The sequence below is a fragment of the Brachyhypopomus gauderio genome, chromosome 5 (genome assembly GCF_052324685.1).
Source record: "Brachyhypopomus gauderio isolate BG-103 chromosome 5, BGAUD_0.2, whole genome shotgun sequence".
NCBI classification, from domain to species: domain Eukaryota; kingdom Metazoa; phylum Chordata; class Actinopteri; order Gymnotiformes; family Hypopomidae; genus Brachyhypopomus; species Brachyhypopomus gauderio.
The window spans coordinates 17282871-17354023 of record NC_135215.1 but is presented as its reverse complement, the minus strand read 5'-3'; the positions used below and the strand labels follow the sequence as shown (position 1 = coordinate 17354023).

The 71153-nt window shown below is 43.2% G+C and overlaps 4 protein-coding genes across 7 annotated transcripts; 3 read left to right on the top strand and 1 right to left on the bottom strand.

Moving 5' to 3' along the window:
• Positions 1-12229: 12229 nt before the first annotated feature.
• On the top strand, positions 12230-24636 carry sncb (synuclein, beta). Its single transcript, XM_077006139.1, has 6 exons — positions 12230-12382; positions 13377-13507; positions 18652-18681; positions 19259-19377; positions 22593-22676; positions 23815-24636. Exons 2-6 carry the CDS (start codon positions 13387-13389, stop codon positions 23845-23847), a joined length of 387 nt encoding a protein of 128 aa, XP_076862254.1. The 5' UTR covers positions 12230-12382; positions 13377-13386; the 3' UTR covers positions 23848-24636.
• A 2090-nt stretch (positions 24637-26726) lies between these two features.
• Positions 26727-29087, top strand: adirf (adipogenesis regulatory factor). The gene is made up of 3 exons (XM_077006138.1): positions 26727-27051; positions 27425-27487; positions 28732-29087. Exons 1-3 carry the CDS (start codon positions 26973-26975, stop codon positions 28833-28835), a joined length of 246 nt encoding a protein of 81 aa, XP_076862253.1. The 5' UTR covers positions 26727-26972; the 3' UTR covers positions 28836-29087.
• Positions 29088-37063: 7976 nt separating this feature from the next.
• On the top strand, positions 37064-42832 carry gprin1 (G protein regulated inducer of neurite outgrowth 1). The gene is made up of 2 exons (XM_077006137.1): positions 37064-37438; positions 38053-42832. The coding sequence occupies exon 2, from the start codon at positions 38221-38223 to the stop codon at positions 40969-40971; it is 2751 nt and encodes a 916-aa protein (XP_076862252.1). The 5' UTR covers positions 37064-37438; positions 38053-38220; the 3' UTR covers positions 40972-42832.
• A 15676-nt stretch (positions 42833-58508) lies between these two features.
• zc3h12ab (zinc finger CCCH-type containing 12Ab) lies at positions 58509-69405 on the bottom strand. 4 transcript variants are annotated; one of them, XM_077006135.1, is made up of 8 exons: positions 69264-69405; positions 67293-67804; positions 65684-65823; positions 63680-63914; positions 62831-62931; positions 61338-62424; positions 60908-60973; positions 58509-58891 (listed from the first exon to the last, which is right to left on the bottom strand). In XM_077006135.1, the coding sequence occupies exons 2-7, from the start codon at positions 67652-67654 to the stop codon at positions 60922-60924; spliced, it is 1977 nt and encodes a 658-aa protein (XP_076862250.1). In that variant the 5' UTR covers positions 67655-67804; positions 69264-69405; the 3' UTR covers positions 58509-58891; positions 60908-60921. The 4 variants fall into 4 exon arrangements, with proteins under 4 accessions (XP_076862250.1, XP_076862249.1, XP_076862248.1 ...); XM_077006134.1 differs by having other exon boundaries at positions 58509-60973; XM_077006133.1 differs by lacking the exon at positions 60908-60973.
• Between the last annotated feature and the right edge of the window lie 1748 nt (positions 69406-71153).

Sequence of the window (71153 nt, the reverse complement as noted above, 5' to 3'; positions counted from 1 at the left end):
CTCACCCAATCACACGTCAGATATGTGATCTCACCCAATCACACATCAGATATGTGATCTCACCCAATCACACATCAGATATGTGATCTCACTCAATCACACATCAGATATGTGATCTCACCCAATCACACATCAGATATGTGATCTCACCCAATCATGTCAGATATATGATCTCACACATCAAGCATCACAAAACAGATGCTTGAAGCAGGTAAGAGCACAGTAAACATGCCCACTGAGGTGACAGTAAACATGCCCACTGAGGTGACAGTAAACATGCCCACTGAGGTGTGTCGCTGGTTAAGGTCGCAGCTCTTCTGTGCTTCCTGGTGCTATTTTCTGCTTCCAGACTCTACCGCTTGTAAGCTGAGGACTCAACAAAGGTGTTTTACACCTCAGGCCCATTGTGTCAGGATGTTGAGGAAGGAAGACACAGGAAGGAAGATGGAGACTTGTGCAGCGCTGGTCTACACACGTCAACATGAGCAACACACTACAGCTCATCCTGATTACTCATGACATATCGCCACGGTACAACAGGTTACATCCTCTACATTACACTGGAACATGTTATGTTTTTAGTTCATGGAGATTATTTGATATCTTGGTTATTTGTTGATTTTTGTATGTGCGTGCTGTTACGATAACCATAAGTCACTACAAATGTCCTGCGTATCATGGTTTACTGCAAATTATTTCATGTTCCTGTCTAAGCAGGAATACTCAAGCTCGTGGAAGAAAGGGAAAGAGATTCATAGAGTGTTTTGACACGTCGCCATCGTGGCCCTTTTGTACGGGGGACCCTCAGAGGCCTCGGCACCAGAGACAGAGCAAACTGTGAAAGGTGCTCTCATTAGCCCGGGGATTAGCCATCAGCACACATCACACGTGGGGCACCTACGTGCTCGCAGGGCGGCAGGGAGCTCTCAGACGAGCTGCTGCCTTCACAAACCTCGCCGTTTTTGGAACCTCCACATTTGTGGAGTAAGAAGAAAGGAAGATGAGGGAGAAGGGAAGGCGGCGTTTGGGTAGCCGCTTCCTGCTGAGTCCTTGTCTTTCTGAACGGCAAACTCGCTCTGAACCTGCCTCGTGAGAACCCGCCTTTCTGAACCCGCCTCGTAAGAACCTGCCTCGTGAGAACCCGCCTCATCAGATCCCTCCTTTCTGAACCTGCCTCGTGAGAACCCGCCTCGTGAGAACCCGCCTTTCTGAACCCGCCTCGTAAGAACCTGCCTCGTGAGAACCCGCCTAATCAGATCCCTCCTTTCTGAACCTGCCTCGTGAGAACCCGCCTCGTGAGAACCCGCCTTTCTGAACCCGCCTCGTAAGAACCTGCCTCGTGAGAACCCGCCTCATCAGATCCCTCCTTTCTGAACCTGCCTCGTGAGAACCCGCCTTTCTGAACCCGCCTCGTAAGAACCTGCCTCGTGAGAACCCGCCTCATCAGATCCCTCCTTTCTGAACCTGCCTCGTGAGAACCCGCCTCGTGAGAACCCGCCTTTCTGAACCCGCCTCGTAAGAACCTGCCTCGTGAGAACCCGCCTCATCAGATCCCTCCTTTCTGAACCCGCCTTGTGAGAACCCGCCTCGTGAGAACCCGCTCGTGAGATCCCACCTTTCTCATCCTGCCTCGTGAGAACCCACCTTTCTGAACCTGCCTCGTGAGAACCTGCCTCATCAGATCCCTCCTTTCTGAACCTGCCTCGTGAGATCCCGCCTTTCTGAACCTGTCTCATGAGAACCCACCTTTCTGAACCTGCCTCGTGAGAACCTGCCTCATCAGATCCCTCCTTTCTGAACCTGCCTCGTGAGAACCCACCTTTCTGAACCGGCCTCGAGAGAACCTGCCTTTCTGAACCTGCCTCGTGAGAACCCACCTCATCAGATCCCTCCTTTCTGAACCTGCCTCGTGAGAACCCGCTTCATCAGATCCCTCCTTTCTGATCTGCCCTCGTGAGAACCCACCTTTCTTGAACTCGCCTTTCTGAACCCGCCTCATGAGAACCTGCCTTTCTGAACCTGCCACACACTCCCTCCACTCTTTCGGTAGCCCGGGCTGCAGTGAGGCACGGTGTAGTCCACCATGAGCTGACATCACTGCCATGCAACTGTGATGCAAATGTGATGTCACTGCATTATAGCTGCGATGCACCTCGGATGTAACTGTGATGCCACTGCGATGTAACTGCAATGCAAATGTGATGCAAATGTGATGCAAATGCGATGCAATGCCACTGTAACTGCTCTGTAACTGCACTGTAACTGCATCCATGCTACATCCATGCTACAACCATGCTACATATAAAGAGGTCAGTAGGTAAGAATAAAGAATGCCACAACAAAGTCATGAAATATTTTATTTTAGATTACTTGTCTTGATGTCACTCTAAACATGAGTACAAAACGTGTCTCTTTATCACTATAAACATTAAGCTGACCGAGAGATATTCTTTGTAGTGCGAATGATGGCCTTGTACACAAATTCCCTTTTGACTTCCCACTGTGGAACATATTAAAGCAATTTTTTTCTTTCATTCCTGCATGGCTATTCAGGCCTGAGCTTATGATTCCGCTGCAGGCGAGTGGGGAATAGCTAATCCGTTGGAGGGCTAGCGTGTCGGCAAGCCCTGCTCTTGTGTGCTCATAAACCTCCTTCTGGACCGCAGCAGTGACGCCACACCACACTGCAGCCAGATCCCGCACGGAAATGATGCAAGTCGCTGGCTGCCCTGGTTTCAAATTTCATAATGATCGCAATACTTCTGTGTGAAAGATACATCCCTTACCACAGATGACCATAGATTATGCATTAGTATTTTTGGCATTTATATTCCTTGCATCAGCCTGACTGTGGAAGATTAGAAAGTGTAGTCACATTGCCCTCTAGTGGCTCATATGGGGAGGACTGCATCAAATAAAACCCACTAGTAATTTCTTAATGCAATGCAAAGATGTCTTTCCATGTGCGTAATTTTTTTCCCTCCTGAGAAAAAGCAAGTTTGTGATTAGCATGGTAATAGCACTCGGAAGGAGCTAGTCCTATCTCGCCAGGAGCCATGGCTTTGCATTTATTACCCCGCCTAGCTTCCCAACCAGCGTCGTCGAGCCAATCACAACAGGCAGGTGTCAACAGAATGAAGTGCCTTTTAGTTTGGTGAGTGAACCGTCGAAGTGTGTGGCCACGTGTGCCTCAGGCTGCAAACTGCTGTTGAGAGATCACATACAATTGCGAAAACCCCCCACACGCCTGCTCCATCCTCTCCTCCACCCTCTCCTCCATCTAGCACATGATGCTCACTCTCTCACAAGACCCTTAACCCATATGGGAGGATCCACACAGAACTGTACACACAGACACCACCCTGTCACTAATGGTTCCCTTGTGATCAGAGTCACTGCCCACATTCTGAAGTCCCCAATGGCAACCTGAACCTCTTCTGCTGACTGTCTTCATCCATCAGACGCACTGTACCCTGATCAACAAGGACTCCTGATCACATGATCGTTGCAGATCCGATATTTGTTTGGTTGAAGACCATCGTTGCTAGCAGTGCTTTGCAGCTGTTGGACACAGCACAGGGTCACTGCCGGGTGGAGAGTGGATCGCTACCACAAAATTCTGAAATTACTGCACCTTGAGCAGCTCTTGGGTCATGGGCCGGAGTGGCCGTCAGACCTTTGGCAGCAGAGCCTAACTGCACATGTCCATTGTGTTTCTGCTCAAGTTCTGCTGAAGCAGAATAAGACCTGATCACTGGGAATAAGGAGAAAACCACAGCAAGCTAATTCCATTGGGAAAACCATTGGGAACAAGCAGAGAAAGACCAAAAAATTCAAAGGGATGTCTCATGTGACCTCTCTCACTCCCTCTCTCTCTCTTTATCTGTCTCTCTATTACTGTATCTCTCTCGCTGTTTCCCTCTCCTCCACTCCCTCACTCTCTCTTCCCCTCTTTCTCTTCTTGTCACTGTCTCTCATTGTCTCTCCCTCTTTCTTTTGCTGTCTCTCTCCCTCCTCCACTGTCTCACTCTCTCTCCCATCCTCTCTCTGTCTCTTTCTCTCTCATTTGCTCTCTCTCTATCTTTTGCTCTCTGTCTTTCTCTCTCTCTCTCTCTCTCTTCCTCTCTCTCTTTCAAAAAACACATTATGTAACATAATTATGTACCAACTAGGAGCCAATTTTTTGGGCACACAGCCAGCCTTCATTTACATAACTGAAAGTATTTACTCAAATGGAGCTGCCTCGTACCTGTGTCCTCTGCTCCATACCGATATGGTGTATGAATAATGCATTGCACTGACTTTATGTAAATGACAAACACTTTTCAATCACTCACATGTTGCGTGGCTTCCATTTTAAAAATCGAATAATCAATCAGTGCTTTGACATGGTAATTGTTTCTTATGAGCTTATTTAAACTGTGCTTCACCATCAGGACTCATGGACCAGGAGGACACAGAAACACAGAGAGCGGAGACACTGATACTGACACACTGATAAGAACTCACGTCGTAACAGCTGCTTGAAAAATGTGGTCTTTGCTTCCCCCTACTGGTGCTCACATGCAAAGTCAGCGTGAATGTTTTGTGTTCTCTTGCAAAAAATCATAAAATGAAATACACACACCACTTGGGATTACAGTTTATCTCAGGTGCTAAGACGACCAGGTCATCAGTTATTATCATTATGCATTCCAAGCTCATATGAACAAACAGCAACATTTTGCACACCATTGAACACTTACTCATCGCTTACCAGTGAACTCTTACTCATCACTAACCACTGAACACTTACTCATCCCTCACCACTGAACACTTACTCATCCCTCACCATTGAACACTTACTCATCCCTCACCATTGAACACTTACTCATCACTCACCATTGAACACTTACTCATCCCTCACCATTGAACACTTACTCATCCCACACCATTGAACACTTACTCATCACTCACCATTGAACACTTACTCATCACTTACCAGTGAACTCTTACTCATCACTAACCACTGAACACTTACTCATCACTCACCATTGAACACTTACTCATCCCTCACCATTGAACACTTACTCATCACTCACCATTGAACACTTACTCATCACTCACCATTGAACACTTACTCATCACTCACCATTGAACACTTACTCATCGCTTACCAGTGAACTCTTACTCATCACTAACCACTGAACACTTACTCATCCCTCACCATTGAACACTTACTCATCACTCACCATTGAACACTTACTCATCCCTCACCATTGAACACTTACTCATCACTCACCATTGAACACTTACTCATCACTCACCACTGAACACTTACTCATCACTCACCACTGAACACTTACTCATCGCTTACCAGTGAACTCTTACTCATCACTAACCACTGAACACTTACTCATCATTATGTCCTAAGGGGGGACTCTTATAGTACAGTATGTGTTAGTGATTTACAGGCTGTGTTGGATAGTTATAGAATGTGGTAGAAAACACATATAAAAAATTCTAAAAGGTAAACAGTGTTGAATTTTTATAGAGAAAAATGTTCTTAGTGAATCTTAAAGTAAAGAAATAAAATCACCTTCCCTGTTTGGTTTGTTTGGCTTATTGGTTACAGTCATTTAGCTGTAAAAATCAGAACACAGAGTGAAATGACTGTGTGTATTCTTGCTTTTTGCTGAGCTGAACCTCAGCATGCGTCTCATTTTAGATCAGTTGTGTATTTCTTTCTGCATCACAAATCGTAAACACAGCCATGACTGATACACAAATGGGCCAGGCTGCCCGCCCCACACCCCCACACCTGTTGCATCAGGTAACAAGCACACCGCTCCCACCTACAATCTGCAGAAACGTAGAGTACTGCGGGTCCATGAGGAAAGGGCGGAGGTGCACATGTTTACTGAAAAGAAACGGACACGTAGACAAACAGGAAAGTGAGCAGCGTCAGTGCACACACACACACACACACACACACACACACACACACACACACACATAGCTGTTGGTAAGAAACCTTATAATCATGTTCTTATCTGAAGTACAGGAAGTGTGTGCCCTGCTGTGTTTGTGTGTGTGTGTGTGTGTGAAGGACAGAAAGTGTTTCTGCAGCTTCACATGTTCTTGTGTGTGTGTGGAGTTGTCCATCATCCAAAATGCAACCAGTGCCAGAGGGGGAAATATCCCACTGGTGAAGGAGGTGAAAGGAGTCCAACAGCGTGGGCTCAGATCAGCCCCAGGGGAGCCCAGAGCAGCTCTCCTCCAGGGACCGCTCTTGCAAACATCAGACTTAGCTTTCTTCTGTGACAGGCTTGATGACACGGCCAAGAGGTTGAATTAACTGCTGAGTCAATACAAAAACCTGGAGTGGAGTCACATTGAAAGACCAGGACTGAGTATCTGATGTCTGCCTGGATGAAGCTGTCCAGCACAATCACTGGCTGCAACAGAAACATGAAAGCATTTGTATTGCACAGCTGGAGAAGCTGACATAAACCAGGACTGGCAGCTGACCACCTAACAGTTACACTTAAACAGAAAACAAAAACATGTTGTTGCGAGGGAAGTATTGGAAAAGTACTGCATGGTCCAATGGGCCCTGGCTCGCGCTGTTTCGCTGATGAGAGAGTGAGAGCACAGTGTAAATAATGCTCATGTCACGTTGTAGCTCTATACTGCAGCCTAGTGGTGATTGTGGTGTAATGACATATTTAATGTCACTGGTCTCCCCATTTGCAAGATATACTGAGCTGGATTGAGCTGTGATGACTGTGTTAACCACTCCATTACACTGTATTACACTGGACACCATTGGCCTTGTGGAATTGTACAACATTTTGCTGAAAAGAAATGAAAAAAAATGTGAATGGGAGATAGAACCCGCTATTCCCCCAGCTCCTCGATCAAAACGGGACAGCGCTGGAATCATAATGGGGCAGTGTTCCATTCCATTATGACTCCATAATGGGATGGAACACATCTGACACCTTGCTGAGTCTATGTCCTGTCAAACTACTTTGAACTATGTCCTGCTGTGAAAGCAAAGAGAATGTGTCCCTATTCTCTGCATGTCCGTGTTGCTTTGAACAGGTACCTGGTGCAGATTCATGTGGGAGGTTTGCACACTCAAACACCAACCTTGGTTCTGATTGGTCTGTCTACGGATAATAATCAGAGCACTTCTGCTGATGTGGCCAGTGGAACACTTCCAGGCCCCTTATCTTGACAGCATGGAAAATAGTCATCTAAGCAGCAGTACATTAAACAAGGGGATAGGATAGGTCATACTGCCCTCTGCTGGACGTAAAAAATGTTGATGACACTGTTTACAACAATGGTTACTGTACTCTCAGCCAACTAAGACATTAATCTTTGTGGGAAAATTTTGCAGTGTGGTCAGGCAACCTGCAACCTTTACTATAAAAACTTTCCTTTACCTCGTGCTGATTAGATTTATATGGTAACATAAACATCAGCATGTAGAAGAGCATAGAATTTTATTAGAATTAAATCATGTTTATGTTGTGCTGTGCTGACATCAGATCAGGTTCCTTATGGCTGTAAATGCAGGTGGTTCTAAATTTGAGACCCTTCGAACTTCCTGCTGTGAAATGGAGGTCAGTGATACTGGGACACTGACATCATAGCATGAATGGAGGTCAGTGATACTGGGACACTGGCACCACAGCATGAATGGAAGTCGGTGGGTCAGTCACTGACATCATAGCCTGAATGGAGATCAGTGATACTGGGTCAGTCACTGACACCACAGCATGAATGGAGGTCAATGATACTGGGATACTGACATCACAGCATGAATGGAGGTCAGTGATACTGGGACACTGACACCACAGCATTAATGGAGGTCAGTGGGTCAGTCACTGACACCACAGCATGAATGGAGGTCAGTGGGTCAGTCACTGACACCACAGCATGAATGGAGGCCAGTGGGTCAGTCACTGACATCACAGCATGAATGGAGGTCAGTGGGTCAGTCACTGACACCACAGCATGAATGGAGGTCAGTGGGTCAGTCACTGACACCACAGCATGAATGGAGGTCAGTGGGTCAGTCACTGACATCACAGCATGAATGGAGGTCAGTGGGTCAGTCACTGACACCACAGCATGAATGGAGGTCAGTGGGTCAGTCACTGACATCACAGCATGAATGGAGGTCAGTGGGTCAGTCACTGACATCACAGCATTAATGGAGGTCAGTGGGTCAGTCACTGACACCACAGCATGAATGGAGGTCAGTGGGTCAGTCACTGACATCACAGCATGAATGGAGGTCAGTGGGTCAGTCACTGACATCACAGCATGAATCTGTCCCCAGGGAGAATCATCTCAAGGGAATTTTCAAAGTGAGCTGATTCTTAATCACCAGTCTCAAAGCAGTTGGCTGATTCCGCAGGAGCCACCCGGATGGTCCTGGTTCTGTCTACGAACATGACTGCATGCTGGATCCTGCATCATACAATTGGTACCATGCACACCACCCGTGCACCTGAAGCTACACCCAGATTCTCCACAGAAGCTGGTGGAGGCCCCCAAATGATGAGGTCTTGTTTAGGCACCAACACCATTTTACAAGACACAGAACGGGACTGAATACTGGACAGAGCTCTTCACAGAGCTGGACAATGGAGGCTTTTGATAAAGCATTATAACTACAAATGGACCCAGGCTGCGTTTGAGAAGACCACAACCAGCCAGCATATAGAGCTCCTTTCACTGGCTCTGGTTACTGAAAGCCTTGCTTGTCTCTAACATTACCTTAATTTTTTTTCTTACTATTATATTAGTGACTCAGTTTTGGCTAATCTAATTAAAATATTAACGTCAGTATTAGGCTAAGCTATATACAACACAGCATTTCTGTTAATTCTGAAAGTGTGAATATGAATAAAAGTGTATTCATCACGCATCTATTGAAGGAGGAAAGAAGACTACGTCTCTTTTACCCGGGCTTTAAATAGGATACCATGTAATTACTTGCCAGTCATTAATTTTATACTCATGTATAAGGAAGGGGGTGTGAACACCAGCACCTAATGTACACCTGCTATGAAATTCATTCCAGTTTTTTTTTTAATCCTCCGTTAAGCAGTTTCATTCAGATGCTCACGTCTTACTGCATAATCGTGGGGTTGCTGAAAGCTTCCATCAGACCAACGAGATGATCTCCTCCTCAAGTGACAAGAGCACTTTAGGTGTACCGATGTCTTAATTTACAAGCGCGTAGATTTTCACACCCACAAACTAATGCTCCAACTGTGACTTCCTCATGCAGTGTGCAGGCCCTGGACCCTTGCCTGATCATGTCCATGGGACGCTGGCTCTCCGCCTCTTCTCCTAGCCTAATGTGCTCTGAAATGCCACTGTGTCTGTGTTCTTCTTTAAAGATTTCTTCCATCAACGGCTGAGTCTCCTGATGTCTTTCTGCTAATATGAAAAAAATAAATAAAATGCTATTTTTAAAAGACTACAGCTTCACCATTTAGACTTTTTGTGATCCAGTACATTTAAAAATTTATGTATTAAAGTTAACAATATTTGGTCAGATTTTAGTGTAAATCAGATGCCCATTCTGTCTTTCAGTGGGGAAGATCTTTAACTGTCATATGCCTTATTTGCATTTAGTATAGCCCCTGTTTCAGTCTGTAACATAAATTGCCTTTGTTGTACACAGAAGAGCGCCGTGTGGTGCTTGCCCTGTCGCTCTCACCAAATGAAAAGCGTGAGAATGAGCTGAATCATGCACGTTGGAAGTTAGAGAAAAACTTAACAACGCACATCTGTCGCCCTCCATAACTGTGAACTAGAGGTATCTCGCCCGACAGTGTCCAAATCATAACAGAAGAAGCGTATATGAACCATTCTGTTCAGGAAGTCTCAGGCTGTCGCTGTCCATGGTGCTAAACGTGGTCTGAATTATTTTTTTCTGCAATAATTTTGAAAAATGCAATTGTTGTGTTTTACTTCCAGTTTTGTTAGCGAGATGCTTTAGACTGGAGCTGAATTTCGAAACGGGCAGTTTATCATCTATTTAGCGGCGGTACGAGGCGTTCCCTTTAAATAATACTGAATGGCTTCGAATGGCGATGTCAGAGCGATAAACGACGACTGGAAGCGTTGTGTTACACGCCACACGTCTGCTACTCGTGACACGCAAACCATGGCGCAAGACACTGAAATACAAATCTTGTTCACGTGCACATTGTATTGCGAATATAAGAATGAGAAAACAGAGATGTGGGAGCCATGTCACTGTTAAAACGGCAGATGGCGCTTCCATCACGCGAGGTATGTAAATTCACGCTACGCTATTTGTAATGAACTAAAATAAATAAACTCTAGAACACATTTAAATCTTGATCTGCATTATGAAATGTTAATAATAAACACAAATGATGCTGATATCACAAAGCAGATCCGTTTCAGGCTTGGCATGAGCGCTCTAGTAATAAATCATAGTGTAAAAACTTTAAATGCTTCATTTATGGATGGTATAGTCAGGCAACATTTGGCTTTCATGTACTCGTTAGAGCAAAAAACATTATGCCACTTAATAAACATACAGCTGTCTATGGCGACTGTAAACTATCAAAGCAGTCTTACTTACTCACGACGCCTGTAATGAAATCAAAATGTTATTTTAAACATTAATAATTTAAACGACCTTTGAATTTTCAAAGACTGGCTGATAAATCTTTTAAAGGTTCAATTTTCTGAGATGAAAATTCAATAGGCCTTGACAAACCACACAACGGAGGCCACGCCTCTTCCAGATCCACCCAAAGCACTTCAGAGGTCGACGATCAATTAAACGATTGGTCCTAAATAAGGGATCATTTGGACGTGTTAATTACTCGTCACTAATAAACTGTCGACTTATTAAAAACCCGTCATGGACCGATATAGTCGCCTTAAAAGTATTTCGAGTTCTCTAAGCGACGAACTGGTTAGCTTTTATACAGTTTCTAACCTTGCACGTGACTCGCTCAGCGCGTACCTTAGTGGCGTCAGTAAAAGCCACCTGTGACTCGCGCAACGCAAAACACACCTGATTGGTTGAAGAATGTCCACGGCGTAGACGTTCGGCAGCAAGTAGAAACACGTGACCAGATGTCTAGCATGCTCAAGAGAATGAAATTAATTGATTGCTGTTCTTCACGTTTACGTTAAAAAAATTTGGCAGACGGTCGCCTACAGTCGACTTTTGAAGTTATTTGATATTTACACTTTATTTTATTTCTTATCAAGTGCTGGGTGAGACTGACGTATCAATTGTTTGGCCTCTGTCCAAAACAATTATTATTATTTTTTTTGGGCGGGGGGGGGATTTATATTACATTGCATATAATGTTTAATGTTTTGTAATGTTAGTTTTAGAATCCATACCGTATTACAATACTTTCATCAATAACTTAAATATTGGGACGCCCCTGTTAAATCCTGTTAATTTAAAGGGCAAACCCTATAGCATAGTCATATATTCGCAGTATTATTTATGGATTTTCTTTCTGTACAACATCTGAAGACATGCGTGACTACTTTTGAGTTTATCGTTTTCTAAAAAGAGATTTCTCTCGTGTCCACTGGCCCTGTGTAAGTTCAATGACGAGCTAAGAAACGGGTGATATTTTTTCTTTGCTGCAAGCTGTTTCGCAATGCATGATTATAAATTATACAGAACGACTCATTAATATGCGTCAATAAAGGAAGTATATAATTTCAAGTACGTTTCCTGTGTGTGCTGATATATTTCTGAATGGGGTGCCCGTTTTATTTTGCATGAGCGGTGAAGCACATGAAGGGTGCATACAATGTATTAAATGTTCAAATGTTTACAATACATACACTTTATTCTATAGAGGTTAAAAAATCCACTTGTGAAAGAACGTGTGTCCTTCAAGTCTTTTAGGAGTAGTGAACACCAACTCCTATGAAGTGCAGGAAGTGATGAAGATAGTGGCATGTTAATACTGTTGCTAGAATGCGGTTATAGGAGGTAAATAATAATGATCGTTAAATAGATTTGAGAAGCTCAATTTGCGCGCAAGATGCCCAAACCGCCTATGCAATCATCATAGCGTTCATCAGCAGTTATTTGGCATTTACACTGAGCAGTGTCTTCTGCAGTGTTAAGCTATGAGCTTATAACATTAGCCACAAGGATCTGCGCGAGCGGGGTGACACCCCCCGGCGATCAATGACGACGACGTGGATCCACACCGTGGCGCCGTGAAACGGCGAGTCGCTATTGGCTGAGCACACACAGAGGAAGGCCCACCTCGAGATCATATTGTGATAGTTCCTTAAACGATATTTGAATCTACTGACCAACTGAACCACAAGGGCACGAGAGGTGTTTGAAAAGGTAAGTAAGCTTGTATAAATGTATTTGTTGGATATTTTACATTTTAATGGTATTTTGTATTAAAGAAAGAAGAATCGTCATAACATTAAAACTGGAGACTGATGTCTTCCACTGATGGATATTAATGTTGTTCGTAATCATTTGCGAATTATGTGGACATGTTGCATATCTTGTTGCTTAACTCACAACCTAAAGTGTAGGAATTGTTTTTATTGTTTTGTTTTGGGGGTTTTTTTTGTTTGAGGTTTTTTGTTTGTTTGTATATTTATTTATTATTTGATCGTGTCCAACGGATCTTCATCGTGCATGTAATGGACATTGGAATGAAAATTCGATATTGCGCGTGAAGTCCAAGCAGCACGTTCTCGCTTTATGCGAGGCGAGGATTGTGACAATGGACTTGATGACAGCGACTGTTTCGCCTTTACTCTTTAATTCGCTATGAAAGGGGTTTACGTTGGATGTGTAATGCAACAGTGGGGTTTCCCTGGGATTTGTTCTTTTTTCCTGTTCTCTCATTCCATTCATATCCCAAAATATTATATCAGTATACACCAGTATTAACTTACAGATTCTTTCTAAAAATAAATGGTTTTCCTTCACCGAGAGTAATATTACATTAAGTAATAATTAATGAGAAGGTACACATGAACCGTTTCGGAGAATCGATGTTCTTTCGATCGCTGTTCATGCTGGAAAAAAAACGGTTCATCTCGTTTCGCTTCGTGACTGGATATAAAAGATCCTCTTTCACTTAATATATGCATCGGGTAATACAGATTTAGCTCGAGCCAAATGAAGCGTTTGTAGTTTCTAGCGTAACAGGCGAGTAACCTCGTCACAGGATATTCTGTGGTCGGGAACTGTACGAATGTATAGCTCTAGTGGACACAAGGCTGCCATATCATATCGCGATGTAATGCAACATACCGTTAAGACATTATGCCGTTATTATGTAGTGTAATAATGGTTTCCTTGATTTGTTTCCTAACAGAGGGGCCGAAATGGATGTTTTTATGAAGGGGCTTTCTAAAGCTAAAGAAGGTATGGCAGTGGCCGCCGAGAAGACCAAGGAAGGCGTCGCGGTGGCCGCGGAGAAGACCAAGGAAGGCGTGATGTTCGTGGGTAAGGCGCGGGGATGTGAGCGCTCGCGCTTCACGCATGCACGTCACGAGCAGAATGTGCGCGTGCGGGAGGGGATCATACAGCTATAGGCTGCACGAGGAAGGCGTGAAGAGAGAGGCAGCCTACATAGGTTAATACACGACTGTGTAATGAGTTGGTTGGCTAGCGGATGGGCGGAGCGTCTGGCCTCGTCCTCTCACGTTTACAACCGTCATAATATAATAGGGCAGTGGCACCAAAATGTAGTTTTAATATTAATATGGAGGAGGAAGACCACCAATCAGGCTCGCGGAAATAATGTAGTGACTGTATGTGTAATTACTCTCGGGTCTATTCAGGTGTTAAGCGTCTGCAAGACTTTTACAAATGCTCCTGTTAGACAATGGAAACCTAAAATTCAGATGCAAGATTAATATAACACATCATCTTAGCAAACAGCAGGAGGGAAGTCTCACGTTGCCAGTGTGCACAGACATCCGTAAAAGCACACATAGTACTGGGACCAGTTAAACATATACAAACCATAACACAGGTGACCCAGCCATGCGCCGTGTCCATGCTGCTGGGTTGGGAGGAGAGGATGAGGCTGCATGAGCTCGGTCGTCTCTCTGATCTCCTGCCCAGGTTGGACGGGAGCCGTGCTGGCCACATGGCACACTGTTCCATGAGGTCATAGAGTATCGCTCTGTGGTTTCAGAGCAGGCTCCTCCCCCAGATCACCGGGGGCAACGTGGCCATATACGTGAAAGCTCTGAATCAGCGTTATGTCACAGATTGTGTCTAGGACGGTCGGACCCTCTTGGCCCGAGTACTGCAAATGTGCAGTTATGGGAATGGTGGTGGGACTGTGCCCAGCAGTGTGTGTGTGAGTGTGTGTGTGTGTGTGTGTGTGTGTGTGTGTGTGTGTGTGTGTGTGTGTGTGTGTGTGTGTGTGCATGGAGTACTGACACATTACCCAGCATGCCAGGCAGAGTGTAAGTACATGTAAGTTGGCACAGTAGCCACAGTAGCTCACAGCTGAGATTCATTCTGCAAACGTCTGTAAATGAAGGAGGTGTGTCAGACACCTCCCCCACAGCTCCTGTAACGCAGGGCTGAGTACCCTGAAGCCCAGGGGCCCAGTAGTGACCCCCCCGGAGTCTCCATCTGGCCCATAAGTAGAACAAACTCAAACTGGCCCAACAAACATGGCTAGAGACTTGACATAGATTTGGAGCAGACAGGATGTGGTTGGCTGGCGTGTGGCTCGTTGAGCTGTGTGTCTTTTGTCTTTCCTACACTTACACTTTTCCTACATTATACCCCGTGTAATGCAGAGTTGAGCATCTTTGATTCATGCTAATAATCTTTGATTTCAGGTGAATACCGTTCACGTCAGTTATTTTTGAAAGAGAAAAAGCTTTAATCTGTGAACGAAGAGGTGTCTCTGGAAGTCTCTCAAAGTATAAATCTGATATTCTTGTGGTGTCAGTTTGAAATAAATGGTTTCACTTAACAGTAAAAAAAAACGGTTTGCACAGGAGACTCACGCAATCGGTCTGTAGTACAGGAAACAGCTCGCTGTGGTTTTACATCAAAAGACCATTCACCCAGCAGTGGCACGCGAGGAACAGAGAGAGTCTAGATGTTTGTCTGTCGGTGGGGTGACTGATTGTGGAGGTTGTGATGTAAATGCTGTTGAACCACATTTGACCAAGTCTTAGATCATTTAGATTTCAAATGCAACATTAATGTTCCTTACAGTGCCAAAGGATGCAAAGGCAGCTAGGTTAACACTGGAGGCCAGCATCGTTGACACATTAGGCAGAAGCTGTTATTCAGAGGTAACCTCATCTGTTAATGGGCAAATGTAGTATTGAGTTAGTTGTGCACAAGGACTTTTATTGGTATAGATTGGCACATATGGCCGTGCAAAGGACCAACCCCCAGTGACCCATGGGAAAGGCACTGTTCTCACAGCCCCATGGGGTTTACACTGAAATATACTCAGATATTGAACAATAGGAACTGGTTTAACACTGTGTTGACCTTTTTCCTGTGGTAGCAATGTGGTATGTTGTCCTTCCATTACATGGGGAATTGGGCTTTGGTGTACAATGGAAACATGGAGATATCAGCCCTGCAGGAATATCAGGTCTGTAGGGATATCAGCTCTGCAGGTCTGTAGGGATATCAGCTCTGCAGGGATATCAGGTCTGTAGGGATATCAGTTCAGCAGGAATATCAGGTCTGTAGGGATATCAGTGTTGTAGAAACATCATCCCCATAGGGATATCAGCCCTACTAGTTCTCAAGCGTTTTATCAGACCTATTTGCACTGCTTGTACTGTGAGTGTTTCCCACTACTAACCCAGCACTATTCCCAGTTTAATGTGTTTTGGGGTCAATTTCAGCCAGAAGCCAGTTTCAGAGGAATCCCAGAATGGGATTTTATATATATATTATATATATATATATAAGGAACATGTAACAAGGCAGACATGAAGCATGAGCAGGGATCAAAGTTCAGAGGTCACCCACAAGCAGCCAAGCACAGCAAAGTGTCACAATCATTTCATTGTCAAAGTTCAGACACGGGTCACTGACAAAAGGAAAAGGCCAGAAGAAGAAGGTTTGCAGGGAGATGCAGGCTGAGGAGACATGAGACAGTGGCGTGAAGAAGAGCACGCACACACTGAATGGTTACGCGGGGTAGGAACAGGTGTGTCTCCACAGCAGGGTATCGTCAAGCTTCACCGTCCGTGTTGGGGAAACAGTGACCCCTGTAGGTGACCTTGGTTTTCCTCCGCCACAGTTGGCCCTGTTATACAATCGGGCCCTGTGGCCTGGTCCCTGTAGCATTTCCACTGTAGCTGTACCTAGGAGTCAGGTGTGATAACAGTGGCCGATCAGATGGACTAATTACAATAGTGTGGATCGCAGAGACAGTCAAGGACACCCTGGAGATCTTCTTGTATCTGTGTAAACCCTCACAACCCTGCTAGGATACACTAAAGACCCTTTTATCATTTACATTTCTTTTTGCCATATTTTTAATTTAATAAATGTTCGATAATGTGTGTGTGTGTGTGTGTGTGTGTGTGAGAGAGAGAGAGAGAGAGAGAGAGAGAGAGTGCAACAGCAGAACTAGATGCCGGTGTCTTGCCGTTTCGTCCTTCCTGTAGGATCAGAAATGGATTTTGTTTATTGACGTGCCCTCCATGGGCAACTGGATACAGTGAGATCATACCACAGTCTTTATTTAGTATTCTCATCCCCATTTGTGTTTTGTAATTCATACAATACTATACTCATCCAGACACACACACACACACACACACACACACACACACCTGTCTCCTCTGTGCTTCCTTAGAATTCCAAATCTCTGTGCCACCTGAGACTTGCCCCAGTTAACCCAGATATCTACCACCTAATGATGTTCAAGCATAGACCAAGAGCAGAAAGGCGTTCATGTGCCTTCAGTGGGTTTTTAGAGATGTGGTTTCCCTGGTCCTGGTCCTGGTCCATGTCCTGGTGCTGGTCCTCTGTCACCGGGCCTGTCCCACTGTGAGGGTCGTGCTGCAGAAAGTGTCACGTGAGCTGCCTGATGTGTAAGAACAGAACACAGAAAGAAGGGATGATGGGAGAGGAGGGGAGAGAGAGATTGGTCACGGGGGAGGGGGGAGAGAGAGCGAGAGAAGATATGAGGAAGGAATAAGAGAGAGAGAAAGATTGATCTTCAGAGAACAGCTGAGACGTGTGAGTGTGGAGGAGGGGTGTGAGTGAACTGATTTTTTCTCCACCTTGGACAGTAGCTGCACACGCAGCAGGGCTGAGGGACACGTCCACCCCGCGTGTGCTGCAGACTCACACGTAGCACGCTGCCTCTCCCGTCCCCTCCACCCCACCGCGTCCCCCCCTCCTCCAGCCTGGCCACTGAGCCCGGGGGGGCGGGCGGCTTCCAACTCCCGGGTGGACGCTGATCCCTCTGACATGCCCCCCAGGGCCTAGAACACTGTGACCAAAAACAGCTGGCATGCTAACACGCTAATGGCGGACCCGCGGCTGGTTGGAAGCGTGGAACAGATGAGATCAGCCTGATTTCCTGCTGGGTGGCGTTCGTCATCGACAGCATGAGCACCGTGGAACCAAGGATTCTTTTCAGGCTGAGATCAAACAAAGGCTGAGAGTGTTTCTCCTTCTGTCAGTCGGATTTGAAAAAAATAAATCAGAGTTGTGAATGTTATGACTATCAGATTCAATTATCTGCTCATTACAAGGCAAGTGTCTGGAGATTTGTCTTCATACATACCCTCCTGATGCTGCTAATAATGACCCACAGCACCAAGACCCAGTATATATCTATGTGGCCTATTTTGAGAATATATATATACAGATTGCCTCAGTATGTAGATGAGTATGTAGATGAATATGTAAATGAGCATATGAGATTAGCTATTTAGCCTATTTTAGTATAAATATGATAAGTAGTTACTGTTATAACATTTACTGTACTACATTCTATGTGGTACAATATAAATCTTGATATAATGTTTGTATAAATGTGAATGGGGGTGTGGTTTGTGCATGCAGAGTGCAGGGCAGGCAGCCTGTCTGGGACGTCGGCATCCGACACTGATGAAACACGTCAGGTTTAATGGCTTAAAGGTTGCAGATGGAAAACTCCAGAGGGGATATCTGACTTTTGAAATTCAATATTTCTCTTTCTCTCCCTCAGTCTTTCTGTCTGGGGGAAGCTATTCTGACAAACATGTGCAGTCATGTCTCCTAACTGGATTCAGTGCTGTTCACAATTTTATGTTTTTTTCGTTTTCAGAGCTGAATGGATCATATACATTATAATAATAGTCCTAAATGACAACTCTGCTGAGTATTATCACAACGTCCACAGATTAAATACCTGTAGAGAACCCCCTTTATAACCATCTGGGCTCCATTCCTCTATGCTCATTGGTGGAAACAGGCTGTAGGCGGGGCCTGGTGTCAGCAGCACCTCCTACAGCTCCATGCCCTCTGTGCACTCTGTGCCTGTGCTGAATGTGCAGGTTACCTCCCCTTTCTTCACCTGTTAATAATGAGGTCTATAAACAGACGCTATCACCATGAAATGCAATCTCACGTTTCCTTCTTTGTGCTTCCAGGCAACAAGACTAAAGACGGCGTGGCAACGGGTGAGGCACCTTTATTAACCTTTTAAATAATGAACACCTCGTGTTGAAGGTCTGTTGAACCAGAGCCTAGTGGCCACTGTGCAGGTCAGAGACAATGGCAGGTGTGAAATTGTAAATTTGGTGGATTCAATTACAGTGAGATTAAATTACGCAATTCCTCTATTACTATATTACTCTTACTTGCACACTGACACTGAACCCAGTGTCACCAGTGCTAATTCAGCAAAACTCCATCCAGGGTTCTTACATTAAAACTTCATTACACAAGGTGGCTGCACTGAGACTTTCACCCCTTTTCCAAGTGAGCCTTTGATTTTCTTCAATTCCAAGTCTTACATTGCAGCTTATTGAAAGGATAATGCACTGTAAACAGTGTCGTCCTTAGACATCACGAGTGTGTCACGAGACATGAAAGTACTCCTGTTTGGTCTGCACTGAGAAAGATGGCGCTTACGATTGTGCGCTTATGTGAGAGGACATATCTGTTGTGTCCAGTTTCACCCCTGAATCTCTTATTTACTGTGTTTTCGTGTGTTGATGTAATGATGTAATGATGTTTCGTTCTTCTTTCCCACAGTGGCGGAGAAAACAAAGGAGCAGGCGTCTCAGCTGGGCGGTGTGGTGCTGAGTGGAGCCGGAAACATCGCCGCGGCAACCGGCCTTGTGAAGAAAGATGAGTTCCCCACCGATATGAACGTGCGTCTACCGACAACCGCTTTCATTTCTCGTCCTTGTTTTTAGAGCAGATTCTCTACATTTGATCAGCACACCTCAGTGCACATCACTACGTGTCCTTCACTGGGCGTCAAACCCATGACCTCGCGGTTTCATCTTGTGCAGTCTGCATGAGACTGACGAGTGTGGAACGTGCGTTGATGGCCAGTGTGTGTGAGACACAGGGCACAAACATTTCAGAGAACAGCGTGTGTCATTACAGCTCAGCTTCAGTGCCCTGGTCACCTCCGAAGCCCACTAATCTTTCTCAGAATATCTCTCTTTCTCTCTCTCTCTCTCTCTCTCTCTCTCTCTCTCTCTCTCTCTCTCTCTCTCTCTCTCTCTCTCTTTCTCTCTGTCTGACCTTGCTCATGATCAAGCAGCAGTGTACAGCGGTGTACAGTACACCTTTATAACTGCTCCATGAGGAAGACGAATAGTGTTGGCAGTACTTTGACTCTCCTGTTCATCATGGCAGTTTGTAATGAGCACAAACAAATGAACTTGTGCTCTGAGCTGAAGGAGACCCACAGTACGCCATATTTCATCTGATTCTCTGGGGGGCTTTCACATTCTGCTCAGGAAGGATTCCACATCATACAGATGGTCTCACATAACACCCATTTTAAAATCCTTACACTGGCTTCCTGTAGAATTCAGGATCCAGTTCAAGATTTTAACTTTAACATACAGAGCACTACACAACACAGCTCCTGTGTATGTCGCTGACCTGCTCCACCCCTACACTTCATCACGATTACTCAGGTCAAACAACCTGAGTTTACTGTCTGTGCCACGCTCATGTCTAAAGACTCGTGGAGACCGAGCATTTAAGGTGGTTGCTCCAAAACTGTGGAACACACTTCCTCCACATTTAAGATCAGCTGACACTGTAGATACTTTTAAAAAACAGCTAAAGACTTTCCTTTTTACGCAGGCGTTTAGTTAGTGGTGGAGGTTGCAGCCGTTGACCTTGTACACTGTATTTTATTTCTGTTTTATAGTGTGTGTTTTTGTGTCTTTGATTTATTTTATTTTATTTTCCGTTGTAAAGCACTTTGTGGCTTGTGCCTGTGAAAAGTGCTATATAAATGTATTTTACTTACTTACTTACTTACGTGGCTTGAAGGGGGGAGCAGGATAAGTAGCTTTCGTGTGGACAGTGGGTGAAAAATCCCCTGCTTAGAGCTGCCACTGACAACAGAGCAGAATCCTGCTTACAGCTGCCACCATTAACTGTACAGTTGCCTCTCATAACTGCCACTATTAACTGTACAGTTCCCTCTCTTAACTGCCACCATTAACTGTATAGTTGCCCAGGGTACCCGCGGGTCCTTAAAAAGTCTTAAAATGTCTTAAATTTAGTTTTCCATATTCAAGGCCTAAAAATGTCTTAAAATGTCTGGAATTTTATGAGGGAAGGCATTAAATTATTATTGTTGACCCCCCCCCCGGTCAACAATTCTTGTTCGCCCCCCCGGCTAACGGTGTGGAACACACCTGCATCCCCAGTAATAGTATTATTTTTTCTTGTGAGAGGTATTAAAAAGGTCTTAAAAGTATTTTAACTATTAACTGTACAGTTCCCCTCTCATAACTGCCACCATTAACTGTACAGGTCCCCTGTTATAACTGCCACTATCAGGGTGGTCCTGTAGTGGCAGGCTGTGATGTGATTAGGGAGGCTGAATAGTTCCATTACATTTGATTTTCTCAAATGTTAATTGCCATTTTCTGCCTTGAATTTGTGCAGGTTTCAGAAAACCCCCACATCAAAGTACAGCTACACTGCCAGCCACATCAGATACTTTGATTAATGAGTAAATAAAAAACCATAATGTGAAAATTATTCCAAATTATTCCATTGTTAATGAGACCTAAATTAGAGAAGTATTAAAGTTGAGATGGATTAAAATAGAGAAGGCTTAAATTAGAGAAGGCTTAAACTATTAAATGCCTAATCTGTTGGACTCGTGAAAATAAGCAGTTGTAATTATCTGACATATTTCCAAAATCAAACCGATAACAATAAATTGAATATTGTCACCAATATATTACTAGGATTACAGGCAGCAGAAACATTGGTGTCATTAGCAAAGATTACAGTAGATTAAAAATAACCCAGAGGCTCAGTGCAGTACATAAACAGTAGATTCAGTTTTGCATATTTGAAATATTACTGAACCAACAAGCGTGACTAAAACATGGAAATTAATCATTTCCATTCATATTTCATGTGAATAAAACCATGTGTACACCATGTACACATTTATGGTTTTACCACTTGAGTAAAGGTGCAGTACCAGATACTGTTCCAGTTTATGTTGCAGGATATCCATGGTATAAATGTTTTTATCACTACTTATGGTCATGTGTGTACATTTGTGTGTGTGTGTGTGTGTGTGTGCATGACTGTGACATACATATGTGCATATGTGTGTTCCTGCATGTGTGGTGTATGCATATTTGTGTGTGTGGGGGTGCGTGCATGTGTGTATGGGTTGTGCGTGCATGTTTGTGTGTGTGTGGGGGGTGTGCATGGTGTCTGTGTGTGTGGTGCGTGCATGAGTGTGTGGGTTGTGTGTGCATGTGTGTATGGGTTGTGCGTGCATGTTTGTGTGTGTGGGGGGTGTGCATGGTGTCTGTGTGTGTGGTGCGTGCATGTGCATGATGCGTTTCTGTATGTATTTCTGTGTGCATGGTGTCTGTGTGTGTGGTGCGTGCATGTGCATGATGCGTTTCTGTATGTATTTCTGTGTGCATGGTGTCTGTGTGTGTGGTGCGTGCATGTGCATGATGCGTTTCTGTATGTATTTCTGTGTGCATGGTGTCTGTGTGTGTGGTGCGTGCATGTGCATGATGCGTTTCTGTATGTATTTCTGTGTGCATGGTGTCTGTGTGTGTGGTGCGTGCATGTGCATGATGCGTTTCTGTATGTATTTCTGTGTGCATGGTGTCTGTGTGTGTGGTGCGTGCATGTGCATGATGCGTTTCTGTATGTATTTCTGTGTGCATGGTGTCTGCGTGTGGTGATGTGTTTTGGAATGTATTTGTGTGTGCATGCATGTGTGTGTGAGGCATTCGGATGTGGGGTGCGTTTCCGCATTAATGATACATGCCTGTGTGTGTGTGTGTGTGTGTGTGTGTGTGTGTGTGTGTGTGTGTGTGTGTGTGTGTGTGTGTGTGTTCTTCTGCAGCCTGAAGAATATGGTCAGGAAGTCACTGAGGAGCAGATGGGGCAAGGGGTGATGGACCCACAAGCATACAACGAGAACCAGCAGGTACAGGACCACCCCCCCCCCCCCACACACACACACACACATTCACAAACACTCACACCTCACACTCACACCCCCCCCCCACACACACACACACACACATTCTTGTTTTAATATCTTGTATTACTTGTAGTGCTTGTCACTCTTATGGGGTTGTTATTTGAGATGTTTATTGTATATTGCAGCTTAATAATTCTGTTCTTGCTGCTCTCAACAAGAGTGTGACCGTAACCTTACGAATCAAAATGAGCATTTGGCCTCATCCAAAAAAATCTTCATTTTGGTTTAATAAAATTACAAATGTCCACAGTCTTTTATGGTTATATGATTTATTTCAGTCTAGAGACATTTGTTTACCACAGAGAGAAAAATATCTAAACACACACACAGAGAGACAGACACAGACCACATACAAGGACACAATCCTCTGATTCCTCCCACTCCACTCTGTCCATCTCTCTCTCTCTCTCTCTCTCTCTCTCTCTCTCTCTCTCTCTCTCTCTCTCTCTCTCTCTCTCTCTCTCTCTCTCTCTGTCGTGCTGAGCCTGGCTGCTTGGGTGTGGCAGTGATGCCACAACCTTGATGCATTGTGTATTTAAAACACCCCCATCTGATGCTGAATGGAATCTCCCTATATCTCATAATCAGGTGATCACATGATCAGGTGATCACACAAGGTGCTTGCTATCACGGAGCACTATAGTCACGTGACACTGCCTTTTCTTTGCTCTGTTCTCCAGTCACCATGAGAACGCTGAGAGTGTTCTGGTTTATCTAAGTGCATTTTCTGCCCCCTGCTGGACTACTGGGGAAAATACAACCATATAGATATGAGATACAACAATATACATGCCTTTTCCTGTCTGGAGAAATGAAAAGGCTTAAATTGAATTATAATAACATTTCATGGTGGAACAGTCAGACTTTCCCCGAAATTAATCAGAACCAATCAGAAGTGCCATGGTGTTGAGCAGACCCGTCCAACAACATCATTTGGATCATGATGAGGCGCCCCCTTGTGGCAGTCTAACAAACATTAATCCATGTCATAAGTCATGGCATAAATACATGATTTTATTAAAAAGCCTTTCATATTTTGCATCTTAGTGAAAATATTAAAATTTTCATTTTTGTACCCCAGGAGCAGACCCAAGATTATGAACCTGAAGCATAAACCAACAATTCCAAAACAAATGACCAACCAGCAGCACAAGACCGTTTATTACAACAAATGCTGAACTCATTACAATAACTCCTGTTGCAAAAAAATAAACATATAAATCAAACAAACAAAAAAAAATCCTGCTGAAAATTGTTCTTCCTATCAAATATATATAAATATAAATATACTTTTCCTATGATCTCTTGTAAATGTCCTGTTCTGACTCTGTTGTGGTGGGAGTAGTTCTCTATACTGGCTGCACTGGGAACACTCGCCTCGTTTCCTTGACTCCCTCCCAAGGAAACGAAAGCGGCTCTGTTTCCGCGGTGCTCTGTGCCTGTGTACATGTGTTTCTATTAGAGTAATAGGTGTTTCTGGTCCTACAGCGTCATACTGGGGGTGGAAAAATATTGGGGTAAAAATATATGAAAATGATATTCTATAAACCTGTGTACAATGCCTGTTTGTGTTTTTTTTTTTTCATTTGGTATTGAAGCAAGTTGTGTATTTAATGTTTTTTCCAGTAAGAGTTTTATACATTGTAACTTTATAGTTGCTTGTGATATCATTCCAGTGAACTATCCGTTCTAAATGGGCAGTTTGTGTCTGTTTGTGTGTTGGTGTGCGTGCGTTTGTTGTACCGAAGATTTTAAAGTCAGTGTAAATGTGTCTTAGAATGTTCATGGATGTCGGAATAGTGCTTTACAATGCTGGAAACGTTGAATATACAGGTATCTGTGTCACCCATGACAACCAATCCTCTGTAAATAAAACAATAAAAAGAACAAAAAAACTTTTGAATTTCCCTTGTTGCTGGTCTGCTTCTCTGTCCCCTCCGCACCCAGGACGGAGCGTCATGCGCTGGAGGGACGTTGCTCTTACAGTTAATGCTGCAGTCTTTCATGCTTTTATTATTATTAACTTTGTTATTGGATTTTTCATCAGCATCCACATAATAACCTATTTAGTGGAAGTATAGAAATGCAATAAAATGAACAAGGATATAAAATAATGATTCATTATAAAATAATTAAAGTTAATGTACATACATCAGGCCTCTCACTTAACACACTAGGCCTGCTACATCACTGTCATGTTCTTATCACCATCCCACAAGGACTAAAAATTGCAATTAAATAACATTTAATAGTGCATCACCTTTGAAATGCCAACAGTTTGCAAGGCCAATTACCTGTGGTGCTCTGGGAGAAGGCGAGACATGCGGTGAGCTTGGTGAGACATGACATTTATTAGCAGGAAAACACGAGGGTTTAAATACATGTAACAATGATGGGAGGACAGGTGTAGCGGGCTAATGACAAACTAACGACAGGTGCGCTAACGACGAGGGGGTGTGGCTCACATAACAACAACACATGGTCATCTGTCAAGTCCGACATGTTACAACAAAATTTCTTAGTAGGAGGAGAGGGAAGAAGACAATATACTGCAGAAAAAGAGACAACGTGATGTGCGTGTGATCTGCATGAGACTGGGCACGTCTGACCCAATGGGTATTTGAACCGTGCAGAGTTTGGATCTTTGGTCCATTGCGTCCTAAAAATGCATCTACACTGTGAGACACACCAAGCACATATGGAAGCGGTGTGAACCTTTTTAAGGATCCTCTCCCACAGTTCAACACATGCTTCAGTCATCAGTAGGATATGGGGGTTTCAGGCTGCTGGATCAGAAAAAGAGTTAATCTGAACCCGAAAGTGCCGTCTAAATTTAGTCAGAATCTTCACTGGTGTTCCAAATCTTCAGTGCTGTTTTGACACATGTATTTTTGGTGAAGGGATAAGCGTGTGTATAGGAGGGTGCGAGCGAGGAAAGATGATGATGAGGCCACCACGCTTCACGTTTGCCATGCTCTCCCACACTGGACTCAGCAGCTGCTCCTGGGTGTGAGGAGCAGGAACAACATGGAAGAGCAGCTATGCTCATGTGCAGCTGAGGTCAGAGTTCAGAGTTCAGAGTTCTCTCACATCTCACGTTTTCTACGACGTGTCTGAGGAGCAGAGCAAAATAAGCCCTGACTCCAGCTTTCAGGTTCAGATCTCCCACCATGTGTGGCGTGATTCACTACAAAAACACTGACCAGTGTCCCCCAGGAGGGAGGCGTGTCCCTGGGCAGTGGTGTCCCCCAGGAGGGAGGCGTGTCCCTGGGCAGTGGTGTCCCCCAGGAGGGAGGCGTGTCCCTGGGCAGTGGTGTCCCCCAGGAGGGAGGCGTGTCCCTGGGCAGTGGTGTCCCCCAGGAGGGAGGCGTGTCCCTGGGCAGTGGTGTCCCCCAGGAGGAAGGCGTGTCCCTGGGCAGTGGTGTCCCCCAGGAGGGAGGCGTGTCCCTGGGCAGTGGTGTCCCCCAGGAGGGAGGCGTGTCCCTGGGCAGTGGTGTCCCCCAGGAGGGAGGCGTGTCCCTGGGCAGTGGTGTCCCCCAGGAGGAAGGCGTGTCCCTGGGCAGTGGTGTCCCCCAGGAGGGAGGCGTGTCCCTGGGCAGTGGTGTCCCCCAGGAGGGAGGCGTGTCCCTGGGCAGTGGTGTCCCCCAGGAGGGAGGCGTGTCCCTGGGCAGTGGTGTCCCCCGAGAAGGGAGGCGTGTCCCTGGGCAGTGGTGTCCCCCAGGAGGCAGGCGTGTCCCAGAGCAGTGGTGTACTGGTCACAAGTGATATCGTGGGCCTACTGCATATCATTCAATGCTGGATCCTTTTATAGGATGTTTATAGGACTTTTATAGGACTTATAGGATCTGAGAAGCACTGAGTAATGTGATATATGTAAAGCATATGAATTTACCAGCACTCTGCTCTCCCCTCTATCCCCCTCTGCTCCTCTCTCTCGTCACCCCCTCTTACCCCCCTGCCCTGTCCTCCCTTCTCCCTCCCTCCACTCCCTGATAAACACCACCACCTGATAAACATCTCTGTCTCCATAAAGCTGCTGAGACAGGCAGTCTGTAGATCCCCCGTCTCCTACAGCCACTGTAGACCCATAAGCCACCTCTCATTGAGGGGCCGTCATGTGTAATCAGGGAGGAATGTGTTACGCCAGCTGAGCTCTATTAAAAGTCCCCCCTGCAAGACACGACACTCCTACCTGCTCTCACAGACTGCCAGAGTCCTGAGGAGCCCTCCGCGCGGGACATGACATCCTTGAAAAAGTCTCTGGAAGGGCTGAAAGGCACCTCGCAGACGGCTACCAAACTGGTCGGAGGCATTGCAGGTACTGGGACTTGTACTGGTACGGAGGGAACGGAGATTAAAAGCAAATCAGGATAGTGTCAGGATAGAAAACACAGATCATTATTTACTTATTAATCTGTTTTTAACTTCTTAACTAATATCCTAAAACTGTATTATATATTGTTTATTTAATAATACCTAATAGTGCAACTAGTACAGCACAAAAAACTTTTCATAACTTTTTACATATTGAATTATCACCAACAAAAAAAACTCAGGTCAGCGTTGAGGTGCTGAGAGACTAGCAGTAGTGATCTACAGAAACCTTCAGTGATCTGCATTGATCTACAGTGATCTACAGTGATCTGTGTGTTGGGTAGTAAACACTGTAGCACTTGTGCTTGTTATTTCAGCGCAAGCTGCTCAGGATGCTGTGGAACAGGTGGCTGAATCCTCCAAAGCAACGACTACGGCAGGTAAGACACAGATGGCCGGCGTCTCAAACCTCCACATCAGTAGTGTCCTAGTAAACATTCTCATTCATATTCAATACTTTTATCCTTTATGTCTGTGAACATGCTCAAACCTCCACATCAGTAGTGTCCTAGTAAACATTCTCATTCATATTCAATACTTTTATCCTTTATGTCTGTGAACATGCTCAAACCTCCACATCAGTAGTGTCCTAGTAAACATTCTCATTCATATTCAATACTTTTATCCTTTATGTCTGTGAACATGCTCAAACCTCCACATCAGTAGTGTCCTAGTAAACATTCTCATTCGTATTCAATACTTTTATCCTTTATGTCTATGAACATGCTCAAACCTCCACATCAGTAGTGTCCTAGTAAACATTCTCATTCGTATTCAATACTTTTATCCTTTATGTCTGTGAACATGCTCAAACCTCCACATCAGTAGTGTCCTAGTAATCATTCTCATTCGTATTCAATATTTTTATCCTTTATGTCTATGAACATGCTCAAACCTCCACATCAGTAGTGTCCTAGTAAACATTCTCATTCATATTCAATACTTTTATCCTTTATGTCTGTGAACATGCTCAAACCTCCACATCAGTAGTGTCCTAGTAAACATTCTCATTCATATTCAATATTTTTATCCTTAATGTCTGTGAACATGCTCAAACCTCCACATCAGTAGTGTCCTAGTAAACATTCTCATTCATATTCAATACTTTTATCCTTTATGTCTGTGAACATGCTCAAACCTCCACATCAGTAGTGTCCTAGTAATCATTCTCATTCGTATTCAATATTTTTATCCTTTATGTCTATGAACATGCTCAAACCTCCACATCAGTAGTGTCCTAGTAAACATTCTCATTCGTATTCAATATTTTTATCCTTTATGTCTATGAACATGCTCAAACCTCCACATCAGTAGTGTCCTAGTAAACATTCTCATTCGTATTCAATATTTTTATCCTTTATGTCTATGAACATGCTCAAACCTCCACATCAGTAGTGTCCTAGTAAACATTCTCATTCGTATTCAATATTTTTATCCTTTATGTCTATGAACATGCTCAAACCTCCACATCAGTAGTGTCCTAGTAAACATTCTCATTCGTATTCAATATTTTTATCCTTTATGTCTATGAACATGCTATTTCTACATCATGCAATATGTTCTGACTTTTGGGCACGTGTGTGTGTGTGTGTGTGTGTGTGTGTGTGTGTGTGTGTGTGTGTAGTTGCTGAGGAGGTATCCAAACAAACCCAGACTGCTATAGGAACTGCTGCAGACAAAGCCTCAGGCACCATAAAAGTCTTTGGACAGAAACTATGTCCTAAGTAACTAGAGTCAACCTTACATCCATATCGTCCAGAATGGAGAGGAATGCCTGGACAAGCACACACTCCAAAGTCCCGTTAAAGGAAGATCGTTTACTACAGCAGGAACATTCTGTTTATCTGCTGCCTAACATCCAGATTCCCACATGTGGACGTGTTAGCCCTCATTATGTTAGTCGTCATGGAGAAAGAATTAAAAATGCCATTTGCATGTGTCTACATCTGTAATCAGCTAATAAAGTTTTTCGGAATTGAACTTTGTGATTGACTCATTGAGTCTGCTCAGAACAGTGTAAAATATAAAATATAAAAATGTAACATGAGTGAATGTGAGGTGTCTATCAATTTGAACAATAATAAACTTTCAGAGTTGTGTGGGGGTCCACCGAAATTGAGGAACCATTGCCTGGTGCTGAGTTTCTCCAGTTCTATTTTGGCGTTTTTTTATGTGCCGAGTCATCCTCTCCGAAGGTTCTGACTGCTGATTCATCCTCTCCTGAAGGTTCTGACTGCTGAGTCATCCTCTCCTGAAGGTTCTGACAGCTTCATGTTTGCTCGTTTTCGTCTTTGCACGATCAATAGATGAAGAGGCACTGTAGAGAAGTGGCAATGCGTCGCTATGGCAACACAACCCAGACAAGAGCTTTCATTCAGAATATCACAGGCAAAATCCCACTCTCTTAATTTTACATTCCACTTCGATGGTTCAATGGTGAGGTGTTTAAAAATCAATTTAGTCAAATAGTTGTCCTAGTCAAAAATGCAGAAGTGGGAACTGAATGGGGGCTTTTTCCAGCCTGCAACACTGTAATACGTTTCATTACCTCACATAATAATGTCACCTGACCTGTCAAAATATTTATTTGACTGTGATCACACTGCAGACTTGCTGACATTTCACATCAAAAGGCATAATTATATCCGTCCTGTCCTGACTGGATGGTCATTCACATAAATGCTAACAGCAGATAAAAGATGTTGGTTTGGGGGAGGGGTGCAAATAAGTGATCTGTTATTTATGCTTGTTTTCTTCTAAACGCAGACGGCTGTGGGGGTGGGTAGTCACCTCACATGTTGGTCACTCACTTGAATGCTAACAACCTGTGGCAGATGTAAGCCATATGAATTTAGTGGCCAGGCTGGGGCCAGTGACTCTGTTAGACACGGTGGAATGTCCTTATCAAGTTCCATGCGGTTTTTTTTAAATGATTCAACATTATTAAATTATGCTTATTTATATATATATATATATAAATATTTTTCATGTATAGCAGAACTAAACATAAACATAAAAAAGAAAGATGCTGGCATTTATCTAAATAATGGAAGAAAGTTAGGCTAGAATAGAGTATGATAGAGTATCATGGAGTATGATACACTTAGTTAAACAAACGATTACTTAAACAGTGACTCTGTGTTACGAAGGTATACTCACCATTATGCTATCGCCTGACATTTTAAGCTGTGATATGTACAACTGGGGAATTGGCACCCTCTCTGGAAGAAATGTATAATTGCACAAAACATACAGAAGAACATTTTGCAATGTGGGTCGCGCCACCTTCCCTCTCTTCAAGCAGATACTGATGATTGTGAGGGTGTTCACATTGGAAAATTCAATGAAAACTGATCAGAACAGAATGTTCTCTGGGGATGTACGTGAATTATCTATGGTTGTAATCATATCCTTATCAACATAATGTTGGATTTGCATTTAGGTTCTTTCAAATGCAGGTATGTATGAAAATAAGATTCAGATTAATTGAGCACTGTGCTTCCCATATACTGATTCATTTATGGTGGCCTGACACAATATTCCTATTTAAGGAAAAATCTTTGTAGAGCCCATGGACTCCCTCAGACCTCTCGCTCGCTCTCTCTCTCTCTCACACACACACACACACACACACACACTGCCACCTGGTGGACATGTGAATAGCCCTCCACTCCATCCATACACTATGTATCAAAACATGTCCAGCATGTGGGAGGAAGCAATGGAGTTGGCACTGAGAAGGCATTCGCCAAATCAATCTGGGGTTCACAAATCATGAACATCTATGCACAACACGTAGCCAAAAGAACATTAAGAAGTTAAATGATAAATGAGTCAGTCTATCAACATTCATACATTTTACACAACTGCATTCAACTCTGATAAGTTGGTGTATAATAATACAAGTCTGATGTCAACATAATCAGAATTAACCAATTGATATCAGTACTATCAGAGTTAACTACTGATATCAGTACTTACAGCTTCAAATCTATTTGACATTAGTCTATCAACATTCATACATTCATTTATAAATGTAAATAAGCTTTGATAAGATTTATGTTTTTAACAACGCTCTCAATCTCAGAAATCCGAGTCTTCAAATAAGCGTGTGTGATATCTAGCTAACATATGATTATAAAGCTAACATTAGAATGCAGCTGGACTGCAGAACGTAGCATACTGTTGATAGTTAGGAGCCTCTACACGGTGACTCAGCTGATTCCATAGTTCTTCTATGGGATTCAGGTCTGGAGAACGTGCAGGCTCCATGTGAGGTACCCCAGGCTTGTCACTATACCATTAACAAAGTGTAGGGCAGTTCTGTATTGACTAGACACACTTGCCCACACTGTAACTCCACCACCACTACCAAAGGCTCGTCTGGTGACAGCAGTGGCTGATGTAGAGGGCTCTCCTTGACGTCTCCAACGTCATTGGCGGCCATTATTTCTGCTCAGAAATAATGGCGTCTGAACCTGTGTCTGTGCCTGCGGTGTAGTCAGGTACCCTTGCAGGTCGTCTAGCCCACAGACTCTGATGTAAACATTGAATGGTCATGACATGACACTCACCTCCCTTAAATGTGCCTGGAGTTGTGTGGCATTCATCATCCGGTTCCGCAGGGCACTTTTCACAATGAAACGGTCATCAGTGTGGGATGTGGTCACAGGACGTGCACGTCTAAGACTTTCTGACTCTTCCAGTCTGTATCTCTGTTGAAACCTGCTGATGACACTCTGTGTCACTCTAAGCTCAGTGGCCACTTCAGTCTGAGAACATCCTGTTTGAAGCTTGTAGCTCAGTTAATAGGTGTCGTCTTGGTCTCATGAAGTCAACATGTGAACAGCATGATGATGAGGACTGTTGAAATACCGATTCTAATTGAACCAGGAAATGTATCGGTCGATTGAATGTATCAAATACCTTTTGTGAATTTTGCAATTAAGCTTCTTGTTAGACAACAGCAAGATGTGTAAAAGTACTGAAACACTGAACAGTTGGACATGTGCATTCAAAAGTTCAGAGGTCACAAAGAGTACATTTTAAGTTCATCCTGAAATTTCACCTGAAAGCCAGATATCCCTGCTTGTGAGTAGCATATATTTACTGTGCACTGAAATGAACCTTTTTCATCTTTTTTTCATCTGGACCTTCTTTTTGAGCATGTGACCTTAATACATAAAGACCAAAACACTCTTGCCAAATGCAACACGACAGCTCTGACGTCTGAATAACATGGTGATTCACAGCAGGAGGACACTGTAGTTCAAGTAATATTTTTCTTTTTAACTTTCTTTCAGACAAACAAATCTTACATTTTGCAGCTTTAACTTCTATATGTTAATAGTCAGTGTGTGTTGTTTTTTATAGCAGTCTTGCTTCCAATAGGGTGCAGAATGCAGGCGGCAGGAAGGAGCAGAGACACATCTGGACAACAACAAACGTGCCCACTTGGACATCTAACCAAAGAGGCGTTTGACCGTTGGTAATATATCAAAACAAACTGCCAGGTTTGTGTAAATGATTAAATCAGCCCATTATACCTGATACTTTTCTTATGGCCGTTAGGTGGTGCTATTGTTCTTAGTTCCACAGAAATAAAAAATCCACTTCGCGGAGTTTCTTAAAAGCAAATAAGACAACATAGATGGCAAGAATAATATATATTCTTCATCCATCCATCCATTATCTGAACCGCTTAATCCCGCTAGTCGGGGTCACGGGGGGGCTGGAGCCAATCCCAGCATCTCCGGGCGAAGGCAGGGTACACCATGGGCAGGTCGCCAGTCCACCGCATGGCCAACACACACGCACGCACTCACACCTACGGGCAATTTAGAGTGATCAATCAACCTAACACGCATGTCTTTGGACTGTGGGAGGAAACCGGAGTACCCGGAGGACACCCATGCAGGCACAGGGAGAACATGCAAACTCCACACAGAGCAGCCCAGACCGAGAATCAAACCCAGACCGCCTTGCTGTGAGGCGACAGTGCTAACCACCACACCACCGTGCCGCCCATATATTCTTGATGATGATGTAATATGATAATGTGTTTATGCTGATTCATTAATTAGATGAAGGGAAGGGAGGACATAGACCCGGTTGGCCCATTTATATCAGCCACCCCTGCTAACAACAGATAAATATGTTGGTTTTGGGGAGGGTTGGTATGTGACATCTGTTTTTTGAGTCTTATCTAAACTTAGACTTGTGTGGGGTGTCATCATGATGGTGATCTGTCATGAGTGAGTTGTCATTCACATGAATAATATCAACAGATAAAAGATGTTGGTGTTTGTGTGTGTGTGTGTGTGTGTGTGTGTGTGTGTGTGTGTGTGTGTGTGTGTGTGTGTGTGTGTGTGTGTGTGTGTGTGTGTGTGTGTGTGTGTGTGTGTGTGTGTGTGTGTCTGTCTGTCTCTGTGTGTCTCTGTGTGTGTCTGTGTGTGTCTGTGTGTGTGGGAGAGAATCTGAAGAAGATTCCAGGTGAGCAACTGCAGTGTACTGTAGTAAGACATGGAGAAATTCAAAGTTGTAGTGAGGTGCATGAAGTCTCCATAGTAACGGTGTTTCAGACAGGTCCTTCATCAACTTTGCAAGTGAAGCACTTCTGAACCTGAAGGAAGAGGAACCAATTAATATTAGAAAAATATGTCTGAATGAACAACGTGTTCTTAGCACGGATGTGCTGCAACAGCAGACAGGGAAACAGAACGACGAGACTCCAGGGGTCAAAGCTTATGAACATGTAATCAGTGAGTAAAGGAAACTCCTGGTCAGATTAATTCAGTTTTCTGTTGCCAACCAAGTCCATTCCTTCACAGAGGCAGTGCACCATGTGGCAGGACTTTTTCGACAGGACAAATCACCATGCCATAAGGATCCTGTAGTCATGGACTGTTTCCAGGGCCTTCACAATCCCCAGATCTTAATCCTATGTGAGGTAGAACAGGCAGTTCAGAAAGTCACTTCCTCAATCTCATTTGCGACAACTGTGAGAAACTGTCCTGTCTGAACGGACCAATCAGATTCCTGCAGATTGATTTCACCACCAGATTCCAGTGGAATCTGTGCCACAATGGCTGCAGTTCTGAAAGCCAAAGGACATCACACTACTAGATGGGTTTCTATTAATTGGCCTTTTAGTGCATATAGTACATAGACAAAAGTATTGGGACACTTACAAATGACATCTACAGGATGTTTTTGGACATCATGTTGTAAATCCATAATACAGATAGGCATTAAGAAAAAAGGACCTTCAGACTGTTCCCACAAAGTTGGAGGCACACAGCTGCCCAAAATGTCTTGGTATGCTGAAGCATTAAGATTTCCCTTCACTGGAACTTGGAAGCCCATGCCATCTCGTAGTCAGCACAATGCAGTCAGTCAGGTAACTTTCTGGGGTCCACCAATCCCAGACCAGACCCAGATGGAGAAGTGTGACTGGTCAGTCCACACAACACTTTTCTACTGCTCTAGAGTCCAGAGGCACGGTGCTTTACACCACTTCATCCAACACTTGACACTGTGCTTGGTGATGTAAGGCTGCTCACCCATGGACATCCCTGCCATGAAGATCTCTGCACAGTTTCTGTGCTGCTGTTAATGCCACAGGACGCTTGGAACGGTGTAATTATTAAGTCAGAGCACTGGCAACTTTTACCCACTATGCACCTCAGCAGCATAGTGTACAGAGTAGCAGCCCAACTCTGTAACTTTACAGGGCGTGCCGCTCTGTAACCGAGTCATTGTGGTTCCTAAACTGTTTTTCATAATATCACTCACACTTAATTGTAGAATATCTAGAAAGACATTTCACAAAACAAGTACATAAACAAGACAAACAAGAACAGAGCAAGAGAGAGTCTAATGAACCACCGGAAACTGGAAAAAACCAAATAAGGTGATATGAACCTTATATGAACCACTGAACTATTTCAACAAAGCAAATTGAGAAACCAGTGAGATAGTGAGAGTGAGAGAGAGGCTGAGAGAGAGAAAGAGAAAGACAGAGAGGGAAAGTCAGAGAGTGAGAGAGATGAAGAGAGAGATACAAAATATCTAGTGTGCTCAGAGTTGGATTAAAGCAGATTATGCTCTTCTGTCAAGGCAAGTCTCCATTTGCTTAGGTGAAAAGAGAGATGCAAAGCTGCACTTCTGCTAGCAAGCTGTACAGGCCCGTCTGCCATGTTCTTTAGATAAAAACAACACTCTCTGGGGAATCCAATGTAGCATGTCCCAAAAAGAATCAACCAACACTGCTTGTATGCTGGAAGGAGCACCTGAAGGAGGGTTGAAACACACTAACCTGTGCCATGAAGCTGCAGCCATGTCGTGGCAAACCAAGTCCGTCTATAACCTTCTCTAATTACCCATCCCAGTTTTTATTTCTGTTCAGTTAATCTATCACCCCAAAACACACCCAAATATTTAAAACCATTCCTAACCCAGCTGGAACCCTGTGGTAACCAGGGTGATGCACCTCGCCAGCTTACAACCTGCAATACCTCACTTTTATTCCAATTAACCTTGGCAGAAGAAAGTTCACTAAACGTTCCACTGTGTTAAGTAAATTATCAACATCAGCTTGGGTTTTACGTATCACTTCATCAGCAGCATAGGCAGACAGTGAAATAGGTGAATTGAGCTCAGAATCTGACCAGAAATAATCCTCCTTAACCTGTATAAGAGAGGTTCTATGGCTAAGGCATATACCAACCCCTGATAAGGCACGCCCCTTCCGTATTCCCCTCAGAACCTTAAGGAGAGAGGGAGACAGAGAGCACACACACACACACCCTCCACACACACACACCCTCCAAGGCATAACACAGTAAGCTTATACTGTATCAACACAGGCGATAACAAGCAAGTGATGGTAAATACATGGACTTTGTGTAAAAGTAGTTTTTTAGTTTTTAGGACATTATTCATTAGATATATATAAACTACTGATTAAAAGGCAATTGCATTCAGCTCTTTGAGGAAGTTGCAGGTGAAGGTGAAGGATGAAGCACCTTCAGATGAAGTGCGAGAGAGTGGTGAGATGCATTATTAAGGTTTAAATTATGGCTAGTAACGAGTCCAGCGGTCCATACGTCAAGTAGAAAATAGAATAGCCAAGCTCAATGGGGAACTGGACACACATCTCCTCAGTGGTCGTTTCACTGCATACAATTTCTGGCTTGGCTTCCACCTTCTCCTTTCTCTTCCTCTCTCTCTCCCTTTCTCTCGTCTTTTTCCCTCTTCCCTCCCACACATCCCCAGCCTCCACATCCTTCATTCTTTGCATATCCTCATCCTCTCTTTTATCTTTCCAGCAACCACTGATGGGAGCTCACACCTGGTTCCTTGACCCTACATGACATGTATTTTCCTCAAGCTTCCATAAACCCTCACCCCCACCTGCAACCCCATCCCTACCTGCCACCTGCACCTCACCCACACACCACCCACCCTCTGACTGCCCTCACCATCAACCCCACCCCCATGCCCAACATTACTACCACACTCTATCTGCACAGTCTGTTGCTAAGCAACAGATTTCTGTGGGAACATGCTACTGGCAAGTGCCAAGGAATTGCTAGTGAGGAGAGAGAAGTTCTTCCTGTCGCCAGTTTTAGGCTAACGCTGACAGAAAGCCATACAGAAGCACAAAAAAAAGAGGTCTTTTGACATTTTGTCAACGTGAACAAAAATACAGACCAGTTAGTCTAAAAATCTCGATTTAAAATCTTGATTTCAGAGAAAATCTAGATTTAAAATCTTGATTTAAAAGGTTGATGTAACACATTTCCAGCAGGTTTTTTCACAAGATCAGCCCAATTGTAACACAAGAATCCTCCACCTCACCAACACTGCAGTTTTAACACATTAAGTTGTTCTGGTTTTATTTACTAATTAAAATCACAGCTCGTGACTGCTACGCTGCTTAGCACACTGCGCATCAGAGTGCACGTACCCCACTGGGTATCTGTATGTGGTATTACCACAGCTCCTGTATCCCTGTGAATGCTGGGTATTAATCATCGCCATTTGCTACTGATTAAAGAGCTGAAGAGACATTGTCATCGCATTACCACTCACTGCCAGCTTGAACCTAGTTTCCAGGGTAACAGAAAATCAGAAGCTTTCAGCCCTCACTGAAATCCAAGGATCTCCGTCTACAGCAGAGAGTCCAGAGTCTTCTAGAAAACAAACACGGTATTTTCAGTCTAGGATCCCCAGCATCCAGGAGGAGGAGAAACAGTTTGGAAAACAGGGCAGGATTCAGTGGATGTGGACCATATTTTACAAAGGGTGGGAAAACAAACAGTTGTGTGGTATGTATTTACTTACAAAGGCTTGTGTTGTTTACAGTACATGCAACTCTCATCCTGTCTGCATGTACCATCGGGGCTGTGTTGTTGCTAAGCAGTGCTTGGAGTTGCATGTGCATGAATGATATTGATTCAGAAGTGAAATATAAGACATTCCTCTGTATTTGATAGTGCAGGAGAGCAAGTACATGCCAGAGTTGTAAGTGCATGCTGATTGGGGAAATTAATGAGTCAATTATAAAAAAAATGTTGTTGTATGCATTTCATATCTATTTTTGCATTTTGTACACAATGTTCCCAACCTTAAACGGCACGTGTTTCTCACGATGTATCTCTAGGACAAAAGTGTGCCTATGCAAAATGAATTAGTAACACAAAATAATTGTAATCATTTTTCTTTTTGTTCTATTGTTCTATTCTATGTGTTGTAAATCATCTTTCACTCACAGTATTTCCATAATGTTTTCTATGTGTCTTTTTGCTTGAATTTCCATACCATTAAATTAAAGGATTTTGTATTATTTGAAAAGCTCAATTTCTATATATGTTCAATGATCAGCAATTGAGTAATTAAATTGATATTGAATTGACTGATGTATTTTTTTCTTTTTTTTCAGCCAATGTGTTTTAAAAACAAAAAACACAAAAATATGGAGATCGTTACCTCCACATGAATGGAGGGTCCTGGTCTGACCCACAGTGGAGTTTGGAAAATTTGCTCAGGGATTAGTGCCGTTTTAAATGACAACCATAAAATCTAATCTTGTGTAACCCGTGTGAACGCCATGGTAGACACCAAGCCGATGGACGCCTGTGAACACACAGGAACAGCAGTCCAGGAGGACATCCCCTCCATCACCCAGACCGCAACAGCCAAAGGGGACCAACTTCACTCAGTGGCCCCACAAGTGCCAGTGTTGGTGGACTGTTTGACCTCTGAACCCGCACGAGGTCACGATGGCGCAATTCAGTGTGACCTACTCAGAGACGATGGAGGTAGCGGCCTTTCAGGTGGAGGTCTCACACGAAGAGAACGCTACACCACCAACATACAACAGGCCAGCCAAGAAATAACCATCCTGGTAACCAGTCATGAGTCACCAGAGATGGAGATGGAGCTGGAAGTGGCAGAAAATGTTGACAGCTCCAGCAGTGTTGACTCTGCGACTTCAGCCGAGCGTGGAGACACAGCTGAAGAGGACAGTTTGGACGCCTCTGCAGTTGTGGCAGACTTAATCAAGCTCAGTCAGATGCAAGAAACCAGTATAACCAGTAACACTTCAGCCAATAACAGCAGTAGCTCAAACGAACATGAATTACCAAAGACTGACAGATGCACAGAAACTCATACTGAACAAGTTCAGACTAACAGTCAACAAATTACACATGCAACCACCCCAGAGGGGATGGAGGCAAGTTCCACCAGCAGTTCTGCAAACATCAAACCCAGATCGGAGCACATAATATACCCTGACCCAAAGAATCAGCAGGGGTCAGAAAGGACGGAGAACAGCGCAGCACTGAAGCAAACAGAACCTTCAGAACATAGGGACGTACGCCAGCTATTACAGGGAGGGGAAGAGCCCCCAACTGGGCAACATGTTCAAACACAGGTCAGCCTGGAGGTGATGTACCAGTCAGTAGCTACCAGTCCCATGACCCCTCCAGAAGGTTCCGCTGCTTTCTTCTTCCAGTACTCTCTGAGCAAGCTGGGATGCAGTGGAGAAGCACCCGAACTACAGCCAGAGACTCGTTCAGTTGCTATAGCTCCCATGACTCCTGTAGCAACAAGAACGCCCGACACATATGTGGAGACTCAGTCAGTTGCCACAGACCCCATGACGCCCATAGCAACAAGTGCACCTGAACTTCAAGTAGACACTCGTTCGATTGGTACAGCTCCCATGACGCCCATAGCAACAAAATCACCTGAGCTACAGGTAGATACTCGTTCATTTGGTACAGCTCCCATGACGCCCATAGCAACAAAGTCACCTGAGCTACAGGTAGATACTCGATCGTTTGGTACAGCTCCCATGACGCCCATAGCAACAAAGTCACCTGAGCTACAGGTAGATACTCGTTCATTTGGTACAGCTCCCATGACGCCCATAGCAACAAAGTCACCTGAGCTACAGGTAGACATTCGTTCGTTTGGTACAGCTCCCATGACGCCCATAGCAACGAAGTCACCTGAGCTACAGGTAGATACTCGTTCGTTTGGTACAGCTCCCATGACGCCCATAGCAACAAAGTCACCTGAGTTACAGGTAGATACTCGTTCGTTTGGTACAGCTCCCATGACGCCCATAGCAACAAAATCACCTGAGCTACAGGTAGACACTCGTTCGTTTGGTACAGCTCCTATGACACCCATAGCAACAACAGCACCTGAACTACAGGTAGAGACTCGTTCAGTTGCCACGGCTCCTATGACTCCCATAGCAACAACTGCACCTGAGCTACAGGTAGAGACTCGATCGGTTGCCACAGCTCCCATGACACCCATAGCAACAACTGCACCTGAACTACAAGTAGAGACTCGATCGGTTGCCACAGCTCCTATGACACCCATAGTAACAAGTGCACCCGAGTTACAGGTAGACACTTGTACAGTTGCCACGGCTCCCATGACACCCATAGCATCAAGGGCACCTGACTTACATGTAGACACTCGTTCAGTTGCCACGGCTCCTATGACACCAATAACAACAAGTGCACCCGAACTACAGGTGGAAACTCGCTCGGTTGGCACGGCTCCCATGACACCCATAGCAACAAGGGCACCTGGCTTACAGGTGGAGACTCGTTCAGTTGCCACGGCTCCCATGACACCCAGAGCAACAAGAGCACCTGACTTACAGGTGGAGACTCGTTCAATTGCCACGGCTCCCATGACTCCGACAGCAACAAGAGCACCTGAGTTGCAGGTAGAAACCCGTTCAATTGGCACAGCTCCAATGACACCCATAGCAACAAGTGCACCTGACCTACAGGTAGAACAGCAGGTGCGGCCTCATTCAGTCACCAAAGGTGCTGTGAGTCCCATATCCTTCAGCTCATCTGAACTCATCCCAAAGTCCGAACCACGGGTGGAGGCGGGTCCGGACACAGTACCAGAACCCGAACCACGGCCGGAGACGGGCCCGGACGAGCCCCAAGAGCCCATTCGGGAAGTGAGCTGGGATGAGAAAGGGATGACCTGGGAAGTGTATGGGGCCGTGGTGGAAGTAACCGTTCTGGGCACCGCCATCCAGAAACACCTTGAGAAACGGGTGAAGAAGCAAAGGGATCCACCTGCACCCTCACTGGCGGTGACTCCACCTACAAACACCATGGAGACCACCACTCCCATCCGGTCTAGCCCACCGGCAACAGCAGCATCCAGCCGGCGCAGTTCAGCCAGGGGAAGCCGGAAGAAAGAGGAAGGGCGATCTAGCAGGGGCAGACGCCGGCGAAACCCCTTCCGCCTCTTTTTCAGGAACGTGCGGGGGCCCAGCTGCTGTTCTCAGGCACGATCTGAGGAGAGACACTGAAGCCACAGCGCTTCAAGACAGGTACAGTTACAGCAGTGGGCCTGACCGCAAAACAATTATATTGTAGGTTCAGAACACTGACAAGATCTTTCCAATTATATGTCTTCTGCAGTTGTAGCCATGGGTCCTGTCCAGTGAAACGATCGGTCCAGTGTTCAGGGTCCCTCTTAATGGTTAACTCACCCCGGTGGCAGGGCTCGATTCGTTTTCCTGGGGTTTCTTGTAGAGGCCACAGAGTTATAAATAACTCAGAGAGCCATGGCTGGGACAGAGCGAACCTGTTCTCAATGAAGTCTGCTGTTCAGATCACCTCTGACAAGTTGATGAGGCAGCACCGAGTGTGATGAACTTCCGCTTACCCTCCAACGCTGGTAGTGCAATACAGCTGTGACTGGAATAACAAGAGCACTACACGTGTACGTATCTATGTTTTACTAGTTAGATAACATTTGCATATATATACACCAAGAGCACAGACAATCCTACTTGATATCCTGTTTTTTGCTCATTGGCTTTTATTTTCATTGTGCTTGATCCTCTGTCAGAACCACAAAATGTGAAATCTCAATTGCCCTTTATGTGTTTTATTTGACTTTCTTCTTCTGTACACTCAATACTAACAGCTGAGATTCACTCGAGAATGTATTTTGAAGCGTGTGTGTGTGTCTTAAAGTGCACACAGAGGTACACTTGGAGGCCAAACTGACTTTTGTGCTTTTGAAAATGTTCCTTTACAGACATTATAGATCAGTTATTAGTGGATATGGACTATATGCCAAGAACTGAATCTAAAGCAAGACTATTCTAGATTCTGAGTCAAAGGCCAGGCTGATTCTAGAATCCTTCAGAGGTTCTAGAGGTTCTAAGGCAAAGTTGAGCATGGTTTTGTGTGCTTTCTCAGTACAAGTTTATGTATCTTTTGGTATCATTTCAGTGGATTCATCCTGTTTCTGTGGTCCAGCAGTGTAACCTGCAGTCACAACAGGCCTTATCACTTGCTATGTTTTGTGCTTGTAAAGTGAGACTGTAAAGTGAAACCCGCTATATTTATAAATGTTTTAAAATTAAATAATGTTGGACACCACGTTTGTCCTATAAAGTTTATTAAACAAGTTGGTTGTTATGACAGACTCATCGTAGACATCATGTAGACATCACAAGCTCCTGAGATGCTGATTAGCACGTTAAGAACTACTTACTCTGAACTGACATTAGTTTTTATGGTCTATCACTGATTAATTAATGATACACATTTGAACAAACATTTGCAATCAGTGACTGGTGTTACTCGCAAGCTTCCTTTACCAGGAGCAAATTATACATTTTACATAGTTTCCTAAATTAAAGAGAATACACTTGAAATTTGTGCATGGGTAGTTTGTAAGGAAAATGGGGGAGTCATGGCCTGGCGGTTAGGGAACTGGTCTTGTGACCGGAGGGTTGTGGGTTCAATTCCCAGACAGGCCATGACTGAGGTGCCCTTGAGCAAGGCACCTAACCCCAACTGCTCCCCGGGCGCCAGGGCTAGGGCTGCCCACCGCTCTGGGCACGTGTGATCCACAGCCCCCTAGTAACCACTAGTGTGTGTGTGTGTGTTCTGACTGCACAGATGGGTTAAAAGCGGAGGACAAATTTCGATTGGGGTGTAAAAATCACAATTGACAAAATATGGCACATTAATGAGGGTTTCTGGCCCACCACTGCCCCCTACAGGGCATGATATATTCAGCGTTTCCTCCAGGTCTTGCACAATTGCACACATTTACAAACATTTGAACAGACTCGCACTCAAACATACAGTGATGACAGACACTCATAACTCACTGAATTTGCACATGAGGATCCCGTCAGTAAACTTGAATAAAATTAAATACCACAGGTTAAGATAGACTGCAAAAAAGTATTGCCAAATGTGCCAACCGAAAAAAAGCTAATTATATATATATATATATATATATATATATATATATATATATATATATATATATATAGGCCTATATATAGGCCTAAACGAAGGCGATAATTTAGATTAATTACCTAGCGTGCTGTCTGCAGTATCATTTCATTAATACAATAGTAGCAGTATCAGCATTATGCAGAGAACCCACCTCGTGCATGGTGAGTTTGTACAGACAGCACATTTCTACCACTTGTCACGATGGCACCGGTGGGCGGGGGGGCTCTTCAGAAGCAGTGCACGGTGCAGCGTGTACCGAACTTCAGGCCTTCTGACTCCACTCATCTGGTCCTTAGCAAAGCGCTCCGACAGCTCCTTCGGGGCTGCTGCAGTGCGTGGGAGGAAGGGGGGGGGGGGGGTACTGGGGGTACTCACAACTGCGCAGCTATATGGAAACACAGCTGAATTATTTATTTAAAATAAAACAGTTGTTCCGATATGTGAGGATTTTTGTGAGGGCACGATATATTATTCTGCTCATTTTAAATCAGGTACACACCATCCTTTATAAACGCTGCGTTTAAATAGCTACAAACGTGTCTAGTGGTGTTAAGCGGCTCTTGGATCCCCTCGAGCCAACTCGTCCTTACGTCCCGAGAGAGCTCGTGCGCGACCGTTATTTGGTCCGGCACGTGACCCAGGCTTACCGCTAAATCTCTAGCTAGCAGGATCTTACAAAATTCCACATGTGCAAGTGTTGAAACTAATGCCATCTTTTGGGCTTTCAAGAGGTTACAAAGGACTGGTTCTGGAGAAAACTATCCGCCTCATTGTACAGACTGTTTTAAATGAGACGATAACAAACTCCAACACAAGCAGACGGATCTGCGGACGTTTTCAGATTTTTGAAAGAGTGAATTATGTCACGTACCACAGGGAAAAGAACTTGTCGGAGTTGATAATGAACTGATGATTTTAATCAGATTTGAATCAGGTGTGTTGGAGCAGACATGTGACAACCTATTGCGCCCAGGTTAACTGACAGAGACGCTATACTTAAATCATGCCACTAGATGTCACTAGTACTAACAGACATCCTCTGTGTCCTTTTGTACCGAATTGTCCTCATGAACCTTGCAAGCAGGGAACGTCCTGCCAGAATTTATTTGAATATTTGTTATGGTATGTTAAACTATTAGGCTGAACGACCTTAGCTAAACTTTGTAACTTTATACTAATTATACCAATCACACCGATATGTATGCGTCTTTTTCCTAATCATCTTGTGTATTTCAACAGTATTAACGATGTTTGACCTCTGACCTACTGACCTAAGTGTTTGTGAGGATCTCTGGATATGTGCGTCTGCCAAATGACTAGGAGACGTGAGAACGTGGTCCCCCTAATAATTCCTTCTCACACTGCTCATATAAATTGTTCAAATGAAACCTACGCCACTGTGCTATTCTATAAATAAATTAATAAATAATATAGTATAGAAGCGTATGCTGTTTGAAAGTAAGGTACACACTTCAGTTTTGATATTAGAAAATCTTGTCTGAGCTTGTGCATTTGTCTGAGGTCCACGTCAGAAAACCCCAGTTTTCAAATTCAAAGATAACCGGTGAGTAATATGCCTCTCAGATAAAATCAGGAATGACATTTTGTCACTGTATCACATTATATGCATAAGTGAAAAAAGAGTGTGAGAGCCTGTTGAAATATCCACCACTGACAGTCTCTTATGACACATTTAAATTTGTGTCTGCTTCTGTCTGGAAGACCCATACCTACCTACTCATCTGCAATATCTTAAATATCTTAAATGTCCTACAATATCTTAAATGTCTTGTAAGACACAAGGACATTATTTCCAATACCAGAGACTCTAGATTGAAAGTGTAAATCAACCTTGAGAGATTCTAGAATGCCGAAATGTATGTTTTATTTCCACTTCCATAGATTCTAAAGAGTGAAACTGCAAGTCAATTTCCTCACATTCCAGGATAGAACTATAAGTCCATTTCAGGTGATTCTAGAATGGCCTGGCCCTGATCTGACCGGTAAATCCATTCTTTAATCCTGAAGTTTCACACCTGTGCAGAGTGGTGCAACACCATGTTGTAGTGCAGTGTAAACCGTTTCTAACTTTCCAACCTAATCATGGCTTTGGTGACTATTTAAGTGTTAACTGTTACACAGTATATCAAATCAAAGTTTATTTGTATAGCGCTTTTCACAACACATGTTGTCACAAAGCACTTTACAGGATTTACAGGGTTAACAATACTATGGGTCCAGAACCCTAATGAGCAAGCCAAAGGCGACAGTGGCGAGGAAAAACTCCCTATATTGCTACATTGTGTTCTGTTTGTTTAATACAGTACAAGATTATGATTAATATTAATTTGAAATAACAGTTATACATAATACAAGATACTAGTACAAATTAATACCAAACCATCAAGGAACAATTTTGTATCTTGAGATCTTTAAGTGTGCTACATCTGTCTACACCAGTGGTGAACCGTCAGGGCCCTCTACGCCCTCTCAGAGGGCCTAAAATATTCTTTAAATATATATATACAGCCCCGTCGACAGGGGGGGACAACCGGGTCTGTTGTCCCGGGCCCCAGGGCCAGGGGGGCCCATCAAAGAGCCCAGCAATTTATTTTTTATTTAAGTCTATAATTTTTAAATAATCTTGAAATCTTTCATTAATGTAAAATTCTGTACTCAAAATAAGCTCAATGGCTAAAATATATATGTTTTTTTTTACCTATCTGCATATTTTCCATTAAGTGCATACACCCCCGCCTCCCACTGGAAAATGGTTTGATCCAGCACCGACCGTAACCGGCTGGTACCCGCCCAACAGCGGGAAATACAGTGGTGGATAGTTAAAGTAAATACAGAAATCTGGAGCGCAGAAAAGAAAGGAAAACATTTACCTGACGAATTTTAAAGTTGCATTGTGTTCCAGGTTTGGAAAGTGCTGGAATTTAGGCTAAAGTACTTGGAAATGAAATTGTAACTACTTCGTTTCACAACAAATAGCTGTCTGACTGAACAGTTCTCGTGAAGACGTTAAGATTGGGCGGTTTGAAAATAAACATGTGATAAAAAGCGAATTATTTCGAATCATTTCGATTATATGTATAAATATTTAACTTAATTAAGTTTAACGTGCTGGAAAATATTGAAATGGACCTTGAAAGTGACGTACAAGTGCTTGAATTCCATCTTATAAAGGTGTATGAACCCTGCAAACATGACTTTGTTCATTGCGCTGAGGCGCGGCGCGCGCGAAGTTACAAAATGCACGACCTCGCGAATCAACAGCGCGTGAGGCCCTCGCGCACGGGCGGTGCGACTGCGATTACGTCATTTTCGCGCGAACCCTCGCACCGCTCGCGATGCATCAAGTATAAACCAGTCAGCTGTCAGAAACAGCTTTGATGAGTGGCTATATTATATACTATATGACCTAACTCAAGGATTGTCTTCTACAGAGGAAATTCAAATGACGTGCGCGGGGGGGTGCGGGGGGGGGGGGGGGGGGGGCACGTGAAACTTTCTTGTCCCGGGCCCCAGCAAGACTGTCAACGGGCCTGTATATATATATATATATATATATATATATATATATATATATATATATATATATATAATTATCCAATTTTATTTTATCTACTTACACTTTGACAATCGACATCTAAACAATTACAAAAATATAAGCAAATAAATGATTCACCCATGTCTATTCAATCTGTGTTGGAAGGTGAGGGGTTAAGTGGAAGCCTGTGAGCCTGTGTCTCCCCCTATCAGGACTGTGATGCCTCCGCAGAATGTTGGTGATTGGTGGTCCCGCTGTTCATTTACAGATGGCCAGGAAGTTATAATTCAGCGCAATACCAGTTTCAAATGACAGTAAAATTGACAAATCATATCTTCCCTCTTAGTGGGCGGGCTTAACTGTATGATAATTTCCGCCCGCTGTGGCTATGCTAGCTAGCCTTAGCGTACCACCGCTAGCTAGTTTCGATTGCTTCCTTTGATGCCCTCGTGCGCGTCGTTAAATTTTATTTTGTTTGAAACCTTGCTTAAGACGTTATCTAGTACAGATGTTATAGTTTATTGCGTTTCGTCTCAGTTTTTCCTTTATTGCAGTTCATTAGGAGAGGAAACAAAAAATTTTGGTGGGGGAATGGTTTAATGGTTCGCTACTGGTCTACACCCGGAATGACTATGACATGCCAATTTATTTCCTAAAGAAAATAAGGCCACTAGGGGGCAACATACAAGTTACCATCATCAAATATTATATAGTATTATATTATAGCTTTAGACATCAGTTTCTACAATAGGGATGTAAATTAAATTTACAGGATGGTGAGTTTGACATGACTTAGAAGTTCTCTGGACATGACATAAAGGTGTTTTTTTAAGTATGTTTCACATTCATGTTTTAAAACACGTTTTTTATGTAAATTATTTTTTTAGTTCACAGAAACATGATGACATTTTGGTTTGTGATTATTAACCATGTACTTTACTTGCGGTACATAAAGATTATTTATAAGGCCATGCTTGGATTACTGCCCTCGTATATCTGTACCTTAATCACACAGAGGAGTGTTGATGCCTATGGTCTGCGTTCCAATGAACTTTTGCTACTCTCTATTCCCTATGTCCGCACCGAAATTGGAAAAAGGTCCTTCACCTTCTCTGCCCCTTCTTCATGGAACACTTTGCAAAAGGATTGGAAAATTACAGAACTGATCACATTAAAAGACTTTAAAGCCAGACTGAGAGTGGTTGAGACAGCCTCCCTCACATGCACCTGTTTTAGTTAATTTATTTGTAATTTTATTTGTTGGTTGTAAATGTATTGCTGTTGTTACATCTTGGCCAGGAAAAAGAGGTTGTTAATCTCAATGGGATTTTTTCCCTGGTAAAATAAAGATGAAATAAATAAAAAATTAGAAAATTAAGCTGCAAATACCTCAGAATATAACTCGAAATCTCTCAAAATCCATGTATGTATGTATGTATGTATGTCATGTATGGCCCCGCCTCCATCTGTCAGTCATGTCAGTCCTTGTTTTCATGTTCCATGTGCTTTTGATTTACCCTCAATAAATCTGCTTTTCTCAACACATGCATCCACCTCGCAATCGTTGCAGAACGCCCTCGGTGTTACACAGGCTGTGAAGAATCTATGGTTTCTGCCAGGATAAAAATGAATCAGAATGTTCCACTGTATGATGAACTTTAACCTAGTGAAGCAAGGAGAGCCGAGTCTTTGCCCTTCCTGGGTTCAGGGCTACAAGCCTGGGCCTGGTTTTCTGCAAAGCTGTTTTGTGACCTTGTCTATTGTACAAAATATCTGTGCATATAAATTGCCAGTGAGGAACGGAGGCTATTCCTGGAGACAGCCTGAGGCAGGGCAGAGTCGCTAATAAAACGTGACATGACGTGTGTGGTGCAGGCAGTCGTGTAGCGTGCAGAAAACACAGATCTAGCAAAGCCAAGCAGCCTCGGGTACAGCCGATGGTCCCATGGCAAGAGAACCTCGTTTCTGTGCAACAGAAGAAGACCCAGGTGCACTGAAACACAATATTTCACATTTGAAACAAGCTTTGGGCTAGAAGTCATTCACAATTCCTTCATTGGAGAAGGATAAACGTAGATATAAGTTAGTAGTAAATAGAACTACTTCAAAATGGAGTCAAGGAATAACTGACGTTTGTGGAGAAAGCCCATATCTCAAACCTCACCATTATTGCTCCCTATTTATTCTCCCAAACATTCATAGTTTCTCTGTAATGAATTTTGCAGCCCTGCACTTGACCTCTGCTCAGATACTGTGCTCCTCTCTCCACATGTTCAGCAGGGGGTCTGGCTTCTCCTACCTCTACAGGCCTCCCAGAAATCCAGCCCAACCCCCCCACACACACACACACACCCCACACCACCTCTGCTCCAGTTCCTATGGAAGGTCTTACAGAAATGTACTTAAGTAAAGTGGAGTAGACTACTTGAACGCCATTAGGCCTTATAAAGTGAAATCAATGCAAAATGTTTAAAATAAGAAAATATAAAAGGGTTGAAATTTTAAAAGGCATATTTCAGTAAGATAAATATATTATCTTGCTGTTTAATGTAGCTGCTGCAACTTGAGTGGTAGACAGATGTGCTCTGACAATGTTTCTTTTTCTAATAACCTGAATAAATTCATAGTATCAGTTCTTATTACAAAAAGGATTTTAATTGTTTTGCAATACAAACTGTACCTTTTAACTAAACCTGGAAGAACTATGCCAAACTGCAGGTTAAACATAAAACAAATTGAGGCATTTGTCTCAAGCATTATGATCGCATTATGAATTTGTCTCAAGCAGTATTAATGTATTCAAATCTGACATAACGACAACCAAAGGACAGAATGTCTTGGTTTTCTGCAGACACATAGCTCTCCCTCTTGCAGGTTACATGTTCTGACTTGCATAAAAGCTTTCAGAGGTGAGACTTTGTCTGTGTGCTTTTGTGACCTGGATTAGTATTCCTGCGAATGACAGCACTATCTTAAAGAGTGGGAAATCTCCGTCGCTGACCTATCAATCAACATGCAGTAAATATATATACCGCAAAAAAAGGGAACACTAAAATAACACATCCTAGATTAACAAATTAATAAAATAATCCAGTTGAAAATTACACAGTGGAATGTGTTGAGACAAAATAACATTAAAATGATCAATGTAAATCAATACTATTATCCCACGGAGGTCTGGATTTGGGCTCATATTCCAGATCAAAGTGGAAAATCTAATGACAGATTGATTCCACTGCAGTGGAAATTCCTCAAGACAAGTTAAAATGAGGCTCAGTAGTGTGTGTGGCCACATGAGGCCTAGCATTGTCATGCATCAGAAGGAACCCAGGGCCCACTGCACCAGCAAATGGTCTCACAATGGGTCTGAGCATCTCATACCAGTACCTAATGGCAGCACATGGAGGTCTGTGCGGCCCTCCAAAGAAATGCCTCCCCATACTATTACTGACCCGTTGCCAAACTGGTCATGCTGGAGGATGTTGCAGGCAGCAGAACGTTCTCCTGCTGCTGGGTTGTTGCCCTCCTACGGTCCCCACAATGTCTCGTGGTGTGCTGCTCTATGCTCTGGACACTGCTGACAGACACAGCAAACCTTCTTGCCACAGCTCGCACTGATATATAGGTTCATCACACCAGGCAAGATCCCAGATGAAAGCTGTCGAAAGATGCCCCTGAGACAATCCAGCACACAACAGCAGGATGTAAATGGCATGCATAGTATATAGAAACATCTGGTATAGTATATAGAAACATCTAGAGGCTGGAAGTTCAAAGGTCAAAGTAGGTCACACTACCAATGGTAATGGAGAATGACTGAGCTGTGATCCTATGGGAGTTCCAGACACAGACAAAATGGTAATGGCTAACCAACCAGACATAGACACAGGTTGCAACAGTATCTCAAAACTCAAAGCATCCATATCCACACACACACACACACACACACACACACACACACACACACACACACACACACACACACACACAAACACACACACACACACACACTGGTGTTGCTCGTGTAGTAGCATTCCAACAGTCCTTCAGTCATCAGAGACAGTTGTATGTAAGTGTTTCTTTAATAGATCCAAATGAACTTCTTCCCCTTAATAAATATGTATGACATTTAAACCAAAGGACAGATGCTTTCTGGGAGACGGTGTGAGGGACTTTTTGGCTTGCGTTTTTCACTGCTACCACACAGGAGGATAACACCTAATACTGCTATCTCTTCTGAGAAAAAGCCCAGATTAGGATCTAGCACATTACCACTGCCATACCGAGGCACAAATAAAAAAAGCATCTGTTGTTTTATAGTGTGTTTGTGTGAGTGTGTATTTATGTGTGTGTGTGTGTGTGTGTGTGTGTGTGTGTGTGTGTGTGTGTGTGTGTGTGTGTGTGTGTGTGTGTGTGCATATGCGTGCAAGAGGAACAAAAGGAAAAGCAGGTTTATTTGCACAACAGTTTTCACAAACAGTAGCAATTATGAGCATTTATTTATCCTGATCAGAATGAACAGCTATCCCACTTTCAGCTTTGTTGAGTTTCCCTGACATCACTTATTGATCCTAGACAGAAGACACAATCCACAAGCAACACAGTAGCCATTCTGCTTTTCAGGTGGCACCATTACTCAGTTTGTCCATTCTGTTGCAAAATGGAGTTTTCAATATAATCCATGATTTTCTTTTAGGGTTAAACCAAGCTGATAACACACCAAAAATAATTATATTATGGTTCATGGGATCTCTAGTTGTTAAGACACAATCTGTTGAAACCTTTATCTTATTCTGTACATTTTCAGTAAAACTGTTGTGGTCTGAAAACTCCAGGAAAATACATGATACCTTTCAGGTGGCTCCACTTATATAAGCAACTTTGCAAAGGCCACTCAAATGCCACTCAAAGGCCACTCAAATGCCACTCTATGCCAGTCATGATGTATGCCTCATATACTCCAGCTCTCTGGTAAAAAGTAGTGTTTGTCCTTCTCTCTTGTTCTCTGAGGAACTGTTCTTCTTTGTGTTTCTCCTAAGCTTGTTCTTTCTGTGGGACGTTAATCTCTCCTTTCGAGGTGTTTGTCTGTCTGCCTTCTCCAGTCAACCACTCCCACCTCTCTGGTGGTTTAGAGGTTCTTGTCATGGCCTCTGGTATAGCACTAACCCAGGTCTGGCTAGCTGAGTGGGTGTGTCTTCATTAGACTCTTTCATTTCTTGTGAATGTGATTGAGGTTTGGTCCATCTGTAAGTCCATCTTGCTTGGTTGGGTGAGCCACCAGCATGGAAATAAAATCAGAACTAATACGAAAGGTGTTACTGAGAGCCGAATGAAGGTCTGGACACATTGTTGAATAATTGAAACCATAGGTGTTGAAAAAAACACAGAATCCCAATGTAACATGGGGAATGAGAAATGACAATGCCCCTAATGTAATCGTTTAAGACTTATAGCCTTATAGATTCCTACTCGGATCAAGCCATGAACTGGAGCATAAAATGCTTGTAAAGGGGGATCTTCATTGATAATGTGTGCTGAAAGGCTAATTAAAATACCCTAGTCAGTCAATGACTACAGGACACTAACCAGTCCATGATTACAGGACCCTAACCAGTCCAAGACTACAGGACACTAACCAGTCCATGACTACAGGACCCTAACCAGTCTATGACTGCAGGACCCTAACCAGTCCAAGACTACAGGACACTAACCAGTCCATGACTACAGGACCCTAACCAGTCCAAGACAACAGGACACTAACCAGTCAATGACTACAGGACACTAACCAATCGATGACTACAGGACTCTAACCAGTCCATGACTACAGGACCTTAACTAGTTCATGAGTACAAGGCCCTAACCAGTCCATGACTACAAGGCCCTAACCAGTCCATGACTACAGGACCCTAACTAGTTCATGACTACAAGGCCCTAACCAGTCCATGACTACAGGACTCTAACTAGTTCATGACTACAAGGCCCTAACCAGTCCATGACTACAGGACTCTAGTTCATGACTACAAGGCCCTAACCAGTCCATGACTACAGGACTCTAACTAGTTCATGACTACAAGGCTCTAACCAGTCCATGACTACAGGACCCTAACTAGTTCGTGACTACAAGGCCCTAACCAGTCCATGACTACAGGACCCTAACTAGTTCATGACTACAAGGCCCTAACCAGTCCATGACTACAGGACTCTAACCAGTCCATGACTACAGGACTCTAACTAGTTCATGACTACAAGTAGGGTGACCAAACGTCTGTATTTCCCGGGACATGTCCTGGGGGGGGGGGGGGGGGGGGGGGGGGGGGGGGGTTGGTTGCTAACGTAAGTTGTTGAGCGGGGGGGGGTGGCGAATGTAAGTTGTCGAGCGGGGGTGGCAAACATAACACTCGGAGTGTTTTTTCAATAGCCCTGAAATAAATGCTCCGGTTTTTTTTGGTCCGTATCCACTTAATGAGATTGGGTCCGCGGTCCGCCAGTTGAGTACCGCGGCCCGCCAGTTGAGTACCCCTGCACTGCAAGGCCCTAACCAGTCCATGACTACAGGACTCTAACCCTAACCCTCCTGACAGAGTAAACAGCTGCCATGAAGGGATGAACTTGGTCAGCCACAGTGCTTAGGTGAGCCCTGCTGTCGTCTGCTGTTAGAACTCCTCAGCGCTGAGGAATGACGAGTCGTGTGTTCAGACAAGTTAGTCTGAGCACCAGCCTCTGATGCAACTCATTTCAATGTACACTGCCTGTTCTTCAGAACAATTCTTGACATCCTGTTCTGGATCTCACTGGATGTTTTTACCTCAATCACTCCATTTTCCACATACAAGAAAATTATGTTGAAATTCACTACTCACAAATTTCGGGTGAAATTTCAGGATGAAGCTAAAATGCACTCCTTTACAGGTGACCATAACGTGACCTTCTCTAACCTTCCAAACATGCTCATGTTCAACTGTTCAATGTTCCAGTACTTTTTGCACAACTTGATGTTCTCTAACAAGGAGCTTAACTGCAAAATTCACAACAGGTGTTTGATCCATGGACTGGGACTGACCAATACATTTCCTGGTTCAATTAGAATTGGTATTTAAGCAGTCCTCCTCATCAGATGATGAATGCCACACAACTCCAGGCATATATAAGGAAAGTGAGAGGCACTCGAGTGTCATGTTAGACCATTCAAAACTGTTTACATCAGAGTGGTCTGCATACTACACAGCCTGCAAGAGTATCTGACCACTAATTTCATCTTCAAAGAAGACAGTGCTCCAGCTCATCAATCAGGAAGAGCTACTGGAGACTGAGGTTCCTCAGATGGAGCGGCCTGCACTTTCTCCAGACCTGAATCACATAGAAAACCTGCAGGATCAGCTGAATCATCGTGTAGAGGCTCGTAACTCTGTACCCCAGAACCTCAATGACCTGAGGGCCCTTCAAGAAGAGCGGGACACCGTGCCTCAGCAGACAGTAAGTCGACTTGTGAACAGCATGAGACGTCATTGTCGAGTTGTAATTCATGCTCAAGGGCACATAAGTTATTGAGACATTGACATTTTTGTTGGGGTTATACCCACCACTGTTGGCTTTTGTTACAATAAATTGAGATGAGGAAATCACCATTGCATGCTTACATTACAATGCCCTACTTACATGATAATATCACTACAATGTGAATGTTTTACAATTTCCATGAATTTCACTCAAAACTTTGAGTAGTGTATGTTCAATTGAAAGTGCAATTCTCAGCATTGTACTCAAATCTGATCACCCACTTTAGAGGAGACTGGGAGACTTTAGTGGGTGTTCAGCAAAAACCATGCTTGCAAATTTGTCCCGTCACCCATTTTTATATGCAGATACAAATCACTTGCTGAGGTATTTCAGAATGATCCATCATCTCCAGTGGTTGGTTCTTGAAACTGAGAAGTCCTACATTCTAAAGAATGTCAGGTCATCGTTTAGGGTTAACGCCCCCTCTGGCGATAAGAGTGATTATGTTTAGGAGCCTGGAGATGTAAGAGGCAGCAATTCTAACCCTACCCCTTTGGTATACCAGCACATGCTAATGGGGGTGTCCTCAGGACAAATGAAGCAGAATCCAAGAAAGCGTTCAAAAGCCCTGAGCTTTTGGACATTTCCGTGGATCTGTCAAAGCTTTTGGAAAGAACCTAATAATTCGAGAAGGTGTTCACCACGCAATCCAACAATCATATTTCCTGCTAGCACTGATGTTAACGTGTGTGAAATTGTTTTCACCACATCCTTACATGGTGTTTATCTCTGTGGAACATCTGTTTTACATACACTCCTTCGATGACATTTTCTCTAGTATGACATGTTAGTTTGCAATAAAAGAAACCATACAATAAAATGATTCAAATGGGATTTTAATCATATTTCAATAAATTTGAATGATAGATCAGGCCCTATTAAAGCTGTTTGACATGGCGGACAATAGAAATATGTGAATAGGAGGGAATAGAAGTCTCCTGAATTGCAAACGAAAACAACCATCTGCAGTAAATGCTGCATTATTCAATGCAAAAGTCATTTTTAAGATAATAGTAATCACACAATTGTGTAATAGTATAATTGTATAATAGATGTTCAGGTTTTCTTATTGTTGAAGTTACACAGTCGTCAGCAACATTTCCTGACACAGAGATCCTCTGTCTCACACAAACTGATTAGGCTATTTAGCAGAGCAGCGCAGAGCGATACATAATTATGTCGCAGCATGCCTAAACTTGAACTCTTTCTGACTCAAATTGCCTTTCGGGTTTCAGCAGCACCTCCCCCAGGTCCCAGTGCCCTCAGGATATTATTAATTTGGAGACAGGTAGGCATGATTGAACAAGGTAGAATGAATAAATAAATAAAGCAAGCTTATGGGAGACTAAAGATACTGTTTTAGCCCCCTTAAACAGACCTAACGATACCCATTGTTTTTGAACTATGAATCATATATACCCTCTGAATTTAGACATTTTACTAATTAATAATGTCGTTCTACTTACACATTAAAAAGACTGGGGCAAACAAGTGTGTTAAAATACTGAATCACAGGGATCAGACAGTGAAGAAACAGAGTAAAAGAAAGTAAAGAAACGGAGTTGATACGCCGGTGCTAAAGGAGCTGACAAGTGTGGACTCTCTCTACTCGAACGTATTCTCAGACATTTTCATAAGATATGAGAAATCTTTCTAGAGGACTTGGTCAACTTTCCAGTCTTTATTTATCTTTTTAGTCTTTATTATAATGTGTTGAACTAAATCATCAGGCATTTGCATGTCTGTTTACAAGGTTCGATGTTACTTTCATTGTCATTCTTGTGAAAACAGAGGGGAAAAATGTACTCAAGACTGGCAGCACATAACTATAACAGTCAGTAACTTCAGTAACAAAAAAGACTTTTAAGAACTATAAAAAATAATCAAGATCAACGTAAGTCAGTAATAACAACAGGATTACAAGATGACAGCACAGCTGCATAGTGGCATGGCATCAATATCACAACAGTGAGAGGGAGAGAGAGATCAGTCATCAGGACAGAGAGAGAGATCAGTCATCAGGGCAAAGAGAGAGAGAGAGAGATCAGTCATCAGGACAGACAGAGAGATCAGTCATCAGGACAGACAGAGAGATAGACCAGTTATCAGGACAAACACAGAGACAGAGATAGATCATGACAGGAGTTTACAAGGCAGAAGCTGTTTGAGCCTTGTAGTCCTGGCTTTGATGCTTCTCAGTCCACTGCCTGAGAGGAGGCAGGCACAAGCCCATGAGAAGGGTGGGTCCATGTGCTAGGTGTGGCCAGTCCTTCCTGAGGATGCTCTGCTTCTGCATCTGGTGATGTAGGTTCATCAGTTGCAAGAGCGAGTCTGGTGCTGGAGAAGGTGTTGGAAACTTTGAAGTGGTCAAAGAATCGATTCAGGAGCTGATCCTTCCCTGTGTGCCATGTGTCTCTCTAATTGCAGGATGTAACTGATTCCCTTCTCCATGCCCCTGGGGTCACTGGGTTCATTGGTGGAGACCCAACTCACCAGCTTTCTCCTCACCCCTCTCAAAGCAGTTGTGTCTCCTGAACTAAATGCTAAGTCCCATGTCTTGAGGAGAGAGCTCATCTCTCCATTCAGTTTATCAGGCAAAAATCTCTTTTATGTCTCAAACCAGAAACTTTCATGAGAAGACAGACACAACCTTGGAGCCATAATGCACAAGCCGTGCAGACCAACAGCTGCTGTGTCTAAGGGAAACGCATGGACGTGTGACTCAGGATCAGAGAACTGGGATCAGAATTCAAAGACATTTGTCTGTCTTCAGTATGTGAAACACACACTTGATGGGCTTTATATCAGGTGAGTGTATGATACTGTATACTGATTTGGATTTGAAGTCTCCGTCTGTGACTTTGAAGTGGGTAATATATCTCATCCTCTTGTCTTTATTCTAGCTGATGCTATTATTGCTGTTACTGCTATCAAATGACGGAAGGGAGATGAAACCTCACAGCGGATTGGTTGTCAACAAGAAGATGAGGTCTTGTTTGACTTACTCATACTTAAGTGCTTGTCAGCAAGTGACAGGGAGTGTAATGCTCCATCCAGATCCTTAAATCACTCCACCTGACAAAAAGGAAAGAAGATTGGGAGAAAAGATACCAGTCCCCACCACATCAATCAAAAAGCACAGAGCACATCCTTCATTTTCCACAACATGAAGAAGAACCGCTCTGACCAGCACTGACTACATCACACACGGTTCAGCCCACACATGCCCGCAGGCCAGATAGTAGCTTCAGGTTCAGCTGATGTCAAATACACTCGCATTTCTTTCTTTCTTTTTTTATTGTGTGTCTGGGTGCGTGTGTGTGTGCGTGTGTAACATGTGCGTCTGCTCCAATGCTGTAGGTGCTGATTGTTAATGTATGTTTGTTAATGACCAGCAGAATCAACCAACTTGCACAGACATGATGCAATCTGGGATGAGTAATCAGATGACACAGCGCCTGTGTGTGCATCAGTAAAACGCCACCTCCTGTAGCTCTGTCCTATTGAGATTAGTTCCCACCCTAATCCAAAACAGTACGGCTGATATTCAACATCATATCACAAATCAACAAAGACCTTAAAATGGCTGAGAAATTATTGCTTTAAATACTCACTCTGTCTGTAATTGCATTATTTGACTGCACCCTCTGTTTGGTGGTTAAGCGATTAAACGGAAGACTCACTCTTTGTGGAATATGTTAAGGGCCATTGATCCTACACAAATGAAATTTCACACTACTGTTCAGTAACTGAACACTCACTTGTCTGATATAGAGCGTGTCTGATAAAGTGCCTGATAGTGTGCCTGTGATAGTATGTCTGTGATAGTGTGTCTGTGTCTGATAGTCTTATATAGAGCCTGTCTGATATAGAGCATGTTTGATATAAAGCATGTACTGTATGTGTAGAACGTGTCTGATATAGAGCATGTCTGATATAGAGCATATACATATAGTTTGTCTGAACAGAGTGTCTGATATAGAGCATGTTTGATATAAAGCATATATGCGTAGAGCGTCTGACATAGAGTATGTACATGTTTGTTTGACATAGTGTCTGATATAGCGTGTGTCTGATAGTGTGTATATATAATTTTCTGATATAGAGCGTATCTGATATAGAGTATGTCTGATACAGAGCATGTACATAGTTTGTCTGACATAGTGTCTGATATAGAGCATGTTTGATATAAAGCATGCATGTGTAGAGCGTGTCTGATATAGAGCGTGTACATGTAGTGTGTTTGACATAGAGTGTCTGATATAGCGCATGTCTGATAGAGTGTGTATATAAAATTTGTCTGATATAGAGTGTCTGATATAGAATTTGTGTATATATAGAGTTTGAACACTTATTGTGCACTTTTAGGTATCAGCATTGATTAAACTGTGCCTTGATCTCCAACCTACTGTACTGGCTAGAACACATTCTATGAGTAGATGACAAAGAACTTTTGAAAGTTGCTCTGGATAATAGCGTCTGCTAAATGCTGAAAATAAAAATGTAAATGAAAAATATCAAAAAGTTATCCATCTGGGACACAATGGGGGGTTTTAAATAAAATATTTGGCATGTTAGCTAAATGAATTGACTACAGAATGTATTGCAATGTTGTTTAATAGCTGAAAGAACAAAGACACAGGTTTGAATGAAGGAGTCAATGTATTAGAAATAAAAAAAAACATAAGAAAACCCAGCTGGAATGCTGGTGACGTGCACGTTGAAACATTCTGATTGGAAACCGCTGTAGGTCCAACAGTTGAGAGTGCTGTCAGTGAGAATACAGATACCCAACCCCAGTCACAGAGATGAGGATCAAAGCCGCAGTGCAGGACGCATTGCAGGATGCACTGCAGGACATAAGAGAAAATAACAATGACAAGTCCCGTCATGAGTTTTACATGGATATATCTGAAGAAATTATTTATTTACACTCAGAATGTAATTATTTGAAAGAATTGTTCTCATTCTACATGATTAACAGACTGCTTTGCCCAGCAACCACCACATGTAGCATTGTGACATCACTATGACATCACTGTCTTCTCCAATATACAGGGTTTTGTCACAACAAAAAGAATAACATCCTGCTATTTACCCCACTGAATACTGGCATCTGGGACTTCTGGGATTTTGCTCATAACTAATAGATACTGACACATTCTCTCAATATTTGAAAAGTACAATAAACGTCAAAAGATTATGTAAGATTAGATATCTAATCAACAGAAAACATACATAGCAAATGTATATTTTAAATGTTTTATATTTTATAGTTTTATATTTTTCATATATTTCTGTTTTACCGTTATTGTTATAACGCTGCATAATGCTGCGTGACATTTTACAAACTTCTTTTTGCTGACAATTTGCTGAAAATCTCTCATCATTATAGTTCAGCTCTCTTGTAGTCTAAAGGCACAATAAATGTCAAAGGATTAAGTAGGATTATGTATCTAATCAACAAATACCTCTATGTAGTCTAAAAGAACTTTTACACTACATGTGTCAATCAACTGTAATCTCTCTGGCTAGAAAATTAACACATGAGGCAGGGGCTATTTATAGCTTTCCGCCTCTTGTTGACTGTCACTCACAGCATCCTGATTTGCATACAACAGTCCTGATTTGCATACAGAAGTCCTTATTTGCATACAGTTATGCTGTGGGAATCAGAATGTCTGCTGCAACATTCATGCAACAGTAGATCATGTTAGTACTACACTTTTGAGGTTATATAATAAATATTTGTTGATCCTCAGCAAGTTTAATGGGAAAATACCCAGAACCCACAGGGTGTACACACATCTACCTCTCTTAGGTAGTTTTGTATTAGGACTACTGCTGAAGGCACACAGTGCCAACCGTGCACACACATCACTTTGCTCACACGTTTAGCTCGTTTAGCAACAGCTACCTACACCCGCTAACCAGCTTAAGAAGAATAAAGGTCATTCTTAAAGTTCAGTGAAATTTTCAACCTGACAATTGTCACTCTAAACTTTCAACATCAATATGTGGTAAAAATTCTAACAGCAAAATAAGAGTTTCCATGCGAACATGCTGGCAAAATGATTCAGGTAGCACCAAATCCAGATAAGGCAGTACAAGCTCGCTGTGAATGCAACCAATATTACATCTGCCACAATTTAAAATACGCATGGCATTCACATAGAAGTTCCCTGTTTCAAACTTTCAGTAGAATTCTCTCAGTATTTGGGGTGTGGGGGTGTTCATACTCAATATATTTATCAAGATGCTCTAAGATGTTAAGAGATTTACAGTAATGAGCAAAGGTCTTAGGCCATCATTAGATTTGTTGTGTTAGCATTTATTTAGTGTGACTACCCCCACTACCCCTAACACTTGAGCAAAAACAGGAAAAAACTAAAACTAAAAAAGAATTCTGGGAAGTGCTCAAAGAAGCCTGGTATAACAAACCAGAAGATTACTACAGAACACTTCAGGACAGAGAGTTCCAGAAGATTACTACAGAACACTTCAGGACAGATAATTCCAGAAGATTACTGCAGAATACTTCAGGATAGTGGCAATGAAGGTCACTAAATACTAATAATTTTAATATAGAGACTGAGAAATAATTATATGTGGTAATGATACTGCACCACTCACTAAAACAAACAATAAAACCCTAACGATGGTCTAAGACCTTAACACAGCACTTTATATGTAATCTTAATAATGCCAAAATAAAAATTTTAAATCTTTAAAATCAGATTTGTTTAGGGAGTATTTTTCCTTACACATCATGTATCATGCTCTATTTACTTGTTTATGCAAAATTATAAGCTGTAAGCTGCAACCCAATAACAACCCTACTTATAAAACAGTGTCATGGCACCAACCAGTGAAGTCCTCCTCACAGAGAGCAGAGAGCTGGCCCTTCCTGGACAGGGCTGACCCTGTATCTTCTATAACAAAATGGCAAAAGCACAAGCAACTGCACCACTTAGCAGACCATGACATACAGCATCTGAGGTTGCTGGAGGAAGTTTAGAGAGCAACAGCCATTTCATAGGATTTAGTCTAGAAAGTTGGGCAAATGTGTAATATATGAAGATGTTGGCATCAACATATTTCTCTTAGAAACACATGCACACCTGCACAATCTATAGTGGAATCCCTTTTGTTCTGTGATCTCTGTGACTCTATTTTTGTTTGTATTATAGGCACCACATGCAATGTAATGTGGTCCATCATTTGCGTGAAATACAAAATAGTTTACTAAAATCAAATTAAATCAACTGAACCCAAAAGGTGGGCAGCAAAACTCACAAAGCCCCTTCATACGACTGTAGGTTGAGGATCTCCACGGCCAGTTTCTGAGGGTCCATCAGGTTTGGGAACATACCCATGGCTCTGTCCACAAGGCGGGCATTGAAAACAGCCAGCAACTTCTTACGGACCTGCTCTCTCTCTGGCATTAGAGGGCCAGCCTTCGCCACCGCCATCCCCCAGAGGGCGCTGTCCCCTTGCATGGGGCTAGGAGATGAATGGGAAAAGCCCCCATATTTTTCAGACCAGTAGCCATGAGGCAGAGACATGGCACTGGGAGGGAAGTCAGTGGGAAGGCTGTACTGTGTCCTGGTCACTGGGGAGTAAGTGGGGCTTCCTCCGTATGAATGATATCGAGGTGGGCAGTAGGAGGCAGCACCTGGGTGTTGTGAGGTACCCAAGCCGAGGTGCTGGTGGTGGCAGCCTGCACCGGAGCTCATGGACCAACAGGAGCAGCAGCTGCAGGGCGGCCCGCCGGACTGAGGCTGTGGGTGTCTCCCTCCAGCCTGTGGGTTGGGCCTCCAGACCTCCCCTTTACATGCTTGCTCACAGCAGCTGCCATGAGCCTCCGCGCAGTGGCACTCGTATGAGCCAAGGCCAGAGTCCAGGAGCTTCTGGGAAGAATCATAGCTGGAGTCCAGGAGCTTCTGGGAGGAAATGTGGGCGGAGTCCTGGAACATCTGGGAGGAAGCGTGGGCAGAGTCCAGGAGCTTCTGGGAGGAAGCATGGCCGGAGTCTAGGAACTTCTGGGAGGAAGTGTGGGCGGAGTCCAGCGAGTAGTGAGCCTGCCTCTCACGCTTTGGACGGGACTTCCTGTGAGCGGACCGCTGCCCGCTCTTCAGTACCAGTACGTTCTCGCTGGTCTGGGCCTTCTTGAAAGGTCCACTCCGATCCAGAACGAGTTTCTGCTCCATTGCTTCCTCCAGCGATGCAGCATTTGCCTGCTCCAGGCCTGATGGGGGCGCTCTGTGTTGTAACGAAGCAGCTTTGGCTTTCTCTCTCAGCTCATCTGCCAGGGCGCGATGAGGCTGCCCAGCACGCTCAGGGTGACTGAATTTACACTTGATCCCATATGTGCATTTCTTACCTGCCATCAAAAGAAAAAGACTCATTATGTACAGTTATGAAAAGCCTCAGATGTTTGCAGGTACCATTATAGACCAGATTAAAGCATTTGCTTTTAGATTTATTTGTGTGAATCCCAGAAAGAGCAACCTTCACTGTGGTAGATATGCAATATCAGCATGTAAACAAACTAACAAACAAATATACATTCATCCATGATCAACTCTATCTGAATACACTACATTCACACAGTGCTGCTTTCCTTAAGGCAAGGTATGTCTGTCTTTCTTTATGCATTCTTACGTTCCTGAACACATTCTCTTTCCATTTAGGCTTGCACGCACTTGCTGGATAATCCTACAGGATTAAACTATTTGCATACAAAGCTTTTGTTGATCTGGGAGGCAGGAGAGGACGTGCCGGCTCACCGTAGGGGCAGGGTAGTCTCACGGTCACTCGCGGTGTCTTGCGCAGGAAGTTGTCCAGAGTAGGTCCATGTCTCCCAAGTGGGTCGTCTGGGGGCATGAACCTTGGGAAGTTCAAAGGCAAAGCAAGTTGAGCAACTGCAAGACCTTCTCTGGAGTAGGTCCAACTGAACTTGTCTAAGAACATCAATAATAAGACACTTAAAAAGGTTAAAGACTCCGTAACTGCACTGCAGGACTGAGAAATATTAGTAAGCAATTAAATCAGAAAAGGCCCATCACAATTTTCCATTACAATTTCAATGTAATAACCATATATCACCAGCGCTAAAACACTAGACCTAGATCACTGGTTACTGTAATTATCTGTAGTTGTAAACTTCCATGAGCCAGGAGTACAACAAGAAGGAAAAACCCAACAGCTGGAGTTTAACGAGGGAACCAGAACCAGAACCAGTCCCAGCTACTCTGTTCCTGCACAACACCACCCGATCTTACTAATGACCTTTCAACTTTATGGCTGGGTTTTCCGAAAGCATCAAAACCCACAGGTCATCGATGGCAGAGTGAGTGACACACTGAACATCTCATTTAAGATGATCTCAGCACTATGATGCTTCCCAAAATCAAGACCCGTTGAAGTGCATGACTAGAACAGACACTGCAGACACGGTGACTGCAGAATATCCACAAACACAGTGACACTACAGAACATCCTTAAATGCAGTGACACTGGATTCAGTTGGCTGAGATGCTCTGCACTACAGTCTGCACAATTTCAGGTGTCCTAGACCTTCTGGACCTCGTAGACCTACTAGAGCACCAGCCCAGCGTGGTCTGCACAGGCCGTACTTGTCATTGACGAAGGAGAACATGAGGAGCCTCTCCTCGATGAAGCGCTTCCACTCGGGTCTCTCCGCCTGCAGGTCCCGGTACGTGTCGTTGGACACGATGATGCCATCCAACTCGAACGCCAGCTTGACGATGAATCGATCGTCGTAGCAGACCACCCGCTTTCCCGCTACGCGCCGCGACGGGGTGAACACCAGGACCTTTCTCCTCTCCAGCTCACGCAGAATGTGTTGGTCTGAGGAGAACAAGCCATACCAGCACAGACATACAGAAACAGCACAGACACAGAGACACAGCACAGACATAGAGACACAGCACAGCACAGACACAGACACAGCAGAGATTTACAGACACAGCACAGACACACAGACACAGCACAGACACACAGACATAGCACAGACATACAGACACAGCACAGACACACAGACACAGCACAGACACACAGACACAGCACCGACATACAGACACAGCACAGACATACAGACACAGCACAGACACAAAGACAAAGCACAGCACAGACACAAAGACACAGCACAGACACAGCAGACACACAGACACGTTTCAACCCCCTTAGTTATATATATATATATAACTATAGATATACCTTCCTACCTACCCAGGGGAAATTTCACAGTGCAGTTATGTGTAGATAATAGTACAAATATATGAACCAGCAATTTGCCTTTCAGTCATGACATACTACAGTTCTTCATACTGACTTTGTACTTGATGATGACATACTACAGTATAACCAGTGCATCTGTAAACAGATTTACTGGAAATGGCACCTGTAATGACCTTTGCAGGTAAGACCCACTGGCATTGAGTGTTTCCTTAAATGCTTTGACAAAAATCATCAAAGATCAAAGATCTGTTATAATTACCTATGCAGGTAAGATCCAGCAACCTCGAGTGCTGTACTCATTACACTTTGACAAAAATCACAAGAGATTGTATCCTGGCAAAGGCACAAATACCACATGATACTGATGTCACTGTCTGGCAGTCTGTGAAGCATCAGCTGGCAAAGCCAAAGTCCTTTACAATCAAGCGAAAATAACCATGTCAGGGCAGATTATCTTCTGGGCATTTACTGCCAACCACTTTGACAGCAGTAGAACTATTTCTGAGGAAATACACCCCCAGTGACCCCCCCCCCCCCCCCCCCCCTTTCTGGTTGTTCATGCACAGGGGGTTCCTAGGGTGTACTGTATCTGTAGATCTGGGTTTCACCAATGCTCAACAACAGAATGCACACAACAATACTTCACAAAGACGTAGTTAGACACTTCATAACTGCATAGTTATAGCTAGCGCCCGATGCTCCCTCTCTCTACTGGAGCACGCCTCACCAAACAAGGAAGCTCACTACAAAAACAATCTTGCACTGTAACCTGCCTGCAATTCCAATTGAGAGCACTTGCAGATGGCATTTAAGTTCAACATCTGAGGCATGTCAAATACTCACATACGAAAAACATGCGGCCTGAACATTAAGAGATAATCACAAAGTGAATTAATTAATGCAGACTGAAGAAAGACAGACACTCATCGGGATTTATCTGGCAATGCCACAGAACTGCACGAGCTTCTCTGCACCTGGTTACCTTCACTGAACGCAAGTTACAGTAATTAAGATGCTTGCGTCAGTTTGAACATTTCAAAATGAAAAATTACTTTTTCTCAAGGGGCCAGAACATCCTTTCTTTTCAAATAGTAGTAAGATGATTATCACGCATTTGGTCCACTGTGCCAGACTTATATTCTGAGTAGATGAATAGAGCGTTCATTTACATTACAGATTTATAGGATAAATTGGTAAAGCTCCATTAGATTATAATTACGGTTTTAAGTTTGTGTTTGGTTGCTCTGATGAAGTTCTTATTTCATCTACCAAGCTGATTTTCACATAAATGGACATACTGTGTTTTTTAGAAGGAAGTTGAAATTATTACATGGAAACGAACAGCCACGTGTGTGAACCATGGAGGACGTTCCTCTCACCTGTGATTGGTACATCTGGTCGGGGCTGCTCCCGCCTCCAGGATGGCACAAAAACAGTAACGTTTGTATGGCCGCGGTCCAAGAAGTACTTCACAGCCAGCTGAACTCCAAGGCAGGAGAAAACTTCCTTGTTTCCATGACTGAAAAAGAGAGACCGAGACAGAATAGCAGAAACCTAGTAAACACTTTCACTCTCCAGATCTGATCTAAAATGTGGAAAGTTATTATCTGAAATCTGAAACAAGAAAACAGATCAAATGAAATGCTACAATTAGCAGGTTAGCCGAGGGCACCGTGGCATACTGCCTTTAACTGCCAAGACTGCCCAAGAACTCTTACTGGTATATAATAGGACACTTGGCCAGATGGGGATTAATCCCATGTCTTCAGCAGTAAAGAAAATGATGAGATGACCCTATTTAAAAAAACTGCGTCAAAATGGTTTGACACAGATACACATGACATAGAAATCACATAACAGGCTAACACAAAAGGGAAATGTACACCTAAGGTTTCTCCCGCACTTGGTCATAGTTCGCTGGATGTAACTAAGTAGTTAAGTGACTTATTTTGTTGTCTTCACATTTTTTTTTTCAGATAGAACATGGCATTGACCACATTAGATCTGCAACTAATTATAGTCTGATGTTGATTTTTAAAGCTATTTAAATAATTTCTGATGATCTCACATCACTAGTACTTGTGAAACTGACTCACAAGCAGCCACATGCAGAGCATTTTTCACCAGCTGCCACTGGCCACAACCCAATCATGCACAACCTGTAATATTATTACATCTAGACGTCCTGGCGACACGTTGCCTCTGAGTTCTTATTCTGCTGTACAATGTCCTACAGCATAACAGCAAGGGCCCAGTATCACATAGTGAGGAGCCATGTAATCAGGCCAGTTCTAGCTGCGCACTGTCACTGACAGCCCGTCAGAGTCCTTGGGGGAGGGCCCAAGGACCTGATTTGCATAGAAGGAGAATTTGCATACTAGGGAGATGATTTGCGGAGTCCTCTGCCCAGGCATGCGGAACAGTTGCCAGATGCCATTCTGGAATCATTACACTGCCCCAATTACAACCAGCCAAGTACAATATAAGGATTCAGATTAGGATTATAGATAGATAGATAGATAGATAGATAGATAGATAGATAGATAGATAGATAGATAGATAGATAGATAGATAGATAGATAGATAGATAGATAGATAGATAGATAGATAGATAGAAGTTAATAAATGCATATAATATGCATAAATGTATGCACCTGACCTATTAAAATGGATCAGGTGTGTCGGTTCTTCATCACAAGAATAGGGTTAGGGTTATTACAAAATGTGTATAATGGTTTTATCAGAACTACTGAAACCCTTCTGGGAGACAGAAAGGCAGAGGCAGTTTTCTGTTTTCACTCCTTCACAGTATCCTTATTAAAATAAGCTGCTTTCCAACATTAGAGAGAACACAGCATGACTCTGAAAAAATGAGATTTGACACAAAACAAAGCCTTAAGATATGCTGCTTCCCTAGGACCAGGAAGCAGGTCGAGTGTGCAGAAAGAGAATTAGCCACAAGGGTTGTGAGATGGCAGACACACTCACCTCATGGCTACATTGCTGCCGTCAATCACGATTGGTCTGAGGTCATCATTACTGTCGGCGTACTCCTCCGGCTCTGTGGGCGGAGTCAAGGCGCTGTGACTGCCATGGCCTTTATCAGTGCTATCTCCATGCGATAGCGGAGCCAATGAAACATGGGGCTCCTCTTGCTCCTCTGTCTCCACCCCTGCTCTCATCAGTTCTCCCAGAATCTTGTTTGTGTCCTTGCGATGTCCCAGTTTAACAAGCACAGCCCGCACCTGGGCACCAGAGAATCCCAGCTTTCGGAACTGATCCAGCTGCGCCTGGACCACCGATCCCTCGTCCGCACTCCCCTCGTCCCGGCCCGTGATGCTCGGGTCCATGCTAAGATGCCGAGATCCCCATGTGTCCGAGGCAAGGAAGACAGACTCAACGTGCTGCGAGGATCAGGACAATCCGGCGTCTCCGAAACGCAGGCCGAGGCAGGGGTGGGGCCCGCACCTGCGCTCATCTCCCCACAAACATGCCGTCTTCTGTAAATCAATTAAAAAGGAGTAAACCAATTACTTGTTATTTGCTTATTTATATGTGTTTATATGTGAGCCGCTCTTTGGGATCATGTTCAATATTACAAAATATTCAGATGTTGTTCAATATTCAAAAGCAAAATATGCTGTGTTTGATTTCCTGTAAGCAATCTGTAATATTTTCTCTATAATACTGTAACTGCTTTAACTGTTATATTAACTGCTATAATAATATGTTTAATCTGTCTCAGCCATTAATCACACAGTGTTCCAAATATAATCTTATTTTGAATACACATAATTTAGGCTTCTCAGCTCACAGGGAAAGTGATTGAGACTCTCTGGGGTTATTAGCTATTGCAACTTGGGTCACTTCTGAATATCATATATGGTTGGAACAGTGACTGAGTCCTTCAGTACTTGCAAGGATGGAAATGAACCTCCCTGAAGAACCTGACTACACATTAGATGCAATAACCAAACTCTGTCCTGAAAGAGCTTGGGACCTTCTAACTATCTAAACATTAGGATTTGCTGCGAGAATGAACTAAATATCAGTTTCTGAATTTAAATGATCATATGATCCAACATGATTATCCTCTCTAAACGCCCCTCCTATGTGAGGGTGCCATCATGTTCTAAAGAAATTTCTATAAAACTCTATAGATACTTCTATAAATCATGCTCAACACCACTTCTGTCCAGAAGACACGTGGCTGAGAGACATAAGCAAAATGTGAAAAACAAACACTTTTTTGGAGGAAAAATGGTTTAAACTACTTGACACTATCGCATTTTCCCATGTAGGGAGCGAGTTCCAGAACTGTGTATGCATGCGAGGAAACACATATAGCGCATCAGACCATTAAAACTTGTTATCCATGTGTTACGCCACTTATGGGAGGTTGACAAAAAAATGTGTTTCTGTCTATTTAAATGTCTGCTTATTTGTGTAATTAAGCAGTTGTATACTTAAACAGTAGTATAATTAAACAGCTGTGTAATTAAACAATTAAACTGGATATAGGACAAATTTACCATTGAACTTGATTTTAAAGTCATCCTTGTTACAAAGGATGTCTTGTACGTTTCTGTTTTCAAGTAAAAAAAAATATATATCAACAACATGAAATTTCACAGAAACCCGTCAGAAATCTCCTGTTTAATAACAATCAGGAAGACTGTGCAGAAAGCACACGGTATCAACTCATACGTGAACCCATTTTTCAAAGTGTGAATATGGTGAATATATGGTGACAGCCTGTTATACTTATGGGTGCGATATAATATGTTCAAAAAGTGCACACGTTTGATGAACAAGCAACAAAATGGTGATAATCATAAATAAATAAATGCAAACATACGTAAAAACATACGTACATGCAAAATAGCGTATTATAGTACCGAATTATATAATGTACTCTAAATCCCTATAGTAAACATTAGCATGCGAAACACCACTTACTTGTTTTCAGAAGTTACAACGAAGGAAATTAATTTCACGGTAGAAATACTAACAAAGTCATTGTAGATGTAGGAAGCAAAATTCACACACCCTCTGCTGTGACCTGATAATCAATCAATCTCTCTCTCTCTCTCTCTCTCTCTCTCTCTCTCTCTCTCTCTCTTTGACACAGTAGTTGTGGCAGTTAACGTCACTACCTCATGCCGACTGCAAGACCAGGAAGTGCAATTTCTCTCTTTCCTCTTATAAAAATAAATCGCATCGCAATTTACCCTCTTTAAGTGTCTTATTTTTCTAGATTTTTTAAAACGCTTCATATCAGCTCTTATTACTGACCTGTGATTGTTATCAGGAAAATGCCTTAGCCTCACCGTTCGTTTTTGCATGAAAGCTCAATCCTAAAACAAAACTATCACTTCAAAACACTTCGTCCTATTCTACAAAACGTCTGTTTGGTCAAGGAAGCGGAGGCGATCTCAAAATCTCGGCAACCCTGCCGAAAAATAAATCGTTTTAAAATACTTTGAATTTGATCCTGTGTTATTTTACTTATTTTAAAGAATCGGTGACATTGTTTCCCTTCTCAACATATTCAACATATAGTAGGTTGCAAAAGTTTCGACTAACAATCTATATAAAACTTTTTACACAATGTATCTTTTTAAAAAGATATATTTAATAACTGAAAAACGAAAAGATTTTTGTTGTGAGTCTGTGAGTGGACCAGTCTCAGTCCAGACAAGTTTTATGCACTCTCATTTGATAGCTCTCCATGTTCTACACACTAAATGGTTATAATGGTTCTCAGGATTATACAGGTTAGTCCCCGTTTGGGACAAGAAGTAGATCACCAGGTAACATGCAGTTTCACAGATCTTCGAGAGGTAACACTGAGGGGTGATGTGAGGTAACACTGAGGGGTGATGTGAGGTAATACTGAGGGGTGATGTGAGGTAACACTGAGGGGTGATGTGAGGTAACACTGAGGGGTGATGTGAGGTAACAATGTGGGATGATGCGAGGTAATACTGAGGGGTGATGTGAGGTAACACTGAGGGGTGATGTGAGGTAACAATGAGGGGTGATGTGTGAGGTAATACTGAGGGGTGAAGCGAGGTAACACTGAGGGGTGATGTGAGGTAACAATGAGGGATGATGCGAGGTAATAATGAGGGGTGATGTGAGGTAACACTGAGGGGGTGATGTGAGGTAACAATGAGGGATGATGCAAGGTAATACTGAGGGGTGATGTGAGGTAACACTGAGGAATGACATGAGGTAACAATGAGGGGTCACATGAGGTAACACTGAGGCCTTTAGTCTCTCTGTCTGAATACTAGTATAAAACAATGAAGTCCAAAATCATTTTGTAGACAATTTATTTATATATATATATATATATATATATATATATATATATATATATATATATATATATATATATATATATATATATAATCATGTCTTAGACCATATAGAACCATCACAAAATGAACTTCATTGTATAATCCATAGATGAATACATGGATGTGTAGATATATATCTTGCAGCATTTATATGTCATGCACGTGGGCAGTCATGGCCTGGTGGTAGGGAACTGGTCTTGTGACCGGAGGGTCATGGGTTTAATTCCCAGACCTGAGGCCATGACTGAGGTGCCCTTGAGCAAAGCACCTAACCCCAACTGCTCCCCAGGCGTTCTAGTAATCCCCAAAGCCCTCTAGTAATCACTAGTGTGTGTGTGTGTGTGTGTTCTAACTGCACAGATGGGTAAAAAGCAGAGGACAAATTTCGATTGCGGTGAAAAATCACAATTGTCAAAATATGGCACATTTACATTTATATGTATATATTCATACATGAATAGGCCTAAGGTGAATAAGCTTTGGT

Excerpts from the sequence above, each read along its gene's own strand:
- sncb (XM_077006139.1), top strand. The coding sequence starts at position 13,387 with ATGGATGTTTTTATGAAGGGGCTTTCTAAAGCTAAAGAAGGTATGGCA. Across the intron at positions 13,508-18,651 it reads GGAAGGCGTGATGTTCGTGG|GCAACAAGACTAAAGACGGC; the intron begins GTAAGGCGCGGG and ends TTGTGCTTCCAG. Across the intron at positions 19,378-22,592 it reads AGTTCCCCACCGATATGAAC|CCTGAAGAATATGGTCAGGA; the intron begins GTGCGTCTACCG and ends GTTCTTCTGCAG.
- gprin1 (XM_077006137.1), top strand. The coding sequence starts at position 38,221 with ATGGTAGACACCAAGCCGATGGACGCCTGTGAACACACAGGAACAGCA.
- adirf (XM_077006138.1), top strand. The coding sequence starts at position 26,973 with ATGACATCCTTGAAAAAGTCTCTGGAAGGGCTGAAAGGCACCTCGCAG. Across the intron at positions 27,052-27,424 it reads ACTGGTCGGAGGCATTGCAG|CGCAAGCTGCTCAGGATGCT; the intron begins GTACTGGGACTT and ends TTGTTATTTCAG. Across the intron at positions 27,488-28,731 it reads CAAAGCAACGACTACGGCAG|TTGCTGAGGAGGTATCCAAA; the intron begins GTAAGACACAGA and ends GTGTGTGTGTAG.
- zc3h12ab (XM_077006133.1), bottom strand. The coding sequence starts at position 67,654 with ATGGACCCGAGCATCACGGGCCGGGACGAGGGGAGTGCGGACGAGGGA. Across the intron at positions 62,425-62,830 it reads GAGACTACCCTGCCCCTACG|GTAAGAAATGCACATATGGG; the intron begins GTGAGCCGGCAC and ends TTTTGATGGCAG. Across the intron at positions 58,892-61,337 it reads CAGTCGTATGAAGGGGCTTT|TGCATCCTGCAATGCGTCCT; the intron begins GTGAGTTTTGCT and ends TATGTCCTGCAG.